Raw genomic sequence first — 72,089 nt, forward strand, 5'->3', positions numbered from 1 at the left:
CAGAGAAACTGTGGCTGCCCCTGGATCCCTGGAAGTGTCCAAGGCTGGGTTGGATGGGGCTTGGAGGACCCTGGGATAGTGAAAAACTATCCTGCCCCAGCAGAGGTGGAATGAGATGACCTTCAATGTTGTTTTCAACCTAAACCATTCTGTGATTCTGTGATAAAACTCACGGAAGTCTACCAGAACTTTTTCCCAATGAAGATAAGGATCTTCTAAAGTTGCTTTTGTGGAGCTCCCAGATGAGCTCAAAAGCAGTGAGTGATCTGTAAATCTTTCGAAAGGAAGTTTAATGAGTGGAATTTACCACTTTGGGGTTGCAAGTATCCTGCTTCCATATGGGACACAGCCAGGAACTTGTTGATGATTGCTCCACTTCTTTGAACTCATACTCCAAGAATGCAGCATCTTCCTTTTGCACATACTTCACTTTCTATGAAAAATATTATGGGATTTACTCATATCCTACTACATCCTGATTTGCAGAACTAAATGCAGAGCTTGCATCCAAGAGTACTGGAGTAATTACAAAGCCTCCCTATGATTTCAGCAAGCTCTGGATCTGGCTTTATATGGGCTGTATCTTTATTACTCAAACACATTCAAGAGTAGGTAGATTTTTAAGACCTTGTGTAGACAGCTGTGATGACAAAAAATGAGTCACGTACAGCGTCCTTTAAGTAATTACTCAGATTTTCCTTTTCTCATTCTTAAGAGAAAAATATAATTTTTGAAGCACTAGGAGTAGTAACTAGGAGTAGTAACATTAATTTTGTTTTGTCGTCCATAAAGAAGAATTTTCTGGTTTCTGTAAGTTTTCTTTGAAGTGACTCTTGGTAAAGACATGAATACAAGAGGCTGGAATGCTCACTTCAGCACAGCCCAAATCTAGAGCTAGACAAAGACATTCCTGGTATTTAACTTTCCTTTTTTTTTTTTTTTTTTTTTTTTTTTTTTAAAGTTTTTGTTTTGAAGCTTCCATTTTTATGTGAAGCTTCATAACATCCTGAGTCAAAGCAATAAATGCAGCACATTTTCTGGGTCACAACACTCCCATCCCCTTCAAGAAATCATGCCAAATAGCTGTGTCTGTATTCACTCAAAATAATACTTCCTCTAAAAATGCATGACATCTTATATGATTTACATCATGTTATGCTGCGGATTAGGTTAATGACTTCTTGTGCTTCTGTGAACCGCTCAAAGTACCATGGCCCAGATTATTATTTTATATAAAATATAAATAGAGTATATTGCTGAAGTGGTGGGTTATTTAGCACATGTATTTCCACATGGGTCTAGAAAGAGGGGTGGGGACCAACGTGTAACGAGCTCCTTCTTCCTGTGTAAAAATGGATGTATTCTACTGCTTTTCAGAGCTAACTGGGCTATTTACAGATGAGAATTAAATGCTTTTCCAGCTTTGTTCTGGGGGTTTTATTTGGAACGTGTATGTGTGTGTCTTGAGTACCAAAGTGCTTAATTTCAGGCACAATGGCAATTGTAAGAGTAACAGTTAAAGAGAATTTTTTGGTCATTTATTGCAGCCCTCTTTGGATGAAATCCAGGATAGGGAAAATGTTTGCTTAACTAAAGGAGTAGTGAGCAACCAGATCACAGCAGTGCCAAAGGCATCCTCAAGATAACTTAATTTGAACAAATTGCTATTATTTTACTTCATGTGTGAAACAATTTAAAACATATACAAGGATTTCTTCTAAATGATAAGAAGCATTTAGTTAAAGTCAGACTTTAAACTAGAAATTTTAGAGTCACTAAATCACTCATGGGTGGCAAATAGGTGGTATCACAATGATCAGGTAACTTCAGGCGTTCAGAAGGTAAAATAGGGATAAGAATTAATAGAAAAGAAATCTAAAAGAGGCATAGACGTATCTGAGAGAAGGTTTAGATGAGATCTTAGCAATAAATTCTTCTCTGTGAGAGTGGGCAGGCCCTGGCACAGGGTGCCCAGAGAAGCTGTGGCTGTCCCTTGATCCCTGGAAGTGCCCAAGGTCAGGCTGGACAGAGCTTGGAGTAACCTGGGACAGTGGAAGATCACTGCTTTCCCTGGCAGGGAGTGAAATGGGATCTTTAAAGTTCCTTCCAACCCAAACCATTGTGGAATTGTATGATTTTTTTTTTTTTTAATCTGCTGTGTTCCCATATCTTGAATATTGAACTCTCCGTTTTCTCATCACCTTCACCTTGAAAAATACATGATAGACACCAACATGGAATAAAAAAGAGAAATCAGGATAATCAGAGCTTATCACTTCTCAAAAAGAAAGGGTCCAGATAGGTCAGCACTGGAAACACTTGAGAAAAGTTGCACGAAGTTGCACCAAAGTGTGAACAATGCAACGAGAGGTCAAAAACCCAACCCTAGAGTGTCTAATAAAATAAGAAGTCAGCAGCACTCAGAAAAGAGGCACCAAGCTGCAACCTAACAAAACCAAACCTAACAAAACACACTGCACAGCTGAGCTGTGGAACTCCCCGGGAAGATGAGAGTTTTAAATGGGATTAATTACCAGAGTATCTGTGCAAGGAACAGAAAAGTGGAGTAGACAGAACACAGTGCTCTGGCCACAGCCATGTCACCTCTGCCTCGAGTCACTTCTGATTCACTGCCAGGAGCAGCAGGGTGTGCCAAGGGGAGTCTCTCTTCCTGGCCTCTTTTTGTGCTTTTCCTTTACAACTGTTGGAGACAAGCTATTGATCAGCTTGGGGCTGATCTTTGTGGAGCCACACCTTAGACAGAAGTGAACCAACGCACTGACTCACACCTGTAATGTAATCACAAGACTGACGTATTTTCCTGGATTTCTTGAGAAAAAATATTTAGAAATACTGTGGGGAAAAGAGCTGCTTCTGACCAAAAAAACCCCCACTCTTTTATGTAGAACATATCATGCTTCCGTGGAGCTTCTGTGAATGAACAACATGAACTATAGTAGATTATCAACCACAGATTAGGCTGAGGATGCTAATTAATCTTTGGAGATTAAGAAAGGCTGTTTTAATGCTTTCCTGGGCGCTTTTGTTGCAATCGACTGCAATTCACTGCAGGGATAATCTGCTGAGAGGAAACAGGGACAATCCAGCCCCCCGATCACTCAAAACAACAATTGGGTGATTTCTCCAACATATTCTTCAGAAAAACAAAACTTATTGGGATCAATCCAGAGGTAATTCGGTGAAATTTAATGGCCTGTGGTATACAGGAGGTCAGACTGGATGATCTAATCATTCCCTTTGGCTTTAAACTTTATGAATCATGCTTGAGGTGGAACTGGTAATGGGAGTCATCTAATGGGAGTGGACATTGAAGCAACAGCCCTGGTGCTTAGGGGAGCAGAGAAAGATCACAACATTTGGCTTGAGGAAGAAGGAACCAATTAAAAAAGCCTCCCATAAGAGGAAAAAACTGCCAAAAAGGATTAAAGGGAGAGGTGTAGGCCTTGGTGTTTGGCATGAAAAAGCCGAGGCCTGAGTTAGCCTAAGCAAGGAGCAAAATGAGCATGGCCAAAGTCATGCCTGACCCCAAGTCTTTGGGGTAAGAGCAATTTTTCCTGATCTGAGCATCCCTTTACCCCCTTCACCCCTGAATGAACCCGCTGGCTCCAGCAACCCGAGTCCCTTTGCTGCGGGATTTGGGGATTTGCCATGTGGAAGTTGGAGTTCTCAATCCTCCCATGTCACTGTGCTTCCTCCCCATCACCTCTGCCTTTGGAAAGGGTTGTGGCACAAAGGATTTTTGTTTGTCAGGACTCTGGGCCCCTCCATGCCACTCACACACAGCCCAGTTATTTTTTTCTCCACATTAAATATGTTCAAAAGCACCATTTGGGCTCCTTGTTTTCTGAACCCAAGAGTGGTAGACTCCCGATTGATCTGGAGGTCTTCCAATCACACAGTGAAAAGGAATATTAACTTAAACTAAAAAAAGACCAAAAAACCAAAAAACCAACCAAACAAAAAAAACAGCATTGGCTTCCTGATACAACCACCCATGACACAGCAAAAACTGCAGTTTGGGCTTGAAGGGGGAAGAAAACGTGGAGCTATTTAACAGAAAATCTTGCAGCTCATGGGGAGCTTTGTGTTTGCCGAAACTTAACACCAGAACAACATCAGTACAATTTGCTGCTCTGCATTTTTTTTTTTTTTAAGTTTTTTCTCCTCTAAGAAGTGTGCATTATTTATAGAAATACCCTGATTTACATGTGGCCCCTTCAGAGCTGCCGGACGGCACATCCAGAGCTGCAGCTTATCTCCTGGAACTATCTGTTTGAATAGCAAAATGAATATCACTCTGATCAAATATACAAGTCCCTCTGCATGAAAATCAATCCTCTGCACAAGAAAGACATATTTTGAAGATTTAAGTGGGGTCTAAGTACTGCTTAGTCCTTGTGCATGCACAAGAGTGAATACCACCCACAGGGAAAAATATGCCATGGAAAAATTCATAAATAACTTCCAATAACAAAGACATTTGAAAATGTCATGATCTTCTTCACATATTTCATACACAGAAAATGTAGTATAAATTCAAGGAAAACATTAATAATTACAAGCTATTTGCTCAGGCCTAACGAGCAGCAGCAGCCTAAAAAGTACTGGCAGATGTCTAGGCAAAATAAAGATAAACACAGTTGAGTTCAAACCACTTTTTAAAATTCTAGACTGAGATTTACAGGCTTTTTGGATCCTGTGACTTTATGCTGTTTGTTTACGAGTTTAAAAATTTTAAAAGAGAAAAAAAATTGTTTGCTCAGCGAACGTGAGCCTTACATCTTTCTTTGCAGTTTGCCTGTTTATCTAGATCAAAATATAATGCCTGAGACATTTTCCTTCTGTTGAACATACCACTGTCAGAAGAACTTTGCCCACAGTTTATAGTTATTGTATGGAAAGTGTGCTTTGTACCAGAGATAAAAAGTTAGACTGCTTTTATTGATAGAGTGGCTGTGAAACAATTTTCTTTTATTTAAAAAAAATTATAAATATTAAATATCTGCAAGGCTTCGACCTCCAGAACCAATTGTTGATTGCTTGTAGTGTAGGAGACGGTTCAGCTATGAAGATATGGTTCATGAATAAGGAAGGAAGGTGTCACTAAATATAAGTGGTTTTATTTAACAGCTCATTATACCGTGCCTTTTTTATTGAAACATACTAACCAGAGAAGTCCATAACCAGTTTGGCTTCTGATACTCAGATATTTATGTCATCACAAAAGGAAAACATCATATATCTAAACAACAAAACACTGCTATCATCAGAACCACATTTACTAAATCCACATTGTTATCTAAGGAATACTACAAAGAAATACTTTTCCATCTCTCCATTTTAACAGAAGCCTTATAAAACAGGGTCTTGGATCTTGAATTTTCTGATTTCACACCTTTTTTTTTGAACTTGGACTATTTTCCAGCTAATTCTTGGAAAGTCAGCATGCTGAATTCACCTCTCATCTCATCTTTTATTTGCAATTAAACCCTCCAAAGGGAAACATGATTTTTTCTTTCTTTTAGATTAGTGGCATTTCTTATATTTTTTTTTAAAGTTCATTTTTAAAGGAAAGGTTTGTCATAATCAAATCGGAAACACTGTCCAGAAAGTAGCAGGGCGTGACACCACATACCAATGACACATCAGGGTAATGATGAATATTATAACCTATAAAGTATCACATTTTGTTTGTTGCAGACAGAAACTTGCCAAAGACAGCGTGTTCTAGCTAGAGCTGTGAAAAAAAAAAAATCACTAATATTTGTTTCCAAAGATCTGCATGAAGCTATGGTAATTTTTATGAATATTTTCAAATCAAAACCAGATTAAAAATTCAAAAATATCTTTTTTTTTTTTTTTTTTTTTTTTTTTTTTTTTTTTTTTGGTACAATGATAGATTAAATGTTTTCCAAACAGATGAGAAATTCAATGAGGTTTGAGAAATACTTTCCCTCCCCAGCAAGTCATCTTTAGATTGAAAAATTATTTTCTTAGATGATTTGCCTTTCTTTTCTTTTAATGCCTTCTGAAGAAAGAAATACGTCCTGGTTTCATTCAGAGTAAAAATAACAGCAAGGCAAATTTTATTCCAAATGTTTAACTTTTCATGAAACAGGTGAAAAGTTATTACATGCTGGTGAGATTTTTTAAATGGGATCTTTATTCCTCGCTTAAGGGGGGCAGAGAGAGAGAGAGAAAGAGAGAAGAGATGAATGGCAGTGACATCTGAAAATATACAACTCCTTTATATTAAGAGAGTTTGGTCATATAAACCTTCTGTCTTGTTGCTCTGAGACCCTTTAATAATGTTTGATACCACTAAAGTTTATTGTTTTTATTCATGAAAGAAAAGAAAAATAAGAATTTTAAATAATAGGCTGATCATAAACCTGAGCTCAATGAGTGATGAAGGAGTATTTTCCTCAGGGGAATTACAGTAGTTGGAAGGGTTTGTTTGAATGTAACCCCAAGTTGAAAAAAAAAAAAAAAAAGAAAAGAAAAAAAGGATTAATGCTTCTGCAGGTTGAAGGAGAAAATTATTTTCCACATTAGTCTTGCTATGAGCCATCCTGAGCATTAGGTGCTACTGCAATAAGTCAAACTATAAGTGAAATAATGTTCTTACATGTAGTTTCAGGCTATTTTATAGCAAAATATAGTGGTCTTTTTAATTAGAAGACGTACAAGAAAAAACAAAGTTCGCAATTCTGGAGTCAAGTCCTGATTTACACTTTGCTTCCATGGAACTGATTCCATTTTTTTTTTTTTCTTTTAAACTTCAGTCAGAGAAATTCTTCTCAATTATTTTTAGTAAACAGGTTATAAACGTTTGAAAGGTAAACAAACCCGATGTGCAACACGAGAACAAACTATTTTGCCTCATTTTTTTCACGTGTAACTTTTAAAAGGCCTCCAAATTAGGATACTGCTTCATTAAGCTTTTGACATTTGTCCAGTTAAAACTATTGACTCATACTTTCGTTTCTTCCCCCTCAAATTACTACAGTGCCACAGCTGATCTAACTATATTTTCCATTTCTTATAAATAGCCACAAGAAAAGTATTAATTATCCTTGTACGATTTAATGCACCAACTGCCTTAACCTTTCAGGTTTCCTTAAACGCCAGCATAACAAGGCATATCCATGGCAGCAAATGTGATTTATGACAGGAATCTTTAATTTCTGTTTTTAAATATGTTACCCACCGATCTGCATACATTTAAATTCGCCTGCAACACTTTTCTCTGTCTTGAGGCTGTTGTTTAATATTCAAGGATGATTTTTGTCCACATACATTTTGGTCTATGTCACCTCAGATTAAATTATTACTGTTTGCAGCCTTTTTGGAGCAGGCCTCAGGCCCTTATTTACAAGAATCAATGAAACAGTAATGAAAATCCATTTTTCATACTATCAGCTCTGGCCTGCTTTTATTTAGTTAGCTGTGTCTAAGCAAGCAATTCATTTTGTGCAAATGTCACGTTGATAAAACAGGATGAGCCACCAAAGGGTTAATCATGAAATAAAGCCTCTGCTTTCACCAGCACCCCCCCACAGCAAAGCACATCTGTAATGGCAAAATTAAAAAAATATTTTCTTAATGTATGCAAAGTAATGTATATTGACACATAAGCAAGCCTTTTCATGATGAATATTGAAATATATATGCAAAGCACAGGAAATGTGTAACATGTTATAGATCTTTCAGTGTACATTTAGAGGAAATGAGCCATTTATATTCCACAATTTAGTGAATACCTACTGTTTATTGGTACAGAGCACATAGGAGTATATTTGTCTTAGTAATTTATTTAGGTAAATATATTTATTCTTCTAGGGGTTCTTGTGCTTTTTTTCTGGTTCTATAGTACTAGACATAAATATTTAACAATGCATTGTCTCAAATGTTATTCATGTAATTTATCAGGGGAAACAGTGGAGCTGGAATAACTTTTTAAGGCTGCACCTTCACTTAAACCTGAGATTGATTTAAAATGTGGGAAAGTGGGATGTTTCTCCATGTACAGTAAGGACAGGGCTGCGTTCCCTGAAGGAGCAGAGTCAGGGAGCTCAGAGAGAGGGCAATGGCAGACAGGTCACTCCTCACTCCTGGGCTGTCTTCTCCAATCTCCCCACAGGAAAAACAGGAGTGAATGAATTGGGTTTTTTGTGGTGGTTTTTTTTTTGTTTGGTTTTTTTTTTGTTTTGTTTTGTTTTGTTTTTTTGGTTGGTTGGTTGGTTGGTTTGGTTTGGTTTTGTTTTTTTTTTTGTTGTTTTGTTTTGGTTTTTTTTGTTGTTGTTGTTGTTGTTTTGGTTTTTCTCCTCAAACAATTGCTCTTGTTCTGTATTACCTCATTTCCCAGCCTTTTTTCCATGCCATGGGGTCCCTCTCATGCTCCCTCAGCTGGGAAGTCACGTTCTGGCTCCATCGGCACCATCCCAAGGTCTCCTCAATCCCTGGCTATGTCCATGAGACATTAAAAACAGTCTGACTTTATAAAGTCTGACATTAACTCCAGGAACTCCAGCTGGGAGGGTTGGTCACAGCAAAGGGTATTTTCCCCTCTGAAAACTCCTTCCTGAAGGCTTCAGGCAGCCAGTTCCTGGGCACTTCAGGACAAAATTTTCCCTCAATTATTTCCTGATGCCTGAGCACAGAGTTTGTGAGTGGGCCTGTTGTTGCCTATGAACGTCCTCGGGTCAGTGTGGGATGCTCAGCTCCTTGTGGGAACATTCACACCCCTGAGAGCATTTTGGTGCTGCCATGAAGGCAATGAGAACATTAATTGATTATCTCCTCTCCTGGCTCTGATTTTTCCATGTCTACAGCTCCCTCTCTGCCACCCTGAGTGGATTTGGAGCCATTTCTTCCTTACCTCCTATCCAGCCTGGCACTGCTACAGCCTTTTTGGCCTGTAAATTCAGAATATTTCCTTTAAACTACACACCAAGTACTGAAACACTTGTCAGTACCACTTTTTTTTTCTTTTTTTTTCTGTGATCACTGTAGATGCAATGTGCACAGAGTTTGGTTTTGGATTTATTTATTCACAGAACTCCAGAATGATTTGAGTTGGAAGGGACATTAAACTCATCTCATTCCACTCCCTGCCACAGACATCTTCCATTGCTTCCAACCTGTTTCTTCCTTCTTCTGCCTCTCTTTGTCCCAGCCCACCCCAATGACTTCACAATCCCACCAAGGAAATGATTTCTACCTGAAGGGTGGGAGAAGGTCCCACGCTATCCTGCTGGCAGAGTGGCACTGGACAAATGTTAAAGCATTTTAGGTGCTAGGAGGAGCAAGTGGGAAAGAAAATAGTGCTGAGAGATTTGCAAGGGGGAAAAAAAAAATAAAGGCTCTTAAGAAATAATTATTCATGGCATAATCTTGAAAATGCAACGCTTATCACTAGACAGGCAACTGGCCTATCATTCTCAAACCAGAGATTAAAATAAAAAATACCCAGCAAGTCAAGATTCAGGGAGAGGAGAGAAAAAAATAGGAAAACCAAGAGGCAGCTTTCTAAAAAAATTACTTCAGAAGCTGAGTAATTTAAGTTTTGGGTACTTTTAAATTTTGACACTTAATCTCCACAGACTTAAAATGGCAAAGAAGTGTATAAGGAAAAAAGCTCTATAAGAAAAATCTCAAGGAAAACAGAACTTTTTACCCAAACCACAGTGCAACCGTATAAAGAGAAACTGACTACAACTTAGGTTAATGAGGAGGTTGGATCTTAGTGCTGGCACAGAAAACATTACTTTAAAATTTGCCTTGGACCAGGCAAAAAGGCACAAGAACAATGATGAGATTACAGAAATAAAAAACTGCACTTAATTTGGGCTATCACTACTCTGTAGGATGATATATAACAGATAAAAAATAATTCTTTTATATAATGCCTGTCAGTGGACGCTGACTTCACACGCTGGTTTCTGTCCTTCAAGAAAGGGGAAGAGATGTGGAGAAAAGCAAAAATTTTCTTTTTTGAAGGACAGTTGTATACTTTATCTTCCTCATATTTTACAAATGATGGCTAGAGCTTCATCTACATTAATATTTGCAGCAGAAATTTATAATACATACACTCATATGTATGGTGAACATCATCACAATTTCTCAATGGAATACAGTGGGAATTCAGAACAGGACCCAAAGCTATAAATCAGAGAGGAATTGCAACCTGCAAGTTGTGAAACAATTCCTACACTGATGTGACTGTGGGCATCCCAACATCAGGACATTAAACCTGCTCCATAAAAAATCCAGAGTTCACCCAGAGCAACTCTCTGACCTCCCAGACAAAAGATCCAAAGAACAATGTACAAGAAAAGACCAAAGAACATGTACAATTCCTGAATACTGTAACCTTGATGAACACTGCTTTGTTGGTTTGGGTTATAATGCTAAATAGTCTTTATTTTCACATGCTAAAACCCCCTTCTACATCCCCATCTTTGTCTTTCCTGGAAGTACATGCTAAAAGAGGAAAATAATTGCATTCTTCCCCCAATAAAGTATAAGAAAACTAGGTAAAAGTCCTGAAATTTTCATTATAGCACAAGCTATAAACTTGAAGTTCATAAAAAAAAGATATATGAGGGCACTAATAATATAAAAAAAAGTTGTCACAAGATCAATATCATATTATAGAGGTGGCTTTGCTTGTTTTTACCAAGTCAACATTATTTTTTGGATAGCACATGTTTAGTACATTGATCAAAATATATATATTCGAATCTTATCCAGTACTCTCATTTCCTGTTGCTTTCTTTCTGGTTAGACATCTATTTTATTTCTTTTGCCGTGACACGTGCCTTGCTTGGCACTGACAAATTAATTTCCATTCTTCAAATTTCGAAATTTCCAGCTGTGTAAATTTGACACCACAACTGCGAAGAACACCCACTTTGGTTTTTGTTTTTTTTTTTGTTTTTTGTTTTTCCCTTTTTGCACTTTTTTAAGAAGATGCCAGACAAATCCTCCACTGTGATCCTCAGTTAATAACAACCATCACCTCCTCGGATTATTACAAGGAATAAATGACAGCATTACAGCAAACGTGTTCAGCGTTTATCACGGTACATGACAGAACACGACCCTCGGAGTGGAAACAGGGCGATTACACTTCTGCTATTGTGGTTATTCCCAGAGAAAGAGCCTTCTTGGCTCTACCAGAGCATATTAAGGCACTGTCTGGCCAAAATTATTGACTGCCTGATGGGTCAGGCAGTCCTGGAAGGGCCTGGATGCCGTTTGCAGAGCTGCTGACCTATTTATTTACTCCCATCCAACTCCAGCCTCTCTCAGACGGAACCCTTAGGGTTTACAGTGTCAGAAGTCCTGTGCTGTTTGTTTTCCTGCCCAGCCCACTATGTATTCAACAGAAGGGAGAGAGGATGAAAGAGGGGGCTCAGTTAATTCGCATCAAGTTTTGTCACATAGCATAAAAAGAAAATGGGAATTTCAACCACGTTGTCGGGTCGCTACGCCCACTGGAAGATGCGATTCATACGCATCAAGGGAGGGCCCATGATGCCATTCCAGCCATTATTTTTCCTTTCCTCAAACCCAAATCACACCATTTCAGTGCTGCCAATGCAAAAATGCAGAAAAACATTGCCAATGATGGGTGAAGGATTTTTTTTCCTGCAGCTGTAAAGGACGGGAGATGAACAGAAAGTTCATCTGAGAGTTACCTTTAGCTGAATAAAGTTGTTATATTTAGGTATTTCTGATAATTTAGAAGGAACAAAAGAAAATGGGAAGGATGAGAAGGTTTCTCATCTTATGTTGAAATCTTGAGCTCTGAAAAAAAACTCCTTTACCCCAAGCTAGACACAATTCCTTGAACACAAAATCTGAGAACTGATTCAGATTGGCTGAATATTCCACTTAATTCAGACAACTTCAGAAGAGAATATTCCATATAACTTCAAACTTGCTAAATCTATTTTATTTCAAAAATACATTTTAACAGCAAACAACACACCTTCAGACTAAATATTTCCAGTTTTTAACAAACACATTTCTACTGCTTAACTCCAAGAGGAACTTGGAACAAGCTGGAGTCATAGTTTGGGTTTGTTTGCTGCTATTTATTTTATTTTCATAAGTATATGTTCAATTTGGAGTTTGATCACTGCCCCTTTTCTGTAGATCTTTAAGAATGAGATTAAAATTAAAGTTTATTCACTTCCAACCTATGTTTATACTTTATCCTCCTCATATTTTACAAATGGTGGTGAGAGATTCATCTACATTAATATTAGCAGCAGAAATATTTTAATATACACACCCAACTATGTACTGGGAAGAGCCACTGCCTGTCAAATCAGGGGAATGAAACCCTTGCTATGAGCCCAAGTGCCACCTCCCTGCTGTGAGCTGGGAACCAAAAGAGGTCAAATAATCCATTATGGTCAAACAAAATATTCCTGAGAACCAATTTCCAAATAAAAAAACACGTAACAAAACCAAAAAGGAACTAAAACCAGCACAACACAAATATGCAATGAAAGCAAACCACATGCCAGTCACGTAATGTAGAAAGAGTCACAGAACAGTGTTAATACTGAAATTCTTTAAAATTTCAGAATAGTAAGAGGAAGAAATAGATGAATGAGCTGGTAGGGATAACTATTGCCAGTGATATTGCAAGTGGAATCTGTGTCCTTGCAAATGAATCACCACCAACACAAATCCAAGGAAAAGGAAAGCTCTAGGAATTTTGAACTGTTCCTTTATCAGTTGCTGATCAGAGTGAAGATGTGCTGTTGGAAATACAACCAACAGAATTTAATTTACCCTTCAGTGCAGTACCCACAATTTGGGATTACCTACAATGGTCAGAAGTCCTTGTGTGTTCACCTCTTCCTGTCCAGCCCCAAAACTATGCCTTCTGCATCTATTTTCCCCTCAACTTTTACTCCTTAATGTTTCTTTTTCTGGCTTATTTAATCTATTCTGAGGTTTATCAAACTTTATTAACTTTTTGTGACCTAGTAACGAAACATGCCACATGACTGAAAAAACTCAGCATAAAACCTGTGCATAGCTATTATGTTTCATTAATTATCCCCCTCTTTTTGTTGCTTTTTTCTCTCTCCATCCAGGTGGAAAAAGGACGATAAAGAGTCTCAGAAACCAAGGGATTTTAATCCACAGTCCCATGGACAACCAAGGAAGGAGAAGTCCAGATTTTCAGGCACTTAAATGTCCTTTGATTCTTCCTAATTCTATTGATCTGGTGCTGTTCTATAAACTTGCTTAGAAATTCAAAGTTTCTTCAAGTCCTCCCTCTTAAAAGACCCTTCTGAGCATTGGAAGGAAACGATATCCTGCCTTTTATATCTCCAGCAGCAAAGTGTGGACATTAAAAACAAAAGCATTGCTAAAAAATCATTATGATCACTAAAAAACAAATAAAAAAAGTCCACTAGAGAAAAGCGTCATTTGGAAGTTGAAAAAAATAGCCTTGCTGGATAAATTATTCTGGGAATATTAAATATTTCAAATTAAAAAATATTCACATTCAGAGAAAACTGAGTGACGCAAATACATTTATTTATTTTGGCATGTGGATGATATAGGTACTAAATGCAAGGGTTTCTTGAAAGTTTGGGGACAAAGCAGTTCTTTAGTCCTGCAAAAACCAGTTTTCCAGGAGTGCCTGGGTGTGTAGTTCAGCACAGCTCCTTCTGAACCCTATCCCAAACCAGAGCTGCAAGGTGAGCACTAAAAAGCGAATTAACAGAGTCTGCACAAGCTCTTTCCATGACCTGCACCGATGTCCAGCCTCACCTCCCTGAAATGAAAAGGTTGAAGGCTCCTGGGTCTAATGAGCATTAAAATCTCTGTGTGTGCACTTCCAGGGCTCACTCCCCCTTTAACCCTGGTGCCTTTTTAGCTCCTCCTGCAGAGCAGAGGCCAAAGGACTGAGTTTTGTGCCCACGAGGGTGAGCTCTGAGAGCAGAGGCAGTAGAGAGGGTGAGGTGCCAGCACCAGAGACACCCAGAGCCCTGTGCAGGGACAGCTGGTTGTGCACCAGTTAAACCCTCCGTGACCCATTTACTGATAAATACCCAGTGGATGACACCAGAGGTGTGAGCTGGGGTGGATTCCTGGGCTCCATTAGTGCAGCTACCATTAGTTCTAATGACTTAACATCGACAATTATCCCCTTGCAGCAGGAACAGGCGAGCACCTTTAAATACCCATTATGCTCCAAATTCGTTTTTAACTTGTTTCGTTAATTTAAAAATCTATCTAATGTATTTATCCTAATATCAGATCCTTGGGCTGGAGCTTGTTGTATGAAATGGATGCACGGAGCTTGTGTTTAAAAAAAAAAAAAAAAAAAAAAGTGACTTCATCCTTGCTTTTATGGGCCCAGTCGATTCAAAGGAATAGCCCCTGGAAATAGTAACTGCTGTGATATGCTTATGGCTCCATTTACAGACTTTCTTATAGGTTCATAAATGGAGACTAGGAGGAGGAGGGAAAGGAATAAAATTTAATAACTGAATAAAAATGTAAATAAAGATTTGCCTAAAATTACTTGTCCAAGAAATAATTCTCCCTCCCCCTTAAGCTAATACTTTGATAAGCTCTGAACAGTGATCCTGATTTGGAGCGTGACCTTTGAAAATGCTCTCCAGCTTGATTAAAGATGTATTAAATTTGTTTAAATAAACCTCGTTGTAATGGCACATCATTTGTAAGAAGCTATTAGGGGGCTGGAAACTGTGCTGCTGTATTTGCATGAAAATGTGCCCTGCTCGAATTGAGGATCTCTCCTGAATTAACCGCAAAGGAAAAGCGACACTTTCATAATTTTTTTTGACAAAAGAGGAAAAAGAAAAAAAAAAAAAGCCCCACAACTTACAAAACTTTATGCTAAGCTCCATGAGAAAGGAGGTAACTGCATATTAATATAGAGCTATGAACACAACACACACTTCCCCAAACCACTCTCTGGGTTTTGTCTTAGATTTGTGACTCGCATTTCTTTATTTCTGCCTACTTCCTTTTTTTATTATTTTTTTTTCCTCCCTGAAAAAATGTCACTGAAAAGAAAAAAAAAAGCCAATAACAAAATTTTTTTCTAGTGTGGTTTTTCAGCTGATTGAGAGAAAACCCATCCCTTAACAGCAGAAAGAAACACTAATACAAAAACTTAAGAGAGTGCTTGACATTGGTAATAACTTTCTCCTTTCAGTGGGGTTTCAGGCAAGCAGATTTTGCAGCCGTTGAGAAAAGGGAAAATGTAACCCTGGATATCATGGAATTTATGTGATTAGGCAGAAAGGTGGATAAATAGATAGATAGATCCCATTCCTGCTTGAAGCATATAGATTGCCAAATGTACTTTAATTTCTTCCAATAGCTCCCAACTGAGTGAGTAACTGCTACGCTAATGAAAAAGTCTCTCTCCCTTAAATCAAATTTTAAATTAAAACCTTTCCCATTTCCCAGCTAAAGCCAGGACTCTAGGATATGTATGTGTACTCGGGGGCTTGGAGTCTTTCTTTGTGCTCCCTGTTCCTCACCACCTATTTCACATGTCAGCCTCCACAGCCATCCTGGTGCTCGTGTCCTTTGTCACACTTCCAACCAACATCTGCACTTGGTGCTCAGTGCTGGGAGTGCCACCAGTGCTCAGCATCCTCTGCCCACCCCAAACCCTCCCTGCACAGCACAGACACCTCTAAAATGATGCATTTACAGGCTTAATTTTCCTCCATTCTTCTTGTTTAACCTCGCAGACTTTATTCTCGAACTCTCTTCCAAAACCACAAAGGAACAACCGTGCAGAGTCATGAGAGCCCCAGTAAATCACGAGAGTCAGCAGCGCTGCCTGATGCAAGAGGCCACTGCTGTGGGCAGCTTGCAGAGCAGGGAATGTCTGCCCTTTGATTACAGAACTATATCCAAAGAATGAGATTTTGAGGATTAATATCTTCCTTTGCAGCCATTCCTCCCTTCCTTTTCCCCAGCTGACTGTAAAAGCTACGAACAACAGAAAAACCTGAGCTTCGCAAAAATCAGTAAAATATAAAATACGTGTAATAATCTGCCAGGAGATCACTCATTCTTCCTGAATACCAGGCACAGGCACCCACAGGTGACAACAACTTTGCTGTGGGTGCAAAGGTGAGCTGGGACACAGTAATGTGGATTCTGTTCTGCAGAAACTCATACACTTGGCACAAATCCTTAAAGAGTTGAATAAAAGGTTTAACAAATGAATATCAAACCAGAACCAGAGAAAGATGGCAGATTAGAAACAAAACCTGCAAACCCAGAGTGCAGAACAGTCAAATGGTGTGGTTACTCTGAAAGGAAAGACAACAAATAACTTTGAGAAAATGGCAAGAAATTCACCTTTACTGAACGGTACTAAAGCAATGCATCCATAAATATCACATTTAGTAGCTCACTTTGGTATTGAAAATATCACCTGGTAGCTGCATTTTCTCAGCCAGTTGTAGACTGTGGATTATTTTTCCCTTTTACTAATTTTCCTAAAACAAAGTAAGAAGTATCACCTGTGTTATGCTTGGGTCTACTTCTGCCACATTCCTGTGTGCTTACTTTCTGCATGGAGCTGTCATGACCCTATAAATCTGTCTGCAGCTGGGGGTTGTGCCAATCACCCATCCCTGGACTCTTCAAACCTCTCTTAACACAACTCTGGTGCTCATGGGGTGGATCCTCATCCAGACGAAAGGACCAAAGTTCATTTTCAAGTAGCAAAGGCCAACTCTTACATTCCTTAGCATAGTAAATCCTTGAACAACATTTTTCCACTTTTCCACCTCACTCCTTTTAGAGGATGCATTGGCTAATGGCTTGCTAAGAATTAGAAAGAGTAAGTCACACTCACTGAAACCACACCCCAGAGTGGCCAGGACTATGAGTCAGGAGAGCAAACCTGGTTTTCCAGATTATTCACAAGCTCTTTTCTCATTGAACAGGAGAACAAAACACACAGGTGTTCCAGAGGAGAGATTCTAATCCTGCCCCTGCCCAAAGGATATCCAGAGGCTCAGGCAGCCTCCCATTTCTGTGAGACCCCTTGAGCCACAGTGAGAAAGCTTGGCCAAACCTTTTGTGATTTTTTTTTTCTGACCTGAATGGTCACAATTCCTGAAAAAGGGCAGGGAGATGGAAAACATCTTCAGGAAGTAGGAAAATTTAGAGATCCACAGAACAGAACCTTCAGGCATCACAGTTGTTAATTCACATCCCTGGAGCCAGCAAAAAAAACCTCTGATGAGTCATCTTTTATTTTGGGGGCTGGACATCCCATCTCAATGGGAGCATGGAGATCCATAAAAACCTGGCCTGCTCGGCAGCACTGAGCTGCAGCCTCAGAGGAACCCAGCTTTCTTAAAGCCTGTGCCATCTTCCCACGTTAAACAACCTCTGACATGTTCTCTCGTCTCTTTTTGGTTTTAATTTGCCGTTCTAAATTGAGATACTAGAGCAGGTGGAAGCAACCCAGCTCCGGGCTAATTGGTTCATCATGCACGTTAGGATAATGTTCATTCTGGATTTCGATTAGGTCAGTGTGGAGACTGCCTTGGTCAGAGTCTGTAATGATCTGCTTATTAACTCTGGTGCAGGGTCCTTGACTGTACTCATGTTATTAGAGATTGCAGCTGCCTTCAGCCCTGTGAACCATGGAGTTTTATTGGGCTGTCTAATGTCCTGTGCTGGACTAAGTGCTCAGTTTCTGTCCTGGCTGGCGCCAGGATTTCGTTTGTTCCTTTCCCATACCTCCAGCCACACAGAAATCATGCGTGTTACTCTGCTGGGGTTTATTCCAGTTCCACCAGTGTTCATTAAATGCTGTGTGCCATTAGGGAGGGTGTTTTGTTCACTGAACAGATGATCTATTTATAACATACCTTCAAATTCTGCTATACCCGTCTTCTAGTTTTAATTCTTTCAATTTAGACTGAAAAAATTTTCTCAGGGCCTGGACATATCCTAAAAAAGGATGGCTCACTAGTGGTTTGCAGAACACAGAAATATATTTGTGACAAGGGGCACCACTTCTTTGTGTTGTAACAACAGGTACCCTGCTTTTGAGATATTTTAGCAAACCTGGTTCCTTTTTGACAGAAGGCTTTCCACATCTGAGCACACTGTTAGCACTTTCAGTATTTCCCCATCTAAAGTGTTTCCAGAAAACAAAAGAAATTTTCTTACTCAACTGACTCAGAGATTCTTCTTAATGCTCTCATTACAATCTGATTTGATTACTGTGATACATTTTTCTGCTCATCTTCCTCTTGCTAGAGTTAGTTCCTTTCAGCGGTTCAGCAAAACTTCTGCCACTGCCCAAAACTGCTGACAGCCACAATCCTGATTTCTAGGACATGCATTGTTCTCTGCACTGTTTCCCTGTTTTGTTGATATGAAACCCCTGGTTTCAAGGGTTTGATTTTTAAGAATGAAACTCTTTTCTGGGTACAGGGACAGGACCTCCTGAAATGGATGAGAATGTCCCAGAGATGTTGGGCAACTTCAGGGGGGCATGAGAAGGGCATGAGAAAGTGATAGAGGGGTGTTCAATCAGTGGGAAAGCAAGACTTGATTCTCCATGTCTTCAAGGAGTAAAATCGAGCTTCCATTAGTTGCTCAGGTGAAAGAAGTTATAATTTTTCTAAGAAAAATGGTTTCATTAAATAATTCCCTATAGAAAGGAGTGGTAACATAGGCAGTTAAGGATTTCAGCTCAAGATATCTTGGTCTTCTGATACATCCCTGATTTTCTCACAATTTCTATCCCCATCAGTTCCCCTGTCGTTTTCATAAGAGGTGTCAATGCCCCTAAAGTTTCCAACAAAGGCATCAAAGATATTTTGATCAGATAACTGAAGGGATCAGCAGGGCTCTGATTCCACTCCACCCGATGGCTGTGGTCAAACTCACAGCAAATTTATGCAGAATGAAATGAGAATCATATGGATGAACAAGCATGAAAAATACCTCCCCCTAAGTGCTCCAAGTAAAGATTTCATTTTCACAGAGAACCATGTCTTAAATTAAACTTAGCTCATGGAATTTCGTCACATACCATCCTGGATATCAAACTGCCCAAGCCAGAGGCTCTCTGACCTGTTTAACCCTGACAAGCCTTTGTTCAGCTCCCAATTTAAAGGCAAACCTGTATTTTTAATATTAATTTATCGAGTTCATTTGTCCATGGCACACACTGAGATTCACTACAAATTTTGGTGACCATCACTCTCACCGATGTTTTCAGATGAGCATCCAACCACTCCAGCAGCATTTGTGAGCCATATTGGGCTTTCACTTTTCTGTGAAAGGGATTTTGTTTTGGGTTCATTTGTGTTTTGGGATATTTTACTTGAGAGGCAACAGATCAGTGACTGCTTCAGTGATGTTGTCACAAAAGCCGTAGCTAATGTCCTTCACTGAAAGTAGACTGAAGGTTAAATGGCCAAATTGATACTGCCAGGACTAAAGTAAACAAAAGTGGACATGTTTTAATGGAAACTTTGGATAAACGACCATGACCGTCTTAATTTTAGCCCAGTTGTGTTGGTAGAAGGAATTTTGGCTTCTCCTCCCAGCACGTCCATCCCTTCCTCAAGTAACTCTGATGTCCCCAGACTCAACATTTGTGTCGCTTGCTTACACTGTGGGCTCATCTCATTTCTCCTGAAGAAAAATCTCTCAGCCTTCTTGCATTTCTAAGGAAAGAAGTGCCTTGATGAAGATTTACATCCCCTTTTTTTTGGAGCAATGAATTGCCTGAAATCCTATTTCTTCCTGCATCCAGAGGCAGCAATTCCTCATTTGGGAAACCTGCCATACTGAGTACACCTATAGTTAAGGAACAAATTATAAAGCATCCCAAGTGCCCTACTGAACTTTCACTTGTCCAGCTTATATGGCATTTAATTAAATAATGCTCCATTGCACACTGTGAAAAGAATTATCAGGAAGATATCCTTGTAATAAACACCTTTTTCTAAAATGAAGGATAAAATTTAGTCCCTGACCAACATAAAACCCTTCAGTGTATTGTTCTGGTATTGCTATTCACTTAGTTTATTTACCTCCATCCAGTATCTCCAGGATTCCTAAAGCACCCATTGCAGTGGCATCAAAAGATCCATAATTTGCGAAATAAACTTTGCATGCAATAAAACTATATGAATCATGTCGTCTGCAATGAATGTACCAGGGATCTGCATTTCAGAGCTACTAAAAATTTACCTACTTCACACCTCACTTCTTTTTTGGTCATTTATTTTTACTTGCATTTGTCTGAGGTTTCATGACTTTGTTTTCTCTGTGAGTTTCTGTTCCATCACACCATGTATGGAAGGGGAAAAATACCACCCCGAAGTTTTTTTCATCTTTCCAGATAATCTGGGAGGAGTGAGGAGAAAATTAAGCAAAATCACAAGAAGTGATTTATCCCGAAGCATAAGAAACATTGTTTCTGGTTTGAATGAGAGCTTTCAATCCCAAGACAGAAATTTTTGTAAAGTTCATTCATTTTCAGAGAGTTTCATAAAGGTATCAGATAATGCAAATAAATAAAATTTATTAAATGTACATATTTTTAGTGTTAAAGGGAAATGAGCCATGAGCCACAGACTGCTAATAACCTGAAAATTCTTATCAAAAGGTACCAGTAAAATGCTCCTACATAGAGGAAAAGGGTGGGGAACAACATGAATCATAAAACACCGATGATAATTCCTTAACCAATTTTCTAACACCTGTAAAATTCTCCAATAGCTTATCTTGTTCTTGTGGAAAAAAATAAATAAAAAAAAATAATAAAAAAAATTTTAAACGTAAGCTTTAGTGATAGTTATCACAAATTTCCATGGGATAATCACAGCAGAAAGCAGTGAACAAATGCACTGTAACTGTAAATTGTCAGTAATAATGTAATGCCAGCACTGGTTAATTATGGGCTGTATTTGATCCATATGTAACACTCTGCTTGCTTCACTTTGAGTCCATGATGCCCAGACTGATCTTAGATGGGAAAGATTTCTTTCCCAGATGCAAATAAATCATAATGAGAGATGTTGGGCTTTATTCTTGCAAAGCTTACAACAGGCCAAATATTTCAACTTTACCCAAAGATAGAAATTGAGGAATAGGTCTTGCGGGAGGGGCACCAGGGTCGTTTCGTGTATTGGAGATGGACTTCCCTTGGTTGACGCAATGATTGCTTCAGAGAAAAAACACTTTCAGAGCTTTCTGTGTGTCTATTTTGCTTGAGGAAGCCAGGAGAGAGCTCTGAACTGTGCCACTTACAGACCCACCCTGCACAACAGGACACAAAACTCATGAATCCTTTAGGTTGTAAAAGGCCTTTGAGACATTGACATATGACAGGACTGAGTAGAAACAAAAAATCTTGCTGCCCTGCCAAGCATTTTACAGGGTAAACTCTGCAACAAGTAAAACTACACTTCTAAACAGCAGCAGGCACTGAACTTAAAAAGAAGTACACTCCAAGCATTCAGTATGAAGTTCAGGTGCCTTCCTTCTTTCCTGGCAAGCTAAGGTGTCTTTATCCACAGTTTCATTTTCTCAGATTTGTTGGAAGTTCCCTACCAACTTAACAGCAGTTTTCAGGAGGAAGGAGCCCTAAGTAGCCCTGCTACACCACCCCTCCAGACAAAAAAAGACATTTTTTCCCTCCCCACTGGACAGGTTAATCATTGTCCAGGTTCCACCTCCCGTCAGAGACAGGGACACAAAGATGGGGACCCAGGTTGCTCCAGCCTGGCCTTGGACACTTCCAGGCATCCAAGGGCAGCCACAGCAAATCTGGGAAGTCTGTCCCAGGGCCTCACCACATCACAGGGGAAAATTTCTTCCTAGCAGCCAGTCTAAATCCAGTCTAAGCCATCCCCTCCTTGTCCTGTGCTCTTATAAAAGTTCTTTTCCCATCGTTCTTGCTGGCTTCCTTCACATCCTGCAATGTCTCAATTAAGTCACCCTTAATCTTCTCTTTTCCCATCTGGACAATCCCAATTCTCCCAGCCTTTATAAAATATAAATATAAAATTATATATAAAATGATATAAAATCCCTGGAGAGTCAGCACCAGCCACGACAGTGCCCCAAATCAGAGCAGAGCTGGTGTGGGTCAGGGTGACACAGGATGTGAGGGCAGAAACACCACCACCTTCCTTCCTCTCCATGGCACCAAGGAGAGGCCAATGGACACTCCCAGACAGGGAGACAAGGCAATTAGCAAAGTGACAAAAGACATTCCCAGCCTTTTGATGCAAAGTGCAGTGACACCTGTGCAGTAAGAGCTGCCACAGGACGTTTTACATCGTGTCACAGTGATGTCACAAAACATACTGCAGCCTTTCAGATGATGTGCTGCATCCTCCTTACACCACCAGGCCACAAAAGATTTTGAGCAGCCAGAGCTCATTTTGAATTAGTGTAACTGTTTGCAAAAAGGCAAACGTGAAAACAAAAACAGGGGTGTAGAAAGGATAACAGCAATCATGCCCATATTATGGCTATCAAGAAAAATTACTGCAAGTGTTCCTTGACACCTGAGAGTGACTCCAGGAGGAGTTACAGGTTAGCAGCTGAGCTGTGGCAGGCTCCCAGGAAGCTCCCTGGCAGGAATGTTGTCTTTTTGAAGAGTCAAAACTTCCCAAGGTGTAACACAGCAAATAAGACACAGGTGTCTTCCAACAACCACCGAAAGGCAGGAGATGCTGAGCACACCTCACTGCCAGGCAGCTGGAGCACTACCAAGCATGCTGCTGTCATTCCCACAACTGCTCTCCTTGGAAGAGAATACCTCCAGGAATGTATATTAAAGGACTGGAAATGCTAATTTGCTGGCACAGTTGCTCTCAAGAAGTCTCCTGCCAGCGGGGAATGAAAAAAAAAAATACAAAAAAAAAAAAAATCATAGAAATGTGTGTCTTACTTTTCACCTAAACCCAAAATAGGCTTTGGGTTTTGTTTTAATATTTTATTATGTGGACTAAAAGTAGCATTTCAGGTTGCTCCAAGTTGCCACTTGTACCAGGCACTCTGTGCACAAAAATCTATTACGTGTGGTCATTACCTTCCTCAGTGTGTGTTTGAGAAGCTGGTAAAACAAAGTGCAACTGGTCTTAAAAAAATGTACTCACGATTTTTTTTTTCTCCTTTCCTCCCCATACTGAAATAGCCAAGACTAATAATAATCTGGTTTCATTTGAAAATTATATCTCCTTAGGCTGATCATATGATCCAGTGATTGCAAAACAGAGATTAAAAAAAAAAAAAAAAAAAAAAAAGGTATTTTAGTCACTCAAGTTATGAAAAATCAAGAAGTTACTTAACATCTGCAGCCAGAATTAAATATCTCAAGGTACATGACATATGTGGGGAGAACACAACAGCTCCTTGACTTGCCTGAACCCTGCTGCCAAAAGCTGGAGCAGAGTTTGTCATGGGAACATTGACAGTGGCACTGAGGGAGGGGATTTCCTCACAGCCCTCGTGCAGGAAGGAGGTGGCCAGCGACCCACAGTGCTGTGGTTTGGGGAGTGAAAGCGCACATTTGGGCTAATTCTGACCCCTGTTTGTCGACTCTGAGGGCAAAACAGATGCCCATGTGCTTTTATCAGGGATGTTGGAAAATGCTGCTTTACTTTGGAGAGGCAATTCCACCAGGAGAAGCCTAAATTAAGTTACATCTCCGAGTTACAGGTGATCTCCAGAAAGGAAATGTTGTGGGGATGTGCTCAGCTGATGAGCCAAGGGCATCCCACACAGTGCTCATCACAGCCAGAACCCAGGCAAAGCCTCAGGAAAGCAAAAATAAACCCAAAACCTCTTCCAGAAGACTGTGCTTCAAAACCTCCCTTTTACATTTTCCCCCCACAATTTTGCTAACACTAAATAAAGCCAACAACAGTGTCACTCACAACACCGAGCTCAGCCTGCATCATCCCCTGCCTTCTTCCTGCTGCAACTCTCCCTCTTCCCTTTCTTATTTTGGGATTATTTTTCCCATCAGCTGGTGTGCAATGATCAATAATGAGCACAAAAGACCAAACTGTCCAGTCCACTTTCCCTGGAAAGGGAATTATTTGCTGGCCTTCCAAAAACCACAAGTGTAGGAAGGTGAATCGTTCCATTTCAGGTGGTAAAGGCTCCAGATCCTGCAAAGCTGAGTAACAAATGCAGCTGACAAAACTACCAGTGGCTCTTTTGAGGTGAAAAATGGATTTCACAATTAAGAGTCAATTAGATGCAACCCCACACTTCGATGAAGCAAAAATCCTTTATTTTCTAATAATTATTCATTGAGCACCTCCTGCATTGACCACACACTTAGTGCTGTCCACTATGTTTAATCATCTATTCAAAGGAAATTTCTCTCCCTGATAAGGAGTCAGGGTGGGTTTTAAAGGCACAAATCCGTGGGTCTGCAAGGTTTGCTGCCTGCCTGTGGAACTCATGGTGAGTTGGTAACAGTGAAATTGAGATTACAGAACCCAGGATGCACAGATTATAAATAATTATGGAATCACAGGGTGGTTTTGGTAGGAAGGGACCCTCAAACAATCTCATCCCACCTCTTCTCACGGGCAGGGACATCTTCCACTATCCCAGGTTGCTCCAAGCCCCATCCAGCCTGGCCTTGGACACTTCCAGAGATCCAGGGGCAGCCACAGCTTATCTTCTGTGCCAGGGCCTCCCCATCCTCACAGGGAAGATTTTCCTGGTATTAAATGTTGGTAGACAAAGTCTTTTCAACCACGTTTGACACATATTCAAAGCCATTTTAGTTTACACATCACAGACAGAGAAAAATGAGAAAAAAAAGCGTCTGCTTGTGGCACTGGATCAGCTGCAGTCAGGGGTTGTCCAGGACAGAGCAGATTTCACCATTCCCCTTTACTTGTGATGCCTGTTTGGGTTCTTAGAAAAAGAAAAGAAAAAAAGGAAATAGAAAGGGAAATAAAAGCTTTCCCATGGTGTCTCAAAGGTAGAGAAAGGAGAACTGAGCTGGAATGGGGTATCTGGGGGGCAAACACTGCTCCTGTGCTCTACAGCAGGGCTGCTCTGCTGAGCAGAACCACAGAATGGGTTGGGTGGGAAGGGACCTCAAAGCCCATTTCATTCCACCCCTGCCAAGGGCAGGGACACTTTTCACTATCCCAGATTGTTCTAAGTCCCATCAACCCCAGCCCTGGACACCTCCAGATGAGTTAAAAGCAATCCTGGGGCCAGACTCATGTCCTGCCTGTGCGTGTCTAACACACAAACACACCACAGGCCATGGAGCTGACACTTACAGAGGCAGAGGCTTATACAATGCTCCAGAATATCTGCTGGATATAAATATAAATAAGCACTGCTGATACAATTGCACTGTGGGACCATTTTGAGATGAGTAGGGTTATAATGCATCTGCAAAATCAATTTTTCTATCTTGATTTAAAAGTCGAGCCCAAAGCAATTTTTGTTACTTTGAAATTTTTATTTTGCTTTATTAACTCACCCCAACAGTTGAGAAAGCCCTTGGAATACACTTATTTAAACGTGCCTTTTGTGTTTGTCTCTGCAAAGTAAAAGTTAGTGCTGAATGTTGCCCTTGCCTGTGAACTGCACTTCTGGGGAGAAAATTCAGTCCCTTCCATTTGAGAAATGAAATTTGTTAAGTGCCTGGGCCACAAAGCAGCAATAAGACTGTTGGCAATTTGAAAGACCAAATTAAAAAGAAAAAAAAAAATAAAAATAAAAAGCAAACAGCTGAGACACCGAGACTAAAAATTATCTATGACACATGCATAGTAAAATGTTTTTACAAATTCTCCAAAGGATTTTTAATTATTACAGATTGTATTAATTAGGTAATTATGCAATAGATTGTTTTGGAACCATTCCCATCTATTATGTATGCAATATTATGTATATTTTTTTTTTAAGAACTGTCCTTTGTAAACCTCAGCTCCAGCCTGATCCTCAGAGGGGCTACAGGGGTGCAAAAAAGCCCAATATTTGCCAGGGTGGACACCTTCTTGGAAGGAGAATAACAAGTGTCCTAAAGGAAAAGCAGCACAGATTTTTTTTTTTTTTTTTTAATAAAAAGCTACAAAATATTATCTTTAATGAGCATCTGAGGATTAATGACCATCTGGGAAGGGCTGATGGCTCCAAGTGCAGCTCAGGGCCATTAACTCCAACTCCTCGTTATAAGGTGCTTGAGGGGGTTTATGTGCAACACCACCCAGGTAAAAAGAGCTTCTGGGCAGTAAAAGACTCAAAAAGTTGTTTCAAGTGACAATATGGAATTATTTCCACATTTTGGACTAGAATTCCCACCAAAATGTTCATGGAGGGTAAAAGGGGAATTTGGCAACACCTTTATTTTTTTTTCCCCACTTCTCTTTCCTTTCACTTTATGTTGAATGAACAAAAATAATGTCTTAGAACGTTTTGGGTCAGAAAGGACCTGAAGGATCTTCTTATCCCACACCTTCCACTATCCCAGGTTGCTCCAAGCCTCATCCAGCCTGGCCTTGGACACTTCCAGGGATGGAGCAGACACAACTTCTCTGGGCACCCTGTGCCAATAAACAAAACTTAAAATAACCTCGAGAGCAAACCAAAGAGTCATCATTTCTAAATCAGTTTCTGCAGCTTTTAATCAGCCAGAAAAGACTCAGCAATCTCCCAGGAAAGTCTCCTCTTCTTGCCCTTGCCAAAGCCACACAGGTAAGTCTTACTACCTGTGCTAATGAAACACGAACACAAAGCCCTCCCACGTCTGGAGAGGAACAAGGTGAGTGTGCACCAAGGTCTTTAGTTTAAACATCCAGTGATGAATGCACATCCCAAAGTCCATATGAAATTAGAGCATGACTTCACAGCCTCTCTCTGACAGGATTTGTACCTGCTTTATTCCCTTTCTCTACCTCTGTCCTCACCAGAGCTCATTTTTTTGAGACTACACCACTGTTTGGAAAGATTGCCCTCAGGTAAACAAAACAAAACAAAACCATCCCCAAATTAACCAAACCACTCAAAAAAGAGAGAAAAAACCAATATTGAGCAGGAAAAGGCCTGGCAAGTATTTCTCTACCCCTTCCCACATCTCACTGACCACAGAGCAAGTCTGCTGGGATGGCCACCTGCAGCACCCATGGGCTGGAGGGATAGAAGGCAGCAGCCACATGTTTACAAATCAAACACAAAATAAGTTTTTAATTTATTTAATCAACAGTGATTAAGAGCAAGAGGAAACTCCATCCAGGCCTTCAAGGCAGCTTGCCTGGGAGAGACTGGAGGGAGCAGAGTTCTGCTGGTGGGAAGGCTCTGGCCAGGAGGGTCAGATGGATCCCAAAACCTAATAGGAACTGAAAGCACTAATTGAGCCTGGAGAAGAAGCTGGAGGGTTTCCTATGACATTTGCAGGGGAAGGAAAGAACTGAGGGGAAGACAGAAAAAGAAGCTGGTTTGGGAACATTTTTTAGACTTTATTAAAAAAAAAAAGGTTTTAAAGAATGTGTGGTTGAGGAGAGACCACAAATTCCAGTAGTCCTGTAAAATCCCAGTCCTCACCATAATACCTATTTCTAATCCAGCCATCAGGTGATAAATTCACTTCACCACCTTAGAGCTTCTTCCCAAGAAGATTTATTGATCCCTGATCAGTTCTCCTTAACCTCATTAACACTGTATTAACTGGCATTCATTCCCTGTGCCACCCAAGCTAGATATTCCCTTGGACTGAGGAACCATGTACAGCATCAGTTCATGCTTCCAACACTGGAACTTGCTTGCCAAGTTTTCAAATGCATTAAATCCTTAAATACACAAAACAGAAAACCCTCACCTTAGATTTCTAGCCAGCACTTGATATTTTCACTCATTTTCTGATACATTGTTCATGAAAGTGGAATTCTGGTCTTCCCCCTCCTTCCTTTTGGCATGTTTAAGCATTTTAAATTGTTACTCCAGTAGCCCACTAAATGATTTTGTTCTACTTCACCCACATTGCTTCATTTCTTGTATCACTGCTTGTCCTTTGATTACAATTGCAAATGGAAAATGTTTGAAAGTTGGTTTTGTTCTGGGAGCAGCTCGAAGTGAAGTGAATTAGTGGATCAGCCTATTTGGCAAGGGAGCCCCCGGCTCTGAGGGTACAGAAACAAATTTAAGATTCACACACTGAAGCTCCAAGTCCACATTGCACAATCAACACCTATTACAGAGTCTAATTTAAAGATAGTTGTAGCCTTTGCCCCAGATTTGCAACACCTAAATAAACGAGGCTATTCTCATTTAACCAAAACATTTCCTCAGTCCAGCTCTCATGAAACAAATCAGCTGTTGCCCCACTGCAGCATTAGGGGACACATCTGAAATCAAAGCAGGAAGAAGAGGCACTGAGGTTTATTTTGTCCACATGTCCCACTTAGAAAGCGCTTTTGAACATCTTCAGTGCCCACAGCAGAGACGGTGTCGGAGGCTTCCTTCTCTCTCTCTCCCTCCTTTTTTCTTTCAACCACCTTGAAATTCAGATTAAATGACAGTCCCAGAATAGGCTCCTTTTTCTGCTGTTCCTAAGACAGACTCCCTAAAGCATTTCCACAGTCTCCAGCACGTACTTGTGGGCAACCTGAGCCAGCAGCTTTGGTGACACCTGGCTGGTTCCGCTCAGACCCACCTGCACCCCGTGAGCTGCCCCTCGGCACAGACTGCCCAGGGGACAGCAGGGCTGTGCCACCACCACAGACTGGTCCCCAAATCCAGCTCTGAGTGAGGAGCAGCTCGCTAACACGGCTCCTTCCCAAGCAGATGGGCTGGAGCAAAACAAACAGGAGCCATCCGCGGGCGCTTGGCAGAGCTGGCGGCAGCGCCTGACGTCAGGGCTGTCCCTGCTCCACACTGCACATCTGGAGGGATGTCACACTCTTGTCACCTCCTGTGATAAATTCAGAGGGGTGAATTTAGGGTGGGTTTGACCTCAGTAGCAGAAGGGACGGGCAGCTGACAAGCACAGCTCTGGGATGAGGCCTCAGTACAGCACAGGGTGCTCGGGTCTGCTTAGGAGCTGCTCCCACTCTTCTCCTTTTGTGGGACAGCAGTTGGTAGGTCTGAACACCTCAGAGAAAGCCCAGAGTTTCCAGTTTATGCAGAATGAAAAGCCACTAGTGCTCACAGAGCACAGCAGGGCTTCACCCAGCACCAGACCCACTGTCCTGCATATCTGTCACTTCCTACATCCACAAGAAGCAATGGCTCCTGCCCAAATCCTACAACCCTTTGCCTGGTGATACAGACTTTAAAAACATTGCCTGTCATCATAAAACCCCTCAGCATGCTGCTGCTGCCTCGTGTTTTGTCAGGAGATCAAAACACTCCAGCCTTGAAGACACAAAGGACAACTTCCCCAATCCACCAGGGGAAGAAACACACCCAACAGAAGGACGGCGTACTCGTGATGTGATTGGAACTAGATGATCCTCAGGGTTCCTTATAAACCAAATAATTCTAGGATTCTGTGCCCACTGTCGAGCTCAGTGTCGGAAGTAGGAGCAGACCATGCTGCAGGTTTGATTTTAAACCCCGTGACAGAACCACACTGCCCTTACCCTGAAATTTCAGACTAGTGGTGGCATCTTGACACCACATCCCTGCTCTAGACCTCTTATGGTAAGCTTAGATCCTATTCCTGTCAAAGTCTCAAACATTAATATCTCCATAGAAAGATGGGTTAAAGGGGGAGAAAAGTGCCACCTTCACGGCCATTGCATGAACATTTTACAGCTAAAATCCCCCTTTATGTAAGTACTGGGGCAAAAGGTTTATCTTTGCTTGATTTTATGATTACAGACTTGAAATCAAGGCTGTTGCATAAAGATCCAATGCACCCAGAGGTTTTAATCTTCAACAAGATATGAAAAGTTACCAAGTATGTCAAGGTCAGGTTGGACAGGGTTGAATTGCTACAGACATACACAGGAGATAAAGAGGGACTACAGAATATACCTTTTGGATGTGAAGTGATTGTTTCCTAAGAGCTTCAAGAAAGATAACAGGAGTAATATCAGGGTGCAAATACATTAATTTAGGGCAAAAATACATGAATACGTGGTTAAGGATCAATTAAAAAAAGCAATGAAAGAAGAAAGTACTTTTTATTTTACCTCCTTTAGCTGAAAGCGGGTGCATTTTAGCGAAAAACATTCATGTAAAACACTCAAAGTTTGCATGATATTCATATTTCTCTCTCATACCTTAACAGTTTTTCTAATAAATAAACAGGGCTGTACATGCACCATTAATAAACCTCCAGAATCATAAAAAGGAAGAAGAAAGTTAAGCTAGTATGGCTAATTAAAATTAGTTTGTTGGAAGTTTAATCAATTAGCCCAGAGTTTTCAAGGCAATATTGCTGCTATTCACGCTCAGTGGAAGCACTTTCAGGCAGCCCTTTATTGCAACATCTCTGTTCAGATGACCTTTACTTCATAAAGCACTGAGCTAAACATTTTATACACAGGGCAAAATCTGTTTATTGAAGGATGCCAGGGGACTGTTTTAGGAATGTGATTTGGCTTCACTTGGGTAATTTACTAAAGACAGAAGAAAGTTGCAAACCTATTTGTAGGCCTTCATTTGAAAGCCATGCCATTTCTTTGTAATGCTCCCTCATCTCAAGATTCGAGCTGTGGTTCTGCAAATAAACCTTCTCCCAGACATGCTCCAGTGATTGTCCTGGTAAACCAAAAATAATAAAAAAACAACAAAAACCACCACAAAACACAGGACAAACAAACAAACATCCTTCCACACAGCAGATGCTTTCTCAATTACTTAATTTGACTTTTGGGTTATTCAGACATGATTTCAGGGAATAATATTTTCCAGACAGGACACTTATTTATTAAGCAGTTTGTGGTCAGACATCAATTAACCAAAACAGGCAGCACATCTTTGGGAGGCATTGGTTTCCTAATTCAGACAGGGGGAGAGATAAGGGCATTGAAATTGCCACTGAGTCTCAATTCCAAGGTGGGTCCCTTGTTGAGGACCCACCCTGGAGCTTGTGAAAGTTCAGCTGTTGAAACACCACCTGACATTTCCCCCTGAACTCCCAGAGCCTTTGCTGATTCACTGCCCACACAGGGGAAAAAAAGCACATTTACAGCTCACAACAGTGCCCTGCCTGGCTGAATGATGTGAAACAGATTTCTGGGCTCGCTGTGGAAATCTCAGCACTTCTTTTTTTTGCTAATTTGCAGCCCAGTTCTGAACTTGGCTTTTCTGCAGTCAATGGGATGAACAGTTCCAAACTGTACTTAAAAACAGGAAGAAATGCGTAAATCCAAAGAGAAACAGTTTGAGTTCATCCTACTGTGTTGCTGTTCTTTGGACTGCATGGAGCTGTGTTGGGTTCAGGAGTGAGGCTGGATGTCAGGGAAAGGTATTTTCCCCCCAGAGGGTGATGGGCACTGCCCAGGCTCCAGGGAATGGGCACAGCCTCGAGGCTGTCAGAGTTCCAGGAGAATTTGGACAGCTCTGCCAGGGATACACAGGGTGGATTTTTTGGGGTGTCCGTGCATCAGGTTGGACTCAATGATCCTTGTGGGTCCCCTTCCAACTCAGGATATTTCATGATTCTACTCATTGTTCTATTTCCTACTGAGCCTTCCACAGGCATTTTGTACAGCACAACCACCAAAGCCTGAACCAGGATGAGGTTATCCCATTTATCCCACACAATACTGAGGAATAACTCATGAAACAGCAAAACAGCTCTGGCTCAACCTGGTCTAGTGGAAAGTGTCCCCTGCCCATGGCAGGGGATTGGAATGAGACGTGCCTTAAGGCCCCTTCCGACCCAAATCATTCTGGGATTCCAGGATTTCCTTTGAGAAAACCAGGATGTAGTTATACCTCCCCTCATCCTCTTTCCTATGCTGAAATATTACTGAGTGCTGAAGCTAATTTTAATCTTTAAATGAATATCAAAACTCCTGAACAAGTTTGATAACAAATGATCCAAAGTTTGGCCAAAGTCACCCAAAATTATTTGGGAAAAGAAAAAAAAAAACCACTAGATACTGTAACCATGAAGAATCCATCCAGGACACTCACTGCTCTCACTATTAAAATGTGGTCCAATTTCTCCCCTTCTCCTCTCTCTTTTCTCCACATTAAATGCAGTTTCATGGTGATTTTATTTTAAAGTAAGTATGTGGTACATAGTCAGCCATAAAAGAAATACCAAGGCTTGTTTTTCCTAATTAATTGTGATTGTCTTGTACAAATTCTGGAAGAAGGAGCACCACATTGATGATTTCTAGAGGTAAAAAGAATTTCTACTGAAACAGAAATACCTCCAAATGGTATTTTATTTATTATTCTCTTTGATAAATTAAGTTGTTAATCAGAGCAGTTAACTGCAATGCACACTTTCTGCAGATTCTCTATGTTCTTTTAAAAATATGCTTGCTTGTAAATAATTCAAAAATTCAGATCTAACTCCAGTTTTATAATCATCAAGAACCTCAGTCATATTTGCCAACTCCTGTAAAAGATACATTCCCATAATCTATCAACTAATGTACATTTTCAGGAATGGAAACTTATGTAATATGCTATTAAAAGACTGCTTGCATTAAAATAGTTATATATCTCAGAACAAAGTGAAATTCTCTGTATGAAGACAAATCCCAGCAAAAATTGAACACTTTTTAATGCAATTAATAATTTCTTGACAGTTCCTTCAAAATTAAAGGCTTGAAAAATTACAAAACTTGTATTAACATTTGCCTATAATGATAAATATACCTATTCTTCAATTCATAAAAGTGAAAATACCAGAAATAACCTGAAAAAAACTCTTAAAAACATTGTAAGGCCGTTATGATTATTCCTAGAAAGTAAACCAGACTTCCATAAATTCCCAGCTAAATGCTGCCAAACCAAATTTTATCAGTTTCTCTCATCCAAAATTGCCATTTGCCTTCATTTCCTCTCCTTTTGGGTTTGTCTGGGATTTTTTGGATCTTTCTTGTGGCTTTTTTTTTTTTTTCTGAGATTGTGAAAGTAGCAGTATTTATTCAAAATCCCATCCCAAAAGCCAAGGGCTGGGAAGAGGAAAAAACTCCTTTATATTTATCAAATTCAGTGGCATCAGATAGGAGAGGTTCCCAGAATTCACTGAGACAAAAATCATTAAGTTACATTTCGTGTAAAGTCCTAAAGTTTGAGAAGAGTGGGACAGGACAAAAGTGTGTCTGCAGCTCTTCCATCAACTGTGAGAGGGCTCCTTTTTGGGAGGCTGAGAAACTCACTTTTTTTTTAAATGACCCAAGTTACACACACACACATTTATATATAAAGTGTCATGAGTTATTTTGGTGATTTTGGACCAGCATCACATAAATAAAACTTAAATGCATGAAAGTCAATATTTTCTTTTTCTACCTCTTGGCCTTTTCCATCAATTACACTAAATAATGAGAGTTTGGGGGTTGTTATTACAACCCTACAGCTTCAATTACCTTCATTCCAAAGACATTTTCAAGCCAAAAAGATTTAAATTAAAGGAAGAAATTTCTAACAAGGTGCTGAAGTTGGTCCCTGTCCTGGATCAGGTCCTCACACTCATGGCCCAATGGAAGTTAATTCTCTCTGTTGCCAAGAATTTTTTTTTTTTTATCCAGTGGGAACAGAAAACACTCAGAATTGAGGCACAGAAGCAAAATATCAGCTCCAGCTGAAGGCATTAGTATTTTGCTGTCTGCCTGCTCTCATCCAAGCTCACCATGGTCAGAAAGAGTCAGTAAAGTTCCTACAACACACAGAGAAATTCAGAAGGCAAAGAGCAGATGTGTGGCTTAGGTGGGTCTGGGATGCTTCCTCAGGTGAATTGATAGTATGGAATACTACACTGCTAGAGAAGGGTTTTAAATACCTAAATCATATTAGGTATCTCTGTCTGGAACAGAATCCAGCTACCAGTCTGCCAGAAAACCTCAACTACACATGAAGATTAAAAAGAATCCAAATAAACAAGCATCCAGAACACTCAAAACAAAACAAACAAACACAAACCGAGCAAACAAAAAGCAAACAAAGCTTTATAAACTCAAAAGATGCAGGGTTTCAGTTAAAAAAATAAGTATTAAAGCAATAATTTCCACAACTCTTCAATAAAACTGCACAACCAGCAGTTACTCAAGTGGTAGCACCTACTTGGACTCTTGTCTACACACACAAACACCAAAATAAAAGTATAACATTTTTTCAAACACTGGGGGTTGGTGCAGGGATTTCCACAGTCAGATTTGTCTGTTCTTCTGTCTCCTAATTAGCTTTTCTTAACTATTATTGCTACCAGAGGAAAAGGTCCTCTGTCCACAAGCAGAAGGAAAGCTCCACAATCCTTATTTCCTAGAAGTTATCAGTCCACAAGGTTTTAATCAAAAGTTTATTTGAAGTCTTCCCCGTGTTCCTGCTTTTCCCTGCTTGCAGATGCCCACATCTTATGCCTACATAAGAAAATATTAATCTCTTCTTTAAGATGAAAATTTTCACTTATCCTCATACTTTGCAGCTCATTATGTTTTCAGACCTGTTCTGTCTCCAGGAGTCTGAGCCAGCTGAACCCCTTGGGAAATACATCCTTCATATTTGAAGCTCTCCAGGTGTTAATTTTGTCTGAGACAATAGAATCAGCCCTTCAGCTGGAAAAAACAGAGGAGATGACCTAGGGCTTTGTCCATCCTTTAACATACTTACCCAGAACAACCAGGGTTATAACTTCCGCCCAAAAGAATTTCAAAGGAATTAAATAACTAAAAACTGCAAACTAAGTTCTTCCACCTCTTCTCTCCTTCTCCAGCACCAGTTCTGAGTGAACAAAGGCCTAATTTTCAAGGGTGTTAAACAGAAACCACATTGACATTTAAGGATATTTCAGTTACCACTTTGACATCTAAATAAGTAGCGAGATTCGCAGCCGTGCTTAGAGCAATAGGAGCAGCAGAAGGCTGAGAACATTTGGGAAGCTCTCCCTGAAATTCATAAAAATTAGCAAGACTAATTATAAGCAACTTCACTAAGCTCGACACTTAGACATTTCAAATGACATCAGGGCTGAGCAAGGGTTTGGAATTTCTCAGGAGCACCCAAAGTTTAACTGCTTATCTAAAATTCACCTTTTTTCTTTTCTTTTCTTTCTATGCCCCAAGCCATTTTTCAATTCATGCAGTTAAGGGTTTGGGTTTTGTTGTGGTTACAGAAATTTCTGCCATGATGCTCAAGATCATAGTTTTAAAAGGTTAAAAGGAATTTTAAAAGGTTTACAGCAAATTTCCTGCTCTGCTTCAAAGTGGCTCAGTCCAAAGTGGTTGTTTTGAAGAGAACACCCTAAATGGACAACAGCAAGCAGTTGCTTATGAAGAATCAATAAAATTCAGATATTTCCACAGTTTTGACTGTAAACACTCTCCAGAGAATCCATACAAATCTTATATTTGCCCAATTCCACCAGGGTCTTTATAAAGATCTATTTCTATGACTGCAGTAATCCATTCAACTTTCATCAGACACTCACTGAAAAACTGATGCCATACAATTTTCCTTGCTTATATATGTTCCTTCCTTATTTTTCACGTTTATAGACCTTCACTTTAGTCCAATTCATGAAGAAACCTGCCTGAAAGGAAGTGATCAGATTTATTGTTCAGCTTCATTGACTGTGTACCTGAAAACCTACAACTTCCTGTGATCGGAAAGCGGATGAATGAACCCACTCAAGGAAAAAAAAAAAAAAAAAAAAAAGAGGAAATTCAAGGACGGATAACTGGCAGCACACAATTCCCCACAGCAGCCTGACCTGAGCATCCCAAGGGAGAACCATTTTGTTAAGAACGAGTGCAGCATGTTTGGGAAACGGTGCACTGTCAATACAATCTTTACAATTACAGTCATATGATCAGTGCATCTGGAAAATAACAGTCAAGTGATTAGTCTGAACTTTGCCTGGATCAGGCAATTTTTACACGGCTCTGTCAAATGTCAGACCTCCTTCTCCCTCACCAATTTCAGCGATGTTGCACCATGATTTCAAGCAGTGAATCATCCAGCCCTGTGCCAACCATCTGTTTCGTCTGCCCCCTCAGTGTCTGAAATTAGATGACGGAGGGCAGGGCAGGCTTTCGAGAGTGGCCATTAATGTTGGTGGAGGAGGGGCCCTGGCGACAGATTTTCCATCTGAAATCATGGGCTGTTCAAAACTGGCAAGGGCTGGAGAGGAGTGAGGAGAAACATAATGCCAGGGGGAAGAATTAATAAAGGAACAGGGATAGAGCTACAGAGGGGAGGAGAGGACTGGGAAATGGAAATGGGGCGAAGGAGAGGTAAAGGAAATGGGATATGAAGCGAAAAGAAAGCAGAAATTGCCCCCACCCAAATTCCCCTCCACCTTTTCTGTTGGATTGGTTGCTTGTACTTTAGTGAGGAACAATTATTAAAACAGACTTGCAGTGCCCACTAAAAAATTCCAGTAGTCTTGGAACAGGTAGCAGCAGGAGCAGAGGAAAAAAAATTATGAACAGCAAAGGAGTAATACAACTGTCAAGAGCTCCACTTTAACCCAGATACCTGTAGAAGGGGAGGGATAAAGAAGAATACTGGGATCTGGGAAGTTCACACACAGGGGAAAAACAGGGTGGTGGAAGGATTCTTGCAAACACTTTCATTGGTCATGTCCTATAAACTCCAATTGTCACTCTAAAACATTCCTGTGAACCCTCAAAGTGCAGGTCCAGACTTTTGACAGACAGGAGTATTTGTACAGACAGGTACCACCCTTTCTACAAAACAATCCCCCAAAAGTAAGAAAAAAAATATCAATATTTGAGGTAGAATGGGGCATAAACAAAACAAAGCACAAACCAAAGATGTAAACTCCATCTTCACTTTCTGTTTTTTTGACTTACACCAAGCATTGTCCTACATCATCCCAATGTGATACTGAGCACAAAACTGAGAAATTCATTCCTCCAACTCTCCCTAGTCAATCTTTCAACAGCACAAGAAGAGTTGTCCCTCAGCATAAAGGAGGGGTTGTGAATTGCACACGAATGAAGAGAGGTAGATCAGCAAATCAGTCTCTGTTTCACTGATGACAGCAAAATATTGCTACAGAAGTGTATTGTGCTCTTATATAGTTATCAAAAATACAACATAAATTTAAGTTTGTGGCAGTAAAAGCATTTCTCTGAATATTAACTCATTTTCTGAAGTAGACTACTTGGGAAATCCAACTTACTACTATCCAGAAATAATTAATTAGCTCCATAAACCAAAATTGTAGCGTTTGATCTGTGGTCAGAACATTTGACATCCATAAAATAATACCAATAATAAGCACTTCAATCATATATAAGGAAGCAGTCCCTGAATTGTGTTACTTGGCTAACACAGAGGTACTGTTTTCCAAATTTGGCCAAGTATATCACAATCAGAAGAGTTTTGTATTTCACACAAGTCAACGTGTAACACTGCTGCTGCTGAACAACACTATTTCTGTCTAAGCATCACCTAAACATTTTTAATATGCATATTTTGTCAGATAAAAAATACAACATCCGATTTTCATAATATTTGTAGCTTTCTGGGGTGACTATTATTAAAAAACACTTTCAGAATGTTTATTTCTCTAAAAGGACTTGTTAAACACTATTTGTGCATGGGTAAAAAAAAAAAACCAAACAACTTGGAAAATAAAAAGAGAACAATCCAAACACTAATTTACCTGGGATAAGTGGATAAATTAATTCATTCTTTTTTTTTTTTGGAGGAGGGTGAAGCTAGAAAAGGGCTACAAAAACACCTTATTTGCAGCACTATAATTTTTTATTTCCATTCAAAATTACAGTATAAATATTGTATCTGCTTACAGGTGGATTGTTTTTTTATCCCTCAAAGTAAATTTTGGTAGACAACCAGTTCTGAAAACAAACAAACAAAAAAAAATCCAAAATATTTTATGTGACAAACAGAAGTTAAAGATTTTTGAAGAGGAATGGACCAAATTTTTAAGCGATCATCAAGTTGTGCTCTGATTTCTGCATCCTCGATTTTGCACCTGCAGTCAAGCACAAAATTGTGGTCACAGTCAATTGTGAGAGCATCTCACTGTTTGATTGTACCAGCAAATTAAACAGTAACTGGTGATGCCTGGCTGCTGTCTGCTGCACCCATCATGGAGCTCAAAGACAAAATTAGATTGTTTCTAAAATAAAATATGTTCACATCTGAACAAAGTTCCCACATTCACACTCTGGATTGGCTGGAAGTGGCCAAGAGACTCCTTTTTGAGCTGAACCTGCATTAAGACCATTTTGAAAAACAAATTTGGCTTTGGATTTACAATCCCAAGGTACGTTTTCCTCTTGCGTGGAGTTCAGACCCCAAGCTGATTTTCAGCACCTCTTTTCTGTTGTGACCCTTTCCATCCTCAAAGTTCACAGCACAGGTGAGTAAATACAAATATAAACTTGATGAATCATTTCTGAGACAAGACAGTAAATCTGGTTAATTTTCAGTTTTAAAGCTTATGGATATGTGACCATTTCTATAGCTCCTCCCTCTATATTCAATTCTAGATGTTATTTTCCTATCATAACCCAAAAAATGCACTGTTCACTTTCAGAATAAAGTTTGCCCACTAGTTCAGCTTGACATTATGCTGCAGAGACATCTTTTTGTCACTGTTTTCATTTTGTGACAGCTTTCAGGAGAAGCTATTACTACTCACAGCAGTGGATTTGACAGAGAAAAATATTAGTTTCATAATTAATGCATGGTGACTTTGTTGCTCTTATAGAGGAGCAGAAGATTCTCATTCTTATCCCATTTCTGTTATTTCGTAACATTTTTTGCAGCCAGAAGCAGCAACAGGCTACCACTAATGGCAAAGTGGACCTGTTTGAGCCCCCTTTACCATCACAGTCTGATAGTCTGCTTGCAGTTTTGGGAACACAAACTGTTGCTTCCATGTGGAATATGAGCATTCATCATGCTCAAATGCCAGGGCACTTCTGCCACTTCCCCATGGCTCCTGCAGGATCCTTCCTTCAGGACTCCTGTGTTTCTCTTCTACTATCCCTTCCTTTTCTCCTCACCCAAAAAGGAAGTTGTTCTTGAAATCCTTAGTTTCGTGAGGTGACCTTCTGGTGAAAATTTTTGCCTCATACAGCCATGAAGTTGGTTATTCCAGTATTTTGTAAATCACAAGATCATGGCATGGTTGGGTTGGAAGGGACATAAAAGCTCACCTCACCCCTGCCATGGGCAGGGACACCTTGACTGTCCCAGCTTGCTCCAGATCCCAGCCAACTTGGCCTTGGACACTTCCTGGAATGGGATCTTCACAAATGAGACAACGAATTCTTGTTCAGTGCCACTTCCCATGAAACTGCTACAGCTCAGTAAGGTCAGCTCATAACCTTTAACTGGGGTATACTGGAAAAAGGTGATTACTTCATTGCTATGGAGTAGGGGAGAGAAAAATTACATTAAAGGGAGAGGAGAAAGATTATTGGATCAGTAGGATCATCCAGAGATTACAGTATTATTAGAAGACACACTGTTTTAGGAGGGAGTCAGTGATACCTAAAATTTCATTAGGATGGCCTCTAGATTTTGATATACAACCAGTCAGAGTTCACCCAACTCTGATCTGGCTTAAACTGAATATCATGTATCATTTGATTCATATTACCAGAAAATAAATTTCCCTTTCCACCCAGAAAGATTAAATAGTGTATAATACTAGAAAAGATTCTGCAATAACTTTTATTTTTTGAGTAAGACTGGTGAGTTTGTTCTATTTCTAATATTAGCCAGAAGTCTTAGGGAGATGAGAAAGATGTAAACATTTCCCTGAGAATTAATCAAACAAAGCAGTAAATAACCTCAAAACTTTGTTTTCTTCTTCTAAAGATTGAAAAAAATAGAAAATTCTTTGTTTTCTTGTCCTCCTTTCAGTCTCTGCTGGGTGAGGCTGCCCATGTTTGTAGTTAGGCAGCTGGCTAAAAGTCACGATAAAAGCAAATGTTGTAAGTACAAAGCACAGAAAAGCCCAAGTCTTCCTTTAATGCTTTACTAGCACTTCACTAATAGGCCCATGGGGTGCAGTCAGTCAATAATAACCCAATAAAATCAATAACGATAAACAAGAGTCAGTGTTCTAATAAAAATAGAATTTTTAAAATCCAAACCAGCTGTTCCAGCGCTATGTACAAACACAGGCCTGGTGTAAGGGCTCGTTCTGTTTCTGAGTATCCATGTTCAGCTGCCAGTCCCACAGGCAGCTTCCTTGGAGTAGGCAGAAGTGATGGACAACACATCATCAAACTTTACTGCCAAGGTGAGCACACACATTTATTGCTTGCTTTCTTCTGTGATTTTAATGACACTCTTCGAGTTTGATTTTCTTCCTTTTTTTTTTTTTTTTTTTTCCATATTTACTCCGTGAGGTTAATTTGAAACAAGAACTGGGAAGATTTTTCTGCAGTATTTCCAAGCAGAATAGAAGAATATTTATAAAGAATTTGGTCAATTATGAAACACCTTCCTTGGGTTAAAGTTGGACCTTTCCTATATAACTACCCAGGCGATAAACTCACTATTTCTGTCCCCAAAGGAAAGGCCACACACTATAGAAAGTTATTTGGAGAGTGAAATGTACAGAACTGAAGAATCAGAGGCAATACCTCAGCTGACATGCAATTAAGAAAGATCTGCTCTTATTAAAAGATTTTCCTTGATCATGTCGCTTTGCTTATAAATTCCACAAACATCTAAAAATTGAAGTATTTCAAAGTGGAGAAAAATAGCAACATGTGTCTCAAAAGCAAGCCATAAATTACTCTGTACTGCTCAGAAAAGAGATTCCTCCAACCTTGGATGGTTCATTCCAAATTGTCCATGAGCTACGGCCATGCTACAGGAGTTCTAAGACCAAAGGCTCAATTCATTTATTAGGGACAAAAATACCAAATTTTATACAGCTTTTAAGAATATGGAAATATGTTAGGAAGATTAATTAATAGTCTCTGACTTTGCAACCAAATTTAACTTAATATTTTAACCTTATTCCTTTGATGTGCAGAGTTTTTGTTTCTTTTTACGGGGGAGAGAATTGAAACACAGGTTTGTGCTTCATCACAATTTTATACATCACACAAAGCTTTAGAATACTTTGATTTTCCCACCAAAGGGCCCTCAGCTTCCAAAAAGAAATACAAGACATTTGAGACCAGAAGTGGCTCAGCCTCGAACAGACATGACCAATGCTAAAGAAACTACTGCTAAAAAACTTGGGCTGGAGACATCACAGAACAGGAAAAAAACCCAAAAAACCTTGAACAAATAACAACTACTTGCATGGACACACAGTAATGTTCAAATATGTGATCACCACAAAGAGAAGGGAGTAAGAGGTTAGCAATGGAATAGTGGAGTAAACGGGTTGCATGCATCCACTAAAATTTTTTGCAATGCAAATTCTTCACCCCACTTTGCTGAGTGTTTGGCCAGTGCACAGAAAAGTCTGACCATGAACTGTTACACAGAGGTTCTGCCAAAGAGCAAAATCTGGTGTCAGATTGACAATTTCTAATCAAGACTAAAGCTGAAGGTTTTAGCTCACTTGCAGTGGCACAGGTGAGAAAGGAAGTCACAAAGGCTACAACTCCTGAGAAAAACATCTGGCCAAAGATAATTTTCAACAGTTGCACCGTAGTTGGATATCCTGATGAAAATTCTTCATCCGACAGACTTGGCTCTCATTTATACAAAAAAATCCACCCCACTAATGGCACAAAGGATGCGCCCTATCTTTTTCCTATCTACCCTTAGACATATTTTCTTAACTGGGAAATGAAATTTATCTTCTAATATACAGCTTCTTCTGAATGCTCTCTGACAAACCCCATCAAAAAGTGCTCTGTTCTGCTCCAATCATATGTGGAGTAATGGTTTACTCATTTTCTGCATGAAAAGATGGGCACAGTACTTTGCAGAAACCATCAAACCTCTCATTTCGTGTGCTCTTCCTACAGTGCTTCTTTTGCCAACATCATTAATTGCACATGCCTCTGCCGCATATACTAAGGAACACAGGCCTGGCCAAAAGCAGTTCCTGGCACCATCACCACTCTGATATATGCATTTCAGCTTAACAATATTATCAACACATGGCTTTGAATCATACTCAAAAAAAAAAAAAAAAAGAAAAAAGAGAAGTTTCACCATCGCTGCTACTAGTGGAGAAAGTCAAAGTTCTCCAGTTCGAGGTATTGTTTAACAGAGAGCAGAGAACACCTTATTAGCACCAACTAAGGGGCCACAACTTATCCTTTTGGCTGGAGTAGAGTGGCACAAGGTTTCGGATATCCTTCAAGACGTCCATTATTTTACCACAGAGACACAAGGCCAAGCCTTTTTGTGCATTTTTATGAGGGAGCGGTGTGGACGTCCAATCAGACGGAAAGGCACGGTTACGTGCTCGTGAAATGAATTACACCGATGTCTGTTATAAATCTTTAACATAGCTCAGGAGATCAATTAAGATGTTCAAGCAGCTACAAAAAGGATGATTGAGGCAAATGGTAACATCAGGATGACCATATGGTAAGGGAACACCAGAACCGGGTGGACATAAAACGCGAGCCACCGGAGTGCCACCGCTAATGAAACAGCAAGCGGGAAACGACAAAAGATAGTCAGAGGAGTATCAAGAGGAGGGAAGAACAGCACGGGATGCAGGTGCAGGATTCAGTGATAACAGAGTTCTAAAGCTGGAAAGTTCCTTGTTCCTGTAAGTCACAGGGTCAAGGTGTCAGCGCAATGCAGTGTTGATGATCTCAACTGCAGCCGCATGGGTGCTTGAAATAATTATGGTCAATACAGGACTATCAGCTGTAACAGCAGAGGTTTTATCACATTTCTCCTGACCCACAGGGGTGGATTGAATTAACTGACCAGCCCTTTTGGAACATCTCAGATAGCTCCTCGGGCTGCGATTCTGCGAGCCACCACCTCCGCAGGGCACAGCAGCCCATGGGCAACCTGCTTCCCGTGCAGCTGTGCCATACAAAAGTGCTAAAAACATCTTTAACTCACCACTATGGCTCTAAGGTTTAAAAAAATTCTTTCATTCCCTAGGGTGGTTCAAACTGTTGAACTGCAATAGGCAATTGAGGCCAACCTTTCACAGCAGCCCTAAACCTGTACTGGGAATGAAAGAAGCAGCTCAAGGTGCAAAACATCCCCAACACCTGATTAGGAAGAGGAAGCAATGCACAACCCACCTTTTGCAGAGCACAGTTCCTTCTCCAAGCAAGGGACAATATTTCAAGTCTTCACAATCTCAAGAATATATAAAATAATTTCATCTTTAGTTACATAAAGTTCTGATCTGAAGATTAGGTTCACTTAATCTGATGATTAAGCTCAATTCCCTCCCACACTTACTCTAAGAATTGATCTTAAATAATCATAGTAAAAATATTTCTATCCCAATTTATGAGGTTGGGATGGTCTCACCCTCTTTGACATCAGAAAAAATACCAGGAAATAGTGGACATTTAGACCACATTTAGCTCCATTCTTAACAAACTGTCCTCAGGTGCCAAAAATTTAAAATTGTTCAATAGTTTCAGTGTTTTTCGATGATCCATCTTTAGATAAAACTCTTTTCTCTTACTAAGTCAATACTGTGCATTATATTTCAGAAATATGGTAATTTTCCTTGTTTAAAAGCACAAGAATCATTTTGACAGAAAAATATACTAAATTTACAAGATAATGTTACTGTCTACCCAATATACAATACTCTTTTAAAAAGTGAGGAAAACTGAGAAAATGATTTTGCTTTCAACTGTAGTGACTGAAGTCAAAACCAGTGAAAGATGAGGCTGTCAAAGTGAAGGAGAGTATTAAGACATTTTGAAAATTAACTTCTAGCTGTAGAAAAATCACTAGAAAGATTTTTATTGATTAAGAGTTATTCTTTTTTTACTTTCTGGGCATGTCATGTTCTACCCCCAGAGACAGATGGAAGGGGTTTGCATGGCTTTCAGTCCATTGAGATTCATGTGAGCACCTGTCAGAAATTCAACAAAAGAACCAACCAACTCTCATTTGACCTAGCAGGAAACTGAGAAGAGAAGGCCACATTAATGTTTGAAAAAATATTTTGTGTCACAGCTTAAAAGAAGGACATATACATACAAAGGAGATCTAGATTAGATATTTAGGGAAAATTCTTCCCTGTGAAGGTGGAGAGGCCCTCACAGAGGGTGCCCAGAGAAGGTGTGGCTGCCCCTGGATCCCTGGAAGTGTCCAAGGCCAGGTTGGATGGGGTTTGGAACAACCTGGGATAGTGGAAGGTGTCCCTGCCCATGGCAGGGGTGGGACTGGGTGAGCTTTGAGGTCCTTTCCAACCCAAACCATTCTGCGCTAACTATGATATGATGCAATAATAGGCCAGGCATCTCAACCCTCACACCCTAAACACCAAACCTGTCCATTCTGTCAGAGGAAACAGCCTGTGAAAGCTTCAGGAACACCTGATTTGGGCATCTTATCACAAAGCAACCAGACAGTTTTTGCTCCTCTATGACTTGGGCACAGAGCCCTGATGGCAACTCTCCGACTCTCTTCAACAGAGCAAAAGCTGAATTTCTGCCTCTAGTGGAGGGAGAAGCAAATAAGTGGGGGAAATAGCATCCCCTGAGTGATTGCCAAGAATTCCCACAAAAAATAAACACAGTCTGGTGGTTATGTTCTTAACAGCTGTGTTAATGGGGTTAAAGAAACCTTAAAGAAACTCTGTCTTTTTTTAAATGAGCCCCGTTCTTAAAAACCTGATACGGTACAAGTTTGGCTTTTAAACCCAGTGTGGTTTGAGACTGAGAAAAGTGCCACTAGAGCAGGCATGGAGATTGCTGAGGGAATGTGCAGGGGCCTCTGTCCTGGGGAGTCATGGGCTGAAGGCACGACAATGATTTCCAGGACCCTGGAAAGTTTCAAGATCTTCTCAAGCAGTGGCAAGTAAAGTCCTGCATTTGGGTGCAGCAACCCTACGTGGCACCTCATTATTCTCTGCTTCCTTATATACCTTCATTTCAATGACATAGACGTTAAAACCAGATTTTTTTTTTAAATCATATCTGATGTTCCTTCTATTAGGCACTCCAAACAAAAAAACCCAGCAGTGCAAAACTAAAATAACATAGAAAAAAACAAGTATTTTTCACTCAGGTTTTGCTTCGCTTGTGCAAAGGACTCATGGGATGGAATTTAGTGTAAGGAATTACTACCTCTGATCCTGCCCCTAGATCCTTCTCAAAACAGGCAATGGTCCCAGTCCAATATCAATAAAACCATTTTCCTTGAAATAAACCTTTGCAGGGGAATGCAATGGAAGGCACCAAAGCAAATGGAAAACAACGCCATGGATTGCAATCCACAGGTACTTCCCAGTGGTTACAATATCAGCCCTTGCTTTCCCAGTTTATTTATCGGTATTCCATAGCACTCAGGTTCTCATGGCACTTGGTTATCTACTGTTGTAGCATGTCTGTTATTGAATCCTCTGGATTTCTGAAGGGGTGGAAAAGCAGCATTTACTGAGGAAAATTGTCTCCTTGGCATTGCTAAGAACCTTGGAGTAACATCACCTTTGCTGCCTTTGGTGTGCGCTTTAGGCCTGGTGAGATCCATGGGCATGAAAAGGGGGTGCACAGCACCCAAAATGAAGTTAACTGCTCATTAGCTTAATTAAAATAACTCAGAAGAGAGGGAGAGCAGCTACTGGTACTTCCCAGAGAGTGCAAGGACATGGGTTTTGTTTGCACACAGCAAACGTTTTCCCCAGGTCCCCATCCTTTGCATGGATCTAAAAACCTCTCCAGAGCCTCATCCTCTGACACCAGCTCCACATCTCATTTGGAAAAAAAAATAAAAAAATACATGTGTAAATGCACCAGTCCTGTGCCTCTTTCATCTGGTCAGACTGCCCATCTGACATCTCTCCTGAGACTTCCTTTGCAGGCACAACCCAGCATCTCTACTGCCTTTGGCATGAGGCCAGAGAGGGTAAGGAAATGAAGTTGTCCCTTTTTTATCCCCTGCCCCTTCCTGGCTCACTCTGGCTGCTAAATCCACAGTCTCTGGACAGAGAGCCTGACTTCAGATTACTCCTCTGTTAGCACAGAGTTAACAAAACAGCCATTACCCAAATCCCAGGCACACTTTCACACCAAGAACACCTCTGTAGCCTCACCAAAAAATCCAAGGAGATGTTTTTCAAGCTATAACCAATCTACCAAAAGAGTACAATATTCCACAGCATCTAAGACAGAAAAAATAAACAAGTTCTCAGCACAAACAGCAGTGGGGGTCTCCCTGAGCAGTGCATCTTGGAGAACAGTGAATCATTCCAATCTCCCTGCAAATGTCAGCTGTCTGATTCTCCATGTCATCTGTGGCTCTGAAATGGTTTCAAGTGGGACCTGCTGTCACTGCAGGGGGTGAGCAGAGCTGTCACAAAGGGACAGAGCTGGGCAGGGCACACAGCACCAGAGACCTTCACACCTCACTGCCATCGGCCGCTGCCACTGCTGCACAGACATTCCAGGGCCTTCCTGGAGCTGGAGTCCTGCCTGGAGCCAGGTCTGTGCCCAAGGAGGAGCTGCTGGAGCTCCCTGCATCCCTCTGCTGAGCAAAGCATTGGTCTCATACTGTCTGTGCACAAGCACCTGCACGATTCTCAGTTACAGGACTCAGAACAGGTAACCTGGTGTCTCCTGTTGGCAGAAACACCCAATTCCTCCTCTCGGTTGAGGTGCTAAAACAGGTACCCAAGAAAGGCTGTGGCTGCCTGATCCCTGGAAGGGTCCAGGGCCAAGCTGGATGGGGTTTTGAGCAGCCTGGTGTTGTGGAAGGTGTCCCTGCCTGCAGCAAAGGGTTTGAAACAAGATGAGCTTTAAGGTTCCTTCTAACCCAAACCATTCTGGGATTCTATGATTCTACCCACAGTTACGGATGCACATGTTCAGACTGAGGCCACCATTACTTATTTCAGCTGCAAGATTGTGTTTCCTATAGCTGGCATCATGTGTATCACAGAATCCCAGGATGGTTTGGGTTGGAAAGGACCTTAAAGATCATCCCATTCCACCCCCTGCCATGGGCAAGGACACCTTCTACTGTCCCAAGTTGCTCCATGCCCTGTCCAACCTGGCATCGGACACTTCCAGGGATCCAGGGGCAGCCACAGCTTCTCTGGGCACCTTGAGCCAGGGCTCCCCCACCCTCACAGGGAGGATTTTTTTTTCTGAATCTAAACCTATTCTCAGTTTGAAGCCATTCCCCATGTCCTAGCACTCCATGCCCCCAAAAATAGTATCTTCCATCTTTCTTGCTGGGTCCTTCACTGTCTGAAAGGCCACAATTAGCTCACCCCAAAGCTTATCTTTTCCAAGCCCTTTTCCCTCTTCTCTCAGCCTTCCCAAGGGTAGTGGAGTGGGGTCTCCAATACAGAACTGCCTTGGCAGCCTTGACTCCATCAGCAAAAAGATGATTTTTTTTCACAAAAAAAACCACAGCAAAAACACCATTTGGAGAGCAAGTATCACCAGCTTCTGGGTGACCAGTGCAAGACCTTTTCTCTGCAAAGCAGAAGAAAGAAGATAATTAAAAAAAATGTTGTGGAGATGACCCTACTGCAATTATTGCATGCATTAGTGGCCATGTAAGAATTGGAATAATCTCCTTCCCAGCTGGGTTTTAGCAAAGCTAAAGGAGATGTTTAAACCTCTGTAGACAAAACCCTCAACTTCTACTGCATGCACGTTAGATGCCCTCGGGGAGATGTTGTTGCAGCTGTGCCTGATCCTACCTTTGAGCAAGTTTATTTCTTGCTGCCCTGAAACTGCCTGAAAGCAACTCCTTGTCACTATTTAATTAGAGGTGACTGCCACTGCAGAGTGCAGGCTTGGGAAACTTGTCACTTGTGCACTCCCACCTGGAACTGTTGTCATCCCAAGCATGGAGCTCCATCCAAGGCAGCAGGGGAAGGGCTGGAGAGGCTGCAGGACACTCCTGGGCTGACCATGTCCCAGAAAGGATCAGGTCCCTCTCTGCTTGCTCTGCTCTACCCTCTGCCAATATTTCAGCTGAAGCCACAGGCTAGAGGTGGGAAATAGCTCAGCCATATCCTGCTTTGTTCAGAAAAAAGGACATGCAGACTTTGCAAGTGTAAACCTGTCTTTAAATAAATGCACACAAACTGAAAATTATCTTCTACCAAGCAAAAAATAAACCCTTCAGCTTTAGAGTTTCAAAACAATCTCTCTACTTCAAGTAACTTCTCCTATTTTTTTTCTTACAGTCTGAACACAAAATTCAGCAAAATCCTCTGCTTTCTTCTGTCCTAACTTTGGCTGAAAATTGTGAACCAAAGTGACTGTTAAATTTTTTGGGGGAAAACATTTGGAACCAACTGTGGACGAAAGCACCAGCTGTAAGAACAGACCTGCCAATGAGTCTCCCCTGGCCCCCAGACTTTGATACCAATGATCCTGGACACAATCTGATCCAAGAGAACCTTGGGGAGAGAAATGAGCAGAACACCTCTGCAAGGGCAAGAAACACCGTGCTAAATCCTTCAGAATTTGAAGAATGGTTTTACCACAGCACCTTCACAACCCACACGCAAAATAAAACTGATGAGAAAGTCAAAGGGAATGAGAGACCCCACCACTGGGCAGGAGATAGTTTATTCAAGACAGAAGGCAGCCTTGAGTGTTCAAAGAGCTGTTCTTTGGCCCCTTCTTCTCATACCAGATGGATTTTCTGGCTGAGACTTATCTGTAATTTTCCTCATAGCTACTTTACAAAGGGAACAGAGGAAAGAAACCACTTGGATCTGGTTTCTTAGTACAGGAGAGAGAATATCCTCAGTGCTGTTTGGATCTCGTAAGTCACAGGAGGCACCTTACCCCTTACCTCCCAGTTCAAGTGTTTGTAGCATTTCCTTGATCACAATCCAGTTTTAGCACTTTCCACTTGACTCTAAATTCCACAAAAGAGCTTGATTAGGTTCAAAAGTGGAGCTCAGGAAAGCTTCAGAAAAATCTCCTGAGCCCCTTAAACGTGTAAGCTAGAAAATCCACGTGTTCCAGGTCCTCACAGCAGAACATGGGAATACCAGCTTGCCCCAGAGCTGGAGCTGATCCAGCCCCCTAAACACCATCAAACTGGGGGTGCTGGGCAGGGACTCTACACATGCAGGTTTCTCATCTGGCCTCGTCCCAGCGATGTTCTGGCACAGACCCAAACGTGCCAAAATGCTTTGGTGTTCTAATCCGCATTAAAACCCTAGCACAGAGCTCTATTCCACCCTCCCCAAATCCTCTTTCTCTTCAGCAGACAAACACCCCCCCCCCGACTTCCATACATTCCAGAAATGCCTTATGTTTGATCCTAAAAGCAATGATGACTCCACTGTCATGTTTTTTGATGTCAACAGTGTCACATATCCATGGCCTCCTCACCTGATCCCCACGGGGAAAGCCAGGGGCTTACAAAAGTGTTGCACAAATTGCTCCCAGCAAGCAGACCTTTCTCCAGTAAAGTATGAGAAGTCAAAATTCCAGCACTTTCTGGGTCTTTAAGGGTGAATTCCAATTTGGTGGGGGTTAGGGCTATGAACAAGGACCTGGCTTTGGTGTGTACGTTGTCCTGGAGTGCTGAACTAAAAGAAAGAACACAAGATTTGTGTCCCCCTGACAAATCTGGCACTGGACAGCCATCCCAGCCATCCTGAGAACACTGGCTGGGCACTGAGCTCTGACAGAGCTCCCACACTGACCCAAAACCTGCTTGATACCCCAGAAAAAAAAAAAAAAAAAAAAAAAAAAAAAAAAAGATTTGTTTAGGGGTTGTTTGGGTAAAACAGCCTCCTACAACATGGTCCAAAGACAGTCAGGAGAAACTGGATTAAGAGTAATTAATAACAGCCCATGTGTCTCAAAATAGCCATAGGATAGTTTCTCTACAAAGTTTTAGCCATAAAGCTTTTAAGACTACTTATAAAGTCAATAAATCAGTCATCTATTCTTGCTGCCATTTGCTTGTGCGTGTAGAAGATACTCACTTTTTTCATGGTATCACTCCAGTACTGTACTTCCCTTTCTTTACTTTCAATATTCCCACTTCACACGAATTTTCATGCCACATATCAGTTAGGAAAAAAAAAAAAATGTACTCAGAACACTGAATCCAGCAAGTTGTTTTGGAAGCTCTTGGAAAACTGTAACGCTACTGAAAGGAACATCAAAAAATAAGTGATCCCTAAAAAAATAAAAAAAGGAAACCCCCTACACACACATGTATCTTGATTCATTCCCTACTACAGCAGACTTTAAGGAGAATACACTACTATAAAAGAAACATATCCTCACTTTTGAAGCCATTTTCAATCTACACAGAAATAGTATTTATACCTCCTCCATGCCTTATCTTCTACAACTTATATCCTTTACTGATGCTTACAGCTGCCACCCCCTCAAACACTGGGTCTATTCTTTAGTGAAAGCCTTTCTAAAAATACAGAGGTGGAAAATTACCTCGCACTTTAAATCTATTGTGTCATTCAGGACGGGAAATGAGAAATAAGGGAGTTCGGAAAGACACTCTCAGGCCAGGGAGATATTCATCTGTAATACAAACCACGTAAACATGTCATCTCTAAGAGGTACACGAGGCATAAAAGCAGTTTAATGACACACACGGCATTTTGCAAGCCCAAATCTTACAGGGTCATTATCATTTCCATCCTGCCACAGAGGTTACAGGCAACGGGGCCACAGCATTCCCTGAGACCTCAGAAGTGACCTCCAAATTTTTTTTGTGTGTCCCTTCCACTCCAATTCCAGCTCCTGTGTGGCCAGCCCAGTGTCCTCATGATCCATGAGCCCCACAGTGTTTCCCTTCTGGGAGGGGGCCACCACACAGCCCCTCATGACTGCAGCAAGGCAGGGCATGGACCAGCAGGAGGAATTATCCCAATTTGCCCAATTTGAAGATTAAATGCTATCTCCCAGATTTTTTTTTTCATGCTGACAAAATATTGTTTTCACCGTTTTCAGGATCAGGTCCTTCCAAGACTTAAAAAAAAAAAAAAAAAGAGAATAAAATGTGTAAAGATTGCAATCACTGATTTTATCCACAGAAAGCTGTATGTGCCAGGAGACAGCAGCAAGGGCGCATCACTTCAGTGAACTCACCAACAAAGCAGCTTCCTGGAGTTATTACAAAACTCAGTTTCAGATTGGTTGAAAGAAGACCACAAACCTTAATTAGTGCAATAACAGGGGAGTGGGGGGGAACAAGCAAAAAGGCCTGCTTGTGAATAATTGTTTGTTTATCACTATCCTTTCCATGGGCTAATTATTTGCTTAAGAAAATACCTTTAAAAATCCTCTTGTAAAAAAAAAAATTAGCCTTTTGTTTTTTCCAGTGTTGGGTTTACACTTCTGAGTTTCAGCAACACAACGTACCAGATATTTGATGTTACAGATGGTTGTGGGGACTAGAAATACTTGAGGGAGGAAGGGCAGGCTGTACTTTTTGTATCTCTTACTGATGCTGATGCCTTTTCAGCAAGAAATTCAGCAGAATCGCAGCAGCTCGCGAGAAACTTCTCCAAACCTGAATGAAGATGCAGCTCCAGAGCCGTGTTAATTGTGCTGGAGTGCCTGCTAATGTCGTGTTGGAAGTTACACTCGTGGCTCCAAAACAGAAGCTAAAACTTTAAAGTTTTAAATAAAAGTTCGAGGGCACTCGGGATGAACCTGAGAAGTGGCAAAACCCAGAGCTGCCTCTTCATCACCCCACAGCTTTTGTACAGGTACCAGGTCTCTCTCCCACATGTTCCAATTCATCCTTTTTTCTGTGTGTGTGTTAACAATTAATTACGACACACATTTCAATTAGCACTCCAGCCCTGTGATCAGTGACCCACGTGCCTTTGAAACACGGGGCAGGAGAGCCACCAGAACCGGGATCCCAAGGGTTAATCCCCGAGCGAATTCCTCAGATGTGTAATTTAATACTTCATAACTGCTGAAAATTGAGCCCACATAATTTATTTTCTTTGGTCTGGCACATTTGCCTCATGCTTGGCTGTGGCTGACTTCAGAGAGAAAGAGAGACACACCTAAAGCCCTCAAAGGTGTCCCAAGCGGCCCGTGTCAGTTGTGCGGAGAGATTGTGGTGCTTGGAGGCAGCCCAAGGATTAGGTGTTCCCTGAAAAGGTTTTCTTGGCTCCACGAAGCCCAGGGATGCCACTGGAATAGCCCGTGCTCTTCCTGCTGCGCATCCATCCGTCCATCCATCCATTTCCTCCATCCATCCATCCATCCCCGAGGGATGCTCCGGGACAGCCCCGGCACAAAAGGTGCGCCTCAAAATAAACACAACTGCCACCAAAAATATTAAAAAAGCACCCAGGGGCGAGGAGGAATTGCCGAGCAAACAATTGCTTCATTGTGGAGCCGGAGCGAGGGAATCGCAGATCCGAGCTCCACCTACAGTCCCCTTTGCAAAGCTGACTCCTCCAGCTCTGGCTTCCCTCCTCTGCCTGCTCCCGGATTTTATTTTATTTTTACTATTTAGGGTTTTTTAACAATTATTTTTACTGCACAAGCGATCTGCGTTTTTATTTCTGTACACCGCCAAAGCTATTGCATTGTCCCGGTACTTTAAGGTTAGTTTTACTTTCTGTATTTGAAAGTACATAGCCTGCTTTTTCCTGGGAATTTATTTTAGGATTCTGTCTCTATCGCTGGCTTTCATTTGCACCAGCTTCGTATCGTCTGACAGTATTTCACATTTTTATTGCAGCTTGATTGCAGTGCAGTAGTTTCATCATTCCAGGAAAAAAAATATATTAAAAAATGTTTGCGTAAATTGTACTCTTGCCCTCCTTTAAAAAAAAAAAAAAAATCAAATCAAGCTTCAAACATGACTGGGGTTGCAACTTCTAAAAGCAGTAGCCAGCCTCTAAAAGCAGCAAGAAAATATTTATTTTCTACTAAAAAAAAAAAAAAAAAAAAGCCTGGGCACAAAGTTTCAGCTCTGATGTTGGTGCCCACAAGGTCCCTCCCATCCCATTACCTGGGATGCAGCTTTCCCAGGAAGGAGATGGAAATTCCTCTTGAAGAAAAGGCTGGATGCACAAGCCTTTGGAAGTCTGTCTGGGCAGGGCACAGCACAAGGTCAGCCTCCCACACCATCCATGGGGAGGAAATGCCACCAGCTGGGCATCCAGGACAGACCTGCAGCCAAAACTGGTCTCCACCAGGCCAGAAGGGATTAGAACAGCAACAGGTGTGGTCCAGCTCCTGGGCAGCTCCTTCACTCATCTTAATGGGTGGACTCAAGGATCTGAGAGGTCTTTTCCATCCTGAACAGCTCCAAGATCTCCTGCCATCTCCTACACCTTCTGTGTGCACCTGACACAAGGAGCTCTGTTTCTGAAGTGACAGAAGAACCCCAAAATAAAATAGACAGGTACTTTGAGCACATGTTTTTCTGATAATTCAGGCCCACCCAAGCCCTTGTGCTGGATCAAATCTGAGAGATCCATTTGGTTCCAAGTCTCCAGATCTGTTGAGAAGTAGAAGCCACCTTCCATTAAAGAAATTCCTACATTTGTATTCCTGCCATGATGATGTTTGGAAAGACACAAATTAAGATGTGCATCAAATCATGGAAAGGAGCAAAGGAGGTGAGAAAGACAAAAAAGAAAGATTTCAATGAAGATAAGGCAGAGGATCATTAATTTGTTAATTAGTAAAGGTTCTTAGGTGTTACCCTGATCTACTAACACAAATTCAGGGCCTGGAGCATCTCCCTGCTGAGGAAAGGCTGAGGGAACTGGAGCTGCTCAGCCTGGAAAGAGATGGGACACCTCATCCCTGGGTGCCTCTGCCTGCAGGATTGAGCAGGGCCAGGCTCTGCTCCAGGGGCCAGCAGTGGAGTCAGAGGGGATTGATCCCAGGAATTCCCCCTGCACAGGAGAAGGAACTTTCCTGTGCAGTGACCAAGCTCTGGATAGAGACCAGACAGGCTGTGGAGTCTCCCAGAACCATCTGGGCACAATCCTGTGCCTTTGCTCTGGGATGGCCCTGCTGGAGCAGGGAAGTAGGACCAGATGACCCTACTGTGGTCCCTTCCAGCCTCACCTACTCTGTGATTCTGTGAAAAACTCTTATCCACTCACTGCTTGAAAGAGCAGACAAGGAATTTAAAAACTCTCCGGGTCTTGTGAGAATTTTTAATAAATATTATTATTATTATCTGACTTCATGGTCCAGTATATCCAAAATTTACACAGCTCCCAAGCGACACAGAGGTTCACCATTCTTTCATCCCAGGTGACAAAGCCAAGTAGGAAAGGCTGAGCAATTGGATGCCAGCAGGAGTGTTGGAAATGGAATACTCTGTTCCATCTCCTGTGCAGCACTTCTCTCTCCGTGCACACTTTTACGAGGCAGATATTTGACCTGTTACACCATGATACATAAAATAATAATAAGTAATGAGTGGGTGGGTGATCTCAGCAGTGTCTTTAAACCTCCTGCAATGTGTGAGTTATGAGGTTTGAATCACTCAGAAGTAGCACCAAATTTGCCTGCTGCCTCAAAGAAATTGCAGGAGGAGTGGCCAACTGGTGAGGATAAAGGAAATTAATAAAACCTGAAAGAAGAATAAGATGAGCAGAACAGAAGCTAGTGGAAACAAAGCAAGAGTAACTACTTGTGTATAAAAAAAAGCAGATGATGTTCAGTCAGGCTTCTGATGATTTTCATCCTTGACAAATGCTTCCCATTTGTGGAGAGGATATTGATAAAAACATATTTAATCTTGTTTGGGGAATAAAAGAACAGGTGACATTGATCCTTCCCATCACTGTCAACCAGAGCAGCTCCCTGCCACAGCTCCACACCAGTACAAACAAGACCAGAATCAACTAGGAAGTTCACATTACAAAATAAAAGAAAAAAGAAAAGAAGGAAGAGGGGGAGGATAAAATCAAATTAATCAAGGAAAAAAATCTGTGCCCAGCCTGAATTTCTACTCCTACACCACCCAGAGCTCCAAGCAGCCAGGACTCACAGGAGGTTGCTTTGCCATGAGGCTGCATGGCCAGGCCCTACATCATTTATGAATGAAATTGCTGCTCTTTTCCAAATGTAAGATCTGAGACCATGGATGAGTGCCATTTTTTTTTTTTCTTTTTTTTACAAAACCCTTAGGAGCATGAGTGTGCTGTATTTCTTCAATTCAATGCTGATATATCTGATTTCCCTCCAGGACAGACCAAACATTAAATAACACTGAACAGGCTGAGTGCGCAGCTAAAATACTCGCCCTGAAAAGTTTTCATTCTCTGCTTATTTCCTAGTTTACAAAAGCTCTTATCAAAAAAGCTCTCTAAATTGGAATTAGTTAGTGATCCAGGTCTCAAAAGCCCAGGGACTGGAAGTGAAGATTTCTTAATTATACCAGCAGGGGCTTGATTTCTATTCTTAGTGCAGCTGGGTAATGTTGTTAGGTTCTTGCAGAGCTCTGTTTCTCACTGGCAGGGGTAGCCCCTGGTTTACCCTGACAAAAATATAAAGCTCTTGAAATTGAAGCATCTTCACATATGTAGCAGAAACACACACCCTTCATACACACATCCAACCTTCAGCAGAGTCCAAGTTCCTTTAAAGCTCAGTAACTCATTACTTGGGAATCCAAACACCAGTCTCAGAGTTTTCACCCGAGAAACTTTCATTTTTTTATTTTAGTCTTTTTCTCCCAGAGGCTTTTAAATACCTTGGAGGATTCAATGTTGCTCAGCTGTAAATTCACCTTCAAAAAAGGCTAAACACCAAACTTTTGGGATTAAGACCCAGATCACAAGAACTTCCAGAGTTAAAAATATCCACTCACAGTGACTCAACTTCCCTCCTGTGTTGCAAGGACAGACTCAACCTAGAGAACAATAACCAAAACCAGCCTTGTGCTTCTTGTAGAATAAAAAAAAATTCTACCCCAAGATGGATACCACCACAGATTAGCTCTAAAATCCTCAAAATACTCTTGCTGAAAAAACATGGTGTGAATATACCAACACAAGCCCAGAGTTGCTGTTTAAGTGCATTGAGGGTGAGGGTGGGGGGAAAAGGCTTATTAGTTTATCTTAAGGCTCCTGGACAGAACCCAAAATTGGGTTGAATCCCCAAGTAGATCATATTTCTCTCATTAAAATGTTTGACTCACACTGGCTATGTTCTCTGAAGATAAATGAACTCTGGGCTCGGAACAAGGTAAACCTGTAATTATTAAAGCAAGTATTTAAATCTCAATTTGACTGTTGCTGGTCACCTTTGTGAGGGGAGGCTGGTGGTCAGCCTTGGTGCTTTTTGCCTACAAAACACACAAAAAACTCCTACAGGACGAGTCAGCTGCACATCACAAGGCAACTGGTGGTCACATGAGATGAGATGCTTTTTAAAAAAAGTCCATAAATTTTTGCATCTTTGCATTCATATCTGCTCAAGCTGTTCTATCAAAACTCAAACTTTCTTGCTGGGAAACTGTTCTCTCTTTGGTACCTTTTCTGCCAAAACCCAACTGTAACAACAAAAGTTTATAAACAATGAAAATTCCAGCTGCTTGACATCAGCGATGTGAAGCTTTCACTTCACACTGATACAAATATTTACCCTGAGCTCTGGCAAAGCTTTCCTTGCCCATGTCGCCCTTAATCATACATTTTTCCTTGATTGAGTTATGCTTTCCAGTACGTGATTTGCTCTCATTTACTTTTTAACACATCCCAGAGGCTCCGTCAAAATCAGCTCTGTGCGGGCCATGTCATTTGGTAGCTGCCAAACGTGCTGCTCAGAAGGACCTTGGCAAACAGCAAAACGTGTCTCTTTCTAACTGCCCTAATAAATGTGTTTGTTCTTTTCTGACCACCATTTCTTAGATCCCACACATATCCAAAGCAATGAGCCAAGAAAGTAAGCAGAAACACACTCATTTCCCTTTAATCTACTCCCTCGAGGCAATGCACTGACTTCTCTTACAGACACCTTGTAGCTAAGAAGCTGCAAAGTATCGATGACTCACTTTTTATTATTATTTACGAGACAGAAAGGGTATTATCAGAGGGAGTAATAACAAAGAATCACTGGGTCGCTGCTTTAATACTCACAAAACTAAATATACAGGAGTCAAAACAAATATAACTCCACCTGAGCAAATAGGATCATCACAAACCGTTCTGACAATTATAATTAAATATATTCTTCCAACAGAAAGGAAATTTGAGAGATTTCTCAGCTACATTCATATAAAGCCAAGTGTAACGCGGAGGAAAATCTCATCTGGCATCTAACATGGAGAAATTTATTTCAACCTATTCCTGGAAGTGGACCCAAATCTTAACCAATATATTTTTGTTACCCTTTCTTTTTATACCTCTCTACATCCCCACTGAGAGAGGACAAAGAAAAGCAGCAAAGACAAACGATGCAGAAGAACTCTGGGCCCTGGGCAGAAGTTTTCTTATTTTTTTTTATTAATTAGATAAATCTTAAACCCAAGCCTGTGCTTAGCATTCTGCTAAAGGATGAACCAGCTCACAGCTCTTCCTGTAGGTGGATCAGTCATCCATGGGAAGAGACACAAAAATGCACCTGAAGTGGCTCCAAACAACAATCAGGTAGCCAGCAGCTTATAAAATAAAATCAGCCCCATTTTCAAGCTGCAAACAAAGAAGAGAAACCTGAAATCTTGCAAATAAAAATGAGGGTCGAGGATGAGAATAAAGAACTCATGAACCACCTGACACTACCTCAGGTATTCCTTATTTAGTTACTATTTCAATAAAATGCTGGTGCATAACTTATAGGATCCCCAGATGAGTTATTTGAAACACAAATGGTTTAGTTTTGCATTTTGATGACAATTCTTTCTCCTTTTCACTCTATCTAAATTTTGCTTATTACTGATGTTTCCCATAAAAAGCAAGAAAACTCAGAAAAAATACTTTTGGTCCTAACACTCACTCCAGTTCAGGTCAAAATGAGGCAGTAGATTAAATCTTAATGCAATCTTAATCTAAAAATTAAATAATTCAGTAAAGCATTAATCTCCTGAGAATTTTAGTATTTCGGATTCAAGAAAATTTTGCTTCATTTATGTGAGACAAAACTGTATCACTTAATACATTTGTGAGTCTTGGGGTCCTGGAATCTACCACAGGGCTTTTGGGAGAAGTGGCAAAAAAGGGAAAAGCAATCTGGGATGACTTTTGCATGACAAACTGTTCAGCAAGTGACAGATTCACACTTCAAGCTGGTTGCTGCACGTGACTTGAGCACAGCATCTGCAGTGAATTTTCACCTCTGGCTGGAGGAGGAGAATCACCCAGGGTGGTCCTTCCTCCAGTCCCAGCGTGGCAGGGACAGAGAAGAGGAAGATTTGTGACAATCTCGTGAGAAAAATCAACCTGGAGGATTCAGGACGGACAGAATTCAATGTCTCACTTTTTCTACCTAACATTAGCATTACCTAGCTTCAGTCTTTGAAGACAAAATATTTTGGAGTTGCCAGGAGCATCCTGAGAGTTTTGAAATCCTCCAGTAAAACCCCATTTAATGTCAAAGTCGTTCAGAAGCCTCATAGACTTCTATTTGCAATATATATATATTAAAATTTTATTCCAAAACCACATTAGGGATATTTTAACTTTTATATTAATGCAATATGACAGGAGCCCAAATAATTGTACATCTTGTGGTACTGTCAGCCTTACAAATATGTGTTTTCATCACTTGAGTTTTTGGGTTCAGTTGGAAATAAAATATTTAGACCTGGAACTAGGGTGCCAGAATTCCCCTAAAGCAATGAAGAAAATGAATGATCAGATAGACCTAAAATATAAGAGCCCAAACATCAAAAAACAGCAAAAACCACCCCAAAACTCTGCAGCAAAATTCACTGGCTCATCTCACAGACACTGGTGATGTTTTCTTTACCTAACAAGGTATCTGTGTCTCAACTGGTCATTCCTAAACCCCTCAAAAGTCAATGCACATCAGAAAGTGTCTCTAGGGAATAATTTATTTAACTAAAATAAAGAAATGCAGGGCTTGATTCCAACGAGATGGTCTGTGCATCCTCTCAAAGGCAGGACATGGGAATGGAGCACACCACCTCCAGAGGATGCAGCAGGAGCTTCTCGTTGAACAGGTACTCGTGGCCAAAATTCACATTATTTACCACACCTCAGAAGGCAGAATCCCTCTCTGCTGACTCATTTGGGGCTGGAATTAAGTGACCCTCAAGGTCCTTCCCAACCCAAACCATTCCATGACAATGACACCCCATATGACATCCGTGCTAAAGTACAGACAGGAAAAGTCAGGGAGGTGAAACCCAACCCATGCGGCTACCACAAAAAACACCCAACAGGTCACAAGCAGCTGACCTGCCAAGAAAAGAGGAGCCTTATATGACCTCACAGGTAATTAACTCCCATGGCTAATGATCTAACAGAAAAATGCACAATTGCAGCTTTCTGAATATAAAATATTCCACCAAAGTCCAAAGACAGATTTCCCATCCCCACATGTAAGTTGCTGTTATTCCCAGAGCTCATCTCATCACCAGATACTAATTAGAGGGAAAAAAAAAAAAAAAAAAACAAACAAAAAAAAAAAAAAAAAAAAAAAAAAAAAACAAAAAAAAAAAAAAAAAAAACAAAAAAAACCACAAACCAAAAACCATATGAAGGTGAGCAAAAAAACCAAGCACATAGAGTGGTTTATTCTTCTAATTACTGAAATTGAATTTTTTTTAAGTCACAAGTGAAATGCACATTGTGGAGTGAAACCACTTTCTAATGTCTCTAAGGCTCATTTTAACTCATTCCAAGAGTTAAAAATCAAAAAACTTACAAAGCTTTAGACCACATCGAGGAAAATATCAAACCTGTACTCAGATATGATTTCTTTGTTGAATCAGTTCCTCTTTTCACATAACATTTTCATTGACTGAAAGCAGCTCTGGTCTAGACAAGTTAAAAGACTTTTAATTAAGACAGTTTTAGTCTTAATTTCTTATTAATTCTAAGGGCTTCTTGTTGCTACAGTGAAAAATTTCCAGATTCTCAATCCCAAATTTCATTATGGATTTCAATATCTTCCTCTGAAGAATTTCCTGGCGTTTCATGGGACTGAACAGAGGTAACAAATGACACATATGTAGATTTCTTCCAGTGGCTACAATGCTCTCTATATTCTATATTACCCTATAACCCTTTATCATACCATCAAATCAATTATTAGTCTCTTGCCTCATTATGTCCTCACTGCGTTTGAATTCTCCCCAATATCAGAAAAAAGAGGATACTTTTCTCCTTTATCTGCAAACATCCATTGACTTTCCCTCTTCCCTCCAAAACTGCAAGAACTAGTGGAAATTTGGGAAAAAAAAAATAAAAAAGCCTTTTTTTAAAATTAAAACAAGATACTCTTCCTATTGATGGTGTCAGGAAATTCTCTGTAGTAGCTCTCTGTCATTCCCAGGTGGAAAGTCAGTAGAGGGAGCACAAGAGCACACAGCAAAATGTTAAAGGACTACCAAAAATCCTTACTTGCATCCAGTCATTATTATTGGGGAGTTTGTTTCCTTGAATACCCTCATTGGCCTCACCATGAAACAAAAACTTAAAAATTTTATAAAGCAATTGTGTTGTTTTGAGGAAAAAAACCCAAGACCCAGACCCTCAAAATTTGGCATGGCAGATAAAGAGCTGGAAAGCTCTGTCTAACCAAACAGAAAATCAAAGGACTTTCTTAAAATAGGCATCTTAATCATGATGCTGAGGAACCTCCTATTTTAGTAACTGCCACAAAGCATTACTGGCCATGTTCAGTGCAGAACTTGTAATAAAATGTAATAATCACAGCAGGGTTCATCAGGCTCCATCCAAAATGAGCAGCTCTGTCGAGGACCTGGGTCAAACCTCATTACATAACTGAAAAAATGACAGAATTTGCTTGGGTTTAGATTCTGTAATTAAACACAAACTTCAGCCCACATTCATCCCAAATTTTTCTGAATTCCTGAAGTTTTTCAAGAATTCTTCACATCTCACTGCTGGAAATCTCTGGACTCAGCTTGAGCGAGCTTGAAACCGTTCATGGTGTTTTTTTATCAAAACTATGGGAAATTCAATTATTTTCCATGGGTTTGGCTCAACATCAACGAGAACACTGCACTTCTGTGTGTTCCATTTCAACATTTCAGTTTGATTTGAACGTCAAAGCACAGACCAGGAGGACAAAGTCCTTCCTCATATCACTGGATATAAATCCAGAGGAACGACAGTGATGTTATTGGTGCTCTTCCAGCGTTTCGCCACTTTTAATAAAAAGTTTAACGCGCATTTCAAGGCTGAAATGGGGAAAAAACCCAAACAACTCCACCATGAATGCCTGCAAACTGTGGAGCTGAACATTCCTCTCATTCCTGTGCAAAAAACTGCATTATCCTTTGGTTTACAAATCCCTACCAGAGGGCTGAACACAGTTACATGACTAAGGACATGCAAGATTATTCTCTTCCCATCATTTAAATTAATTACACAAAATTGTTCTCTTTAGTCACAACAAAGTTCTCTGAAGACCCAGTAGCTCGTGGAACAGCCTTGAAACAGTGAAATATCCCACTCTAGATCATTTTTCCCAAAAGGAGAAAAATCAGCCAGAAAACAGTATCTTATTGTTACATTTTTGCTCCCCATCCAAACCAGCCAAGTCCCTGTGAAATAAATACATTAATATTTTGTTTGCAATATTTTTGCACAAGAAATTTGGAGGGCTGTGGTTTTGTAAAAGAAAGGAAAGGAGCAACAGGGAGAAAAAAAAAAAAAAAAAAAAAAAAAGAGGGAAAAATATCACAAAAGTTTTCAGTTGATATGTCTGGTGTGCATCAAACATCTCCAGGACTGCTCTATAAAGATACTTCCTTGTTTCTTCTTCACCAGCACTGCTCACACCCAAAGTCCTGAGACAGATATTCCACCAATTAAAGGAAAACAGATCCCTTTCAGTCTTTGCATCTTTGAGGAATTTTTACTTAGCCACTAAAAATCCCAGGAAAACTTTTCTTCCTTCTGCTCTTGACAGAATCATGGAATCAAAGTCCAAATACCCAGCTCAAGGGTAGGGCTCATATTTAAGCCCACCCAAGCATCCAGAAGAAAAAGAGAACTTCTGGAATATTTAAATACCTTGGTATTTTCAAAGGCCGTGGAAATACCCAGCAGAATCTCCCACACAATTGCAGAATTTTATGAATTGGCCATCTGGGGTCTGAACTGCTACCACAGGACTGAGGAACTCCCAGGGAGTGTTTTAATATTCTTTTGAATCGAGTTCCTGCACTGCTCAGTCTCTCTTTTCATTCATGAATCACTTCCTTCTGCTGCCCAGTCCCCATCTCATGTGAGCCGAGGCTGATATCTCCTTGTCTGTACTCAAATATTTATTTCTACATATTCAGCAAGTATGAAGTGCCCAAGTGCCATCCCAACCCAGTATTTGTTGCACTCATTTAAGGCAGAGACCCATTCTGAAAGGTCAGAGTGGATAAATTGTGTGTTTATTGGCTCTCAATTAGCTCTGCATCACATCTGTGCAGCTGGAATTTATCCTTCTGATAGCCAAGCTTTGTGAAAAATCGAGTTCATTACATACATCATGTAAATTATGTATGAATAAAAGAAATAAGGGTTATCTAAGAAGTAAAGATAATAACAAGGCTACCTTGTCACATCCAGGCCACCACCTTGAAGTCAGAGTTCCTGTGACCTTGGTCATTGTTTTAAGGTTCTGGTGAAGATTAACATCTCCAAACATGAGGTGCACAAATGATTAATTATTGTAGGCAATTTAAATCTTTTTCTAAGGCAAAACAAGACACCAATACCTGCAGAAATAGATTTTCTGAAGTTTTTTTCCAACAAGTCCAAGAGTCCAAATTTAGCACCCAGAAACTAAGCCCTACAAACTGATTTTAAATATTTTTTTTTACACAGGAAGTGGAAAAACAGCCTACATATCAAGCAGAGTCCAGACTAATAAATACAATCTACACTCAACTGTGTTTCACATCACTAAATTATAAGAACGGGATAATGAGGATTTTTGAGTTACAGGAGAGTCTGGAAAAGCCCTACTTATAGAACAGATTTCAGCAGCATTTTATTTAAAGTAAGTTAATATTAAACTGATGGTAGAAGCATTTAAAAATGTTAAACCAGGAACACTGAGGCATCATTGATTATAGCAGCACCCACACACAGGACACCTTTGTGAAATACAGGAGAGATGATGGCACTAATAAAAGATACAGCTAATCTTACTTTATGGAGACTCAGAGGAATGCACAATGCCCTACTACTGTACTGGCAGGTAATCTACTGCCTCTTTAAATAAATCTAAATATTAGGTCTAGCAGGGATCAACCTGAGGAAAAAAATGCTAAAATATAACTGCTAAAGTTAATACTTATTTAATACTTGCTTTTCTACAAGACTTAAAATGAAAAGGCTTTCCAACTATTATAAGATGTACAGTCTTAATCTACATTTCAATAAGATATTTAAAGGCAATGCTGAAACTGTCAAGGACCCTTTCTTAAGCCTGGGAGAGGCCGACAAAGGAGTGCTGACAGTTCCGTTTTCCGTGACACGGGAGCATTATTTCATCAGGGAAATGTTATTATGCTTGTGTTCATCTTGGAACTCCTCTGTGCAGACTTTTCCAGGCCCCCAGGTGTATTTGAGGGCACAGATGCCACTGCACCACTTGAGGTGTGAGGAGCCCTTCCCGTGAAGTTACATGAGAGAGCAACATAAATGCACATTCTTCTGCATATTTGGTAAAGAATAGTAAAAAAAAAGGTAAAAAATGAAACTACAGTGAAATTCCTACAATACCCATAAACTAAAAGTGCTCTAAAACCCGCCTAAAACTCAACCTGTTGTTTTCCTCTAGCAGTCAAACAATTACAGATGATCTTCAGAAGAGATTTTCATTGTTACAATTTTCATATCTGACATTAACATTTATACGTATTCACTCTTTATGCTAAACATTATTTTTTGTGCTTTATTTTTCACATCGTTGCTGTAGACACTATAAAAATAGCATATCAACCACCTTGTTAAATTAACTCTTTCATTAATGACGTGGCTCCAGTTTGAAAATAACCCTTTTACTCTTGTGTGAATGTACACACGCAGCCCATAACAGTTTCTAATTAGTCACATGTGGATTCAAATGCAGACTTGTATGCCATAAACCAACACTGAAGTGTATAAGAACTGTCAGTCAGATCAAAAGTCAATCCAAAATCATCCCATTTGCAGAGCTGAGATGCTGTCACATTAGTTAGCCCGAAATGTTTAAAACAGCCACCAAACTTTTATTCTAATTGAGCATGAGTTGAAAGGCTGCACACTTTGATGTCTTTGCTTTTATCATTTGTTATAGCTAAAACAGCAGGGTGAGGGTTGGGGTTTTTATTTAAAGTTTCTCTAAGAAATAGGAGACATTATTTTTATTGAAAATATACAGGTAGGTCAGGCTGCATTTGTGGAGCCGACGTATGGTTTTCAATCATGCGTGTAATCACTTACAGCACCACTCCTCAAAAGTGCAATTAGTGAAGTTTCTCATTACTATTTAACCTTTTCTTCCTGTCCATTCGACCAAATAATTAAAAAAAAAAAAAAAGTCTTCTGAATAGTAACTGCAATGAGATCCTGCATCTCCTCAGGAAACGCAAGGACTCAGGCAGCATTGTCATTTTTCAATCCTTGCATTTTGCAGGAGGGAGAGGGCAGCAGAGCCTGTCTGCAGGAAGCGTATTTGAGCAGATGCCTACAATCTGAGAACATGTTCACAGAAACTTGAGAGGCAGCAGTGAAAAGTCCAGGCCTAATCTTATTATAGCAACACTCGGTCACGGCGAGGGAAACGCACACAAAAATGCCAGGCGGGTGGGGAAGCAAAGGAGACTATGCACTTCAGGCAGAGCACAAACAACCCAAATCCAGGGTGTCCTGGACCTCCTCTTTTTAATGAGACATAAAAACCTTCTCGCAAGGAAGAAAGTGAATGGCAGAACTTCCACACCCTCTCTTCTCTGGATCCAAAAAAAAAAAAAAACAAACACCCCAAACTCTTAATTTCAATAGACACCACAATGCTCCCAAAATCCCACCTGCTGACAATCTCTGCCTGTGCTGGGAGTTCCAGGGGTGAAGCTTAATGAAGGAATTTTCAAGGCTTCAGCTCAAATCCTGTGTTTAGCTCTGTGCCCCTCGCTACAAGAGGGCCCTGAGGGATGGAGCATGTCCAGGGATAGGAAGGGAGATGGAAGGGGCTGGAGAATTCCTGAGGGAACTGAGGAGGAGATTCAGCCTGGAGAAAAGGAGGCTCAGGGGGACCTTCTGGTTGCACAAGTCCCTGACAGGAGGGACAGCCAGGTGAGCTCAGGCTCTGCTCAGGAAACAGGGACAGGACAAGAGGAAATGGCCTCAAACTGTGCCAGGGGAGCTTAGATCGGATATTGGAAAAATCCCTTGACTGCAAGAGTGGTTAGCACTGGAACAGGCCACCCATGGCAGTGGTAGAGCTCCCATCCCTAGAGGGCATAAAAAGCCCTGTGGATGTCTCACCAGGGGACATTGATTAGTGGTGGCCTTGTCAGTGCTGGGAGAATGATTGGACCTTAGAGATCCTTTTTCACTTGACCAATTCCATGACTGATGGTGCTCCAGCAGGACTGAGGCTGTGCACACCTGGATTTGCTCCTCTCCTGGTAGCTGGTGAGCTCTGCCAAAGCTCTACCAGCACCAGTGTGTACATCCTTCTCACAATACCCGTGGCCAGGTGGCTTTAATATCACAAAATACCAGCAGCACAGACCCACTGACTAAGCAGCCACATCTCTGATGAACTGGTTCTCTGCACTTTCCCCAGCACTGACTGGTCTGCTGTACATCACATCCCTGGCGACAGGGTTGGAAATGCTCTTCCTCAGGACAGCCACTCCTCCAAGCTTTACAAAAGATTTCACTCCCAAAAATCCTCTCCACTCATGCAGTTCAGCATTAATTCAAAACCTGTCTTTCCCCAAGGTGGGAATTTATTGCAATCTGAAGAAAGCAGCTTCAGCACACTTCCAGTGGCTGAAAGGAGAAATGTAGAAAGACCTCAAGGCAGCCATTCCTTGGCTTAGAATTGCAGCCTTCCATGTTAAAGCTTGCACACGTTTTGTGCCAAAACTCACATGGGTTATTTGTAACCAAATCAGTATTGGAACTAACCAGGCTCACAGGAAACAAAAGTTTACCCGGCTCCACAAAAGGAAATAACCACTGCAGCCTCCAGGGGAGGAGGTGGTGCACAGACTGTCCTTAAGTCCCCACAGAAAGCAACTTGACAGTGCAACAGCATCTCTTGACAGAAATTACCATAAAGTTCCTGTGACCTGAGGGTCATCACTGAGACCAAGAGACCATTATGTTAGGACTGTATGAAAACATGCTAAGGCACAAATCCCAGTATCTAGAAACCAGATGGGAAAGGATTATGAGAAATTATGATGCATTTTCCAGATGAAGAACAGAGGAAAAAGCAGATTTGCTCTCACCTTTTTTTTTTTTTTTTTTCTTTAAGGAAGAGCATAACTTCACTGCTTCCACCAAGAGATAAAGGAACCTTTGATGGTTTGTCCAAGGACCACCAGAAACCTGAGGCAAAGCCGGGAACTCTGCACAGCCAGAGGTCCATTTGCAGCACCATCCTAATCCCCAGCCAAAAGGTGACTAAGGAGAGTCTCTTCCAACACTTTCACATGAAACTGTGCCCAATGTGCTCACTCCAGGAACACGCGCAGGGCTTCTATACACTGAAGGTGCCAGATCATCAGGCTTGAAGTGAGTGGATAAAGACTACTGAGAGATCCTACACCCAGCTTTGGTCTGACAGCAAGGAAAGGTTGCAGGATCTTGGGAACAGGACATCTAGCAGAGATTGCAGCCATTATTCCCTCCTCTTTATAGTGCTACCTCTTAAACTACGCTTGAATCTTTGTTCTGCCTCGTACCCCGTGGCACCGGCCCGGCGCAACGAGACCCCGGCGAGATGCAGCACATGAAAGCATCCACTGCGAGTGTGACAAATTGCAATGACAAGGTTGGGTTGGAGGTAACTTGTGAACGATCTGGTGAATTGAAAAAACGCCGGCGTGCTCTGCCTAGGAGCGGTGGTGGAAAGAGAAAATGGGCAGTGCCGGTTGCGTGCTGCGGGCAGGAGCCTTGCTGAGAACACAGGAGAAACGCACCGTACCTTTAACACGCCCAGCTCCTCAACGAGCTCTCTGCAAAAAAATATATAGCATCGGCAATCAACCATATTATTAATAATGCGGTTCAAACGTGTGGAGGAGGTGAATTTGGTACCAATCCAGCATTTGAATGATGTAGTTTGAAAATGAAAAGCTGCTTAGGTACCCAGAGAACGCAGGCGTTGCTGTAAAAACCCAACACGCGGCATACAAAGGCATGCAACTAACTAAAACCCAGCTCAAGTCATGAATAAAAACAATGCCATAATTCTTTGCACTCTAGAGCATCTTTCAGAAATCATTCTGCATGCATTCCCTGGTAAATAAACATCCTTGCAAGACAGATGAGGAACAGTACCCTGGTTTTCAGGATGCGAAGCAGAGTCAAAAATAATCCCAACCCCAACACTGCTGGAAGATTATTGATAAGGGCACACGATGATCGTGACATGTTAACTTTATGTGGCATTTTAGTGTAGCCTTTGGGGTAAGGATCTCTTTGCTTCCTCCATGAAGAAGAAAATCAAAGCCCCTTTCCCTTCTCCAAGCCATCAAAATGGTGATGCAGTGCATCAAAACTCTTTCCTTTACTTTCCTTTTGTCACCTCCCCTCACTTGTGTCATTATCTTTATAAACCTGCATGGGTAGAACTGGTAGTGTCTGTGATGAAACACCTCAGTTCAAATGTAAATTTAATTCATCATCAAAAGTCCCTGGTGACACAGTATGATTAACACTTACAGAGTCACTGAAAAAACATGCAAGTTTTGCTGTTACAGTTATTCCCTGAAAACAATAAAAATAGGTTTAAACAAAAACACTGACATGGATACGTCAATGTTTTCCTCCCAAATGTTAAAAAATTGGCATTTTTAAAATAGAATTTACATGTTTCTACTGTCATAAGTTACAGATTATCCCATGGCATGTTCAGGACTTGATTTTAACTTAAAGCACCACTGTAATACTTGAGATATTTTCAAAAAATCCAAGTATAAAAACAAGCATTCACTTCCAGACAAGAGTATCAGCTGGGATCCATCATCCCAAATCCCCCTTCCTCACAACATTTCTTTTCTCTTGATAAGCCTTTCCTGGAGCACATTAAAGGCTGTAACTCCAGGGAAGGTCTGGAGTTTAACAACGATCTAAGATCATGGAGGTGTGTGTTATATTTTCCCAAGTTGTCCAACACCTTTATGTTCCCTCCACCCAAACCAACAGGCCAATATCCTCCTTTAACACTTAAATACTGTTTCTTTCCCTCTACTTAACCATTACTGGGGATTTAAATGACTTCCAGACATAATTTTAATATTAACTTATGTTAGATTGTGGCCTCCACATACTTTCACCCCTAATTTTCCATTTGCTGCTGATAATCCAACCCAATACAGGATGTACCTCTGCTTGGGAGATCGTGTTTCATTAACTCTGTCAGGATTTTGTGTGCAATCTAGGAATTCTACCTGTTTTCAACATCGCTTAAAAACAGTTTCCAAGAATATTGATCTAAAATATGTAATATGTAGATAGAGCCCAAGCCTTCTAAAAAACCACCTATTGAAAAATACTTTTTTTTAACCTTAACCTCAAAAAAGTGAAATTCTTCTATTGGAAACTAGAGAATAAGAAACTCCTGGATAGTGATTAAATTCGCAAAGAAACACCTTGAAGCTCTTTATTTTGTTGAAGCAGTAAGTGGTTTAGTCCCTCCCATTGGAGCACAGCCTCTACATTTTACATCATTTTTGTGGGCACAAAAAGTTCAGAACTAAAATGTAAACCACTGGTGTTTTATAATTATTTTAAATATGACTGTTATGGGACAAAGACATTTTATCCTTCATTCAAAAAATTTTGCCTTATTAACTGCTGTAAAACCAAGAGCAATTTTTTTTCTACTTTTTCTTATGATAATCCAAGACATCCTGTCCCTGTTAATTAATCAATGGCTACTGATTGCCATCCAGAATGTATTTTCTCTTAAAAAGTGGCTGATACTTTATCAGAAACATTATTCAGAAGTTATACTCCCCTATCTTAAATTTTCGAGTATTCTGTCAGGCAGAAGGGAGAGGAAAACATGTTTCCCCCTCCTCTCTTCTCTCAGAGCTGATGAAAAGAAAAATGTTCCCAGTTTTGCTGTGCATTTTGTGTGAATTTGTCACACATCTCTAATCATTCCTGCTAAATGCAGTTACCAGCTCCAGTGACAGTTTTGTTGGGAGGAAATCACAAGCCTTTTAAAAAAATAAAGGAAGATATGTGTGCATTTTATTAAGGTTCTTTTTGAAAACTGTTATCATTGCCGCAAATACTTCTGTGTCAGAGGAGGGGGAACACTGAGGAGATCATGGCAGGGAGGAGGATGTGAAGCACGTTATCACAGCAGCAAGTGGGAGTGAATTTCCTTGTCCTGGCTGGGATAGTAGTGGGAATTCTAAACTAAAAGGCCAGGCTGACAACATCTACAACAGGCACAGTGCTCTCTCTAACCTAATGTGGATATTCCAGAGCAGGATGGTAACCAGCTGCAAACAAAACTAATTAATTCAAGGAAATTACACAGCCTCACTCTGCGTTGCACTCGAGAGCACAGATGGTTTGTGTTGGGCATTAAAGATCATCCCACCCCTGCCATGGGCAGGGTCACCTTCCACTGTCCCAGGCTGCTCCAAGCCCTGTCCAGCCTTGGACACTGCCAGGGATCCAGGGGCAGCCACAGCTGCTCTGGGAATTCCAGCCCAGGCAGGAATTCCCAATCTCCAGCCAGCCCTGCCCTCTGGCAGTGGAAGCCATTCCCTGTGTCCTGTCCCCCAGCCCTTGTCCCCAGTCCCTCTCCAGCTCTCCTGGAGCCTTATAAACACTGGAAGGAGCCTTGGGTCTCCCTGGATTCTTCTCTTCTCCACAGTTGAGTCCTCAAAATCAACAGGTGACCTTGTTCCAATCAATCCCTTTATTGTGACACTAGCACCACTACTCCTATTTAGCAAAATTAAGGAGAAATGAGGATTTTACACAATTTTTCCAGCATGTCCTTGAATCTAATACATTTTTCCTTTAAACAGGCTGAACACCCCAGCTCTCCCAGACTATCTCCAGAGCAGGGGCTCCAGCTCTCAGAGCATCTCTGGACAAGTGAGGGCAGCTTCAAACCAGGATTCTTTTCTTTCTTCTTTTATTTTTTTTTCTTTTATTAATCGTCTGAAAGAGGAAGAGCTTTGCGGGGGAAGCTCCAAAATTGCCATTTCAAGTGTTTGTTTTGTTTTGAAAGCATATTCGAACTAGGACAAAGGAAGAGGAGGAGAGCCTAAGAAGTGCTTTCAAGTGAAGAAGGGACAACCGGGAGGGCAGAATTTTGGGGGAAGATTTCTGTTACATCCTGTACGTCCAGTTTCCAGGCAGAACTGGGGGGAACGAGCCAAAACGCTGAACTTCATCAATGCCATTCTGGCTTCTGAATGAATGTGACAGTGAGAGACTGTGGGAAGCAACTTGACACAAATGGAAAATTTGCAAGTGAAGAACTATAATAATCGTCTCCATAACAGCCAGATCAGGTTGAGAGGAGGTTTTTCTTTGCTTTTTTTTTGTTGTGTGGGGTTGTTTTTTGTTATTTTTTTCCTTCCCTCACTCTGAGTGCAGTTTAGCTGGCACATTTTGTTCAGGGTACTTCTGAGAATGACTAAAAACTTGCAGCCTCTGATAAATAAGTTGGGTCACAGCAGAGAAAAACAGCAGCAAGAATCTCAGGCAGTTCCACTCATATACCCAGAAAATGATTCAGGTACAGAAAACACATTTTAATTATTTCCACAGCTGCTGCAAATCAAAAGTTTTCTGCTCAATTCTGTACAGTGCAGCAATTGCCCAGCTGGGGATAGCAGTCTTTCCCCCAGGCATGTGCCTCTGAACAAGCTTACCACAGGTCTTCTCCATTTTTGTTTCAAGGGGAGATTAAAAAAAAAAAAAAAAAAAAAAAAAAAAAAAAAAAAAAAAAAAAAATAAAAAACACCCACCGAGTTTAACACCCCAGCACAATACTATAAAAAAAAAAAAAAAAAATCAGTCAAAATGGCACAAATACACCCAGGTTCTGGATTTACCCTGCTCTGGCAGCCCAGGTGCTGCTCCTACCACAGTCTATTAGAAGCTGACCCCACTTTCAGGAAACTGCCACAGAAAAACCTGAAAAGTTTGCAAGTTCATGTTTTAATCTGACTCTCATAGAGGATGACACTGCCAAAACTTTCCAATTCCAGTAGCACAGCCCTGTGCCCCCTTCTCCAGCCAAAACTCAACAATGTGAATTCTTGACATCTCACACAAAGTTTAAGGCACCCTCGGTTGCACCCAATGGTTGATCAGGTTGAGCTTTTCCAGAACAATCTCTTTATTCTGGCACCAGCACCATTATCTTCCACCATAAGCACAGACAGATATTAAAAAAAAAAAAAAAAAAAAAAATCAGGAT

Source organism: Sylvia atricapilla, chromosome 7, assembly GCF_009819655.1.
Source record: "Sylvia atricapilla isolate bSylAtr1 chromosome 7, bSylAtr1.pri, whole genome shotgun sequence".
In the NCBI taxonomy this organism is placed as follows: Eukaryota; Metazoa; Chordata; class Aves; order Passeriformes; family Sylviidae; genus Sylvia; species Sylvia atricapilla.